General features: G+C 43.2%; 1 protein-coding gene and 1 long non-coding RNA gene across 3 annotated transcripts; one reads left to right on the top strand and one right to left on the bottom strand.

Moving 5' to 3' along the window:
• Positions 1-16,766: 16,766 nt before the first annotated feature.
• On the top strand, positions 16,767-41,814 carry LOC130357878 (uncharacterized). Of its 2 annotated transcripts, none has more exons than XR_008889309.1 (3): positions 16,767-16,951; positions 31,891-32,005; positions 40,684-41,814. It is a non-coding gene; the product is annotated as an uncharacterized LOC130357878 (long non-coding RNA). The 2 variants fall into 2 exon arrangements; XR_008889308.1 differs by lacking the exon at positions 16,767-16,951 and adding an exon at positions 21,413-21,527.
• On the bottom strand, positions 28,615-31,980 carry LOC130357877 (protein spinster homolog 1-like). Its single transcript, XM_056560624.1, has 2 exons — positions 31,801-31,980; positions 28,615-30,178 (listed from the first exon to the last, which is right to left on the bottom strand). The coding sequence occupies exon 2, from the start codon at positions 30,151-30,153 to the stop codon at positions 28,639-28,641; it is 1,515 nt and encodes a 504-aa protein (XP_056416599.1). The 5' UTR covers positions 30,154-30,178; positions 31,801-31,980; the 3' UTR covers positions 28,615-28,638.
• Positions 41,815-72,089: the final 30,275 nt, after the last annotated feature.

Below are 72,089 nucleotides of genomic sequence, written 5' to 3'. Positions count from 1 at the left end.
GCAAGGTGAAATCTGCAGAGTACGAGTTCAAGACATCAGGTCGGTGGTACTGTCACCAACAGGAGAGTCCTGGTGCGGTCAGTAAACCTATATATGTTATGCATATAAGAGTGTTGCATCTTTGGGAGGGGTTGGCATGTGATCACCAGTTGTCATGTGAGTTGTCATGTGATTGTTGCCCAGGAGGGGACCAATGGGACCCTGCCAGAGTCTCCCCCATAAAAGCCCTGGGAGGAGTCTCTTCTCGCTCTTAGTTCCTTAGTCTTTGCTGAGGTGCAGTCAAGCCTAAGAGTGTGTCTGAAGTCATGGGAGGCCGCAAGTCAAGTCTGCAGCCACAAGCTACAAGTCTGCAAGTATGCTAAAGTCACAGCTTAATCTGTCTCCAGTCAAGTCAGTCACTGTCATCTATTGTCAAGTCAGTCACTGTCCTCTATTGTCAAGTCAACGTGACCTGCACAAAATTGTCCAAAACCACTTCAATTCCCAGTAAGCCCTTCCGGTCTCTGAAGTCACTGGTCACCTCCGTGGGCCTGGCTACACTGCATAGACTGTACCATATGTCACTCAGTAAACCTACCGTTGTCCGTAACTTGGCGTCGGAGTCATTATTGCCCCGTGCCTAGTCCCGCATCCAGCAGTATACCTTCGGGTTGTATTGCAGATAAACCAAGCCCTGGTGTCATGAATACAAAGGGTTGATGCCATCTGCCCCTAGGGTAATTCCATCTGCCCTGCATCTCACACCCTATACCACAACTGTTTTAAGCGTAATGAATGGCCAGTTAAAAGTGCACACCGGCTGGTGTTGTAGACAAATACTGTTTTAAGTGTAGTGGAGAGCATTGTACTCCCCTCATAAGTGCATACCACATATGAACATCTGAGTGGTGTACCAATTTGTTCCTGTTAAAGTTCTAAGGGCCTAGTTACTGTGAAATGCCAGTCAAAAGTACACACCTGCTGGTGTTATAGACAAATACTGTTTTAAGCATAGTTGAGCGCATGGTTCTCCCCTCATAAGTACATACCACGTACATACACCTACGTGGTGTACCATATTGTTCCTGTTAAAGTCTTAAGTGCTTAGTTAATGTGAAAGGCCAGCCAAAATTACACACCTGCTGGTGTTGTAGACAAATACTGTTTTAAGCGGACAAATACTGTTTTAAGTGGAGCGTATTGTCCTCCCCTCATATACGCACTAAGTATGTCAGGCAGAGAATTGCCAGGACGTGCACAGAGGAGTGGCAGAGGCCTAAACTCATCAGGCAGAGGTCGCAGCAGAATAGAGACGAGTGGCATCAGGAGTTGCAGCGAGAGGCCTGAGCAACCCGCCCTCATTGATTGGTTAACATGGTAATCCACTTCATCACAAGTGACATCTGACACCCCCAGTCAACAGTCAGTGGGTTCCTCAGACATAACCCTCAGTTGGCATGGTACTGGAGCAGTCCCTGTCCTCCCATTGCCTCTGTCATATGCTGTTCCCTCCCCCACAGAAGTATCTTATGCTGCAGGTTCATCTCCACTATTTTTTGTGAGGACAATATACTAGAGGACAGTCAGCAGCTACTGCCCAGCCAAGAAGTGGAGGAGACATCCGCCGCTTCCTCCGCTAGGTGGGCAAGTAGTGATGAGGAGAGTGGTGTAGGAGGTAGCGCTGCGAGCGTTCATGCTCCGGAAGCAGACACTGTTGAGGAACCTAAGGAGGAGATCATGGATGTGCAGACACAATTCGATAATGATGAAGCAAATCGCACTTGGGAGCCATGTGCAGAAGAGGATTCATCATCATCAGGAGAAGAGGGTTGCAGGTTGCCCGTGAGGCAGCAGCTGAGCCATCAAGGTGGTAGCATGGTTGGCAGTCAGCATGGTGGCAAAAGTGGAAAGTCTGGAACCAAACGTGCCCGGGGTAGACCACCTGCTTTGAGGCAGCCTACCAACCCGGGAGGTAGTGGAACAGGGGTTTCTGGAGTCGGTGGCAGTAGAAGTTTATCAGTGCGAACTGTTGGTGGGAAAATCACCTACTTGTGCTGTGGCAGCTTTTCATCAAGCATCTGGAGGAGGTTAACATGGCCACATGCAAGATGTGTCGGCAGAAAGTGAAGTGTGGCCAGGGTCCCAATGTTGGCACCATGGCCCTGTGTCAACATATGCAGCATCACCATAAAGCGGCCTGGCAGAACCGTGGCTCCGATGTGGTGGTCCAGCCTGCTGCATCACCCAGTGGTACGCCGCTCCCTGGTTCAGGCAGTCAAGGCTCCACCACCTCAGCCGAAGGTGTGTCATACCCATCTTCTGTTGCTCCAGATGCTCCTCCTACTTTGTCAGTCATTTCGCCAGCAATCCATCGGCTAAGCCATGTCCAAGCACGGCAGCGTCGATGTGTGGAGCTGTAACTACGGTCAGGGACAATACATGTCCTTTACGGCCCACTGGATGAAAGTGGTTCATGCACAGCCACAACAGCAACTTGGACAGGTCATGCCGCTTCCACCTCCACACTCTCAGGCCGTTGGTCCTGTCACAGTGTGCGACTCCGCCTCCTCATCCTCCACGGTGGCCTCCACTGCACAAACAAGTCTCAGTGCCCCTCCAGCATACCATGTGTGCAGGGCACGCCGGTGTCTCGCTGTTCTTTACATGGTTTGCCTTGGCGAATGGAGTCACACACGGGAGGAACTGCTCAAAGTCATTCATCAAGAAATTGAATCATGGTTTACTCCACTAAAACTGGAAATGGGAACCATGGTGACCGAAAATGGGAAGAACATCTTGTTTGCGCTGCAACAAGGAAGCCTGAGCCATGCGTTCTGCATGGCACACGTGTTCAATCTGATTGTCAAGTGGTTTCTGAGGTGTTCCCCCTATCTGCAAGACGTTCTAACAATGAGAAGGAAACTTGCATGCACTTCAGCCACTTGTATACCGCAAAGCACACCCTCCTTGAGCTTCAGCATCAGAACGGTATCCCCCAACATAGTCTGATTTGCGACGTTTCCACATGTAGGCATTCCACCCTCCATATGTTATACGAACAGAGAAAAGCCATCACCGATTTCTTGATGATCCAAGGGGATAGGGGGACTCCTCTGTGTAACTTCAATGTCAACCAGTGGCAGCTCATACATGACACCTGCTGTTTGATCAGGCCCTTTGAGGAAGCCACATTGTTAGTCAGTCGCCCGGATTACGGGATGAACAACGCCATTCCACTGCTTCATTTTCTTCAACACGTGTTGGAAACGATGGCTGGTCAGGGTACTGGAGACGTGGCGCATACATCTCACGGCCCTGTGGGGGCACAGTAGAGCACAATTTCGGTTTCGCGAAATGGGCAGTTTTTCTAGTCATCTGACAGGAGAGGAGGAGCAGGAGCAGCCAGAGTAGCTAGAGGGTTATAAGGAAGGTGAGACAGAGGACCCAGACACATTGTGGCAGTCTGCAGTATAGATGGAAGCAGGGAGTCCCTCCAAGTCACTTGCACATATGGCATGATGCATGCTCAATTGCTTGTGTAGTGACCGCCGAATTGTCACCATTCGGCAGCGGGATGACTTCTGGCTCTCCACCTTATTGGACCCTCGCTACCGCCACAAAATGGGGGCCCTTTTACACCCACTGAGAGGGAGGAAACTAACCTACTACAGAGACATCCTACGCAGTCAGTTGGCAGATGCCTATCTGTGCCATCCTCCATTCTCTCGTAGGTCTGACTCGGGGGGCCCTCTGCGCTCACCTTGGCTGGGAAGCCATGGCTGCTGGGAAGGGGAGGGGTGGCAGAAGCAGTACCAGCTCCATCAGCAGCAACCTGAGTCTACAGTAGCTGATGAGATAGCTGTCTACAGATAGCTGTCTTCATTCACATAGTGAAGCAACTCATCAGCAGCAGGTACACCTGGAGCAGGACCTGAACCAGCAGGTGGTGGGATGCCGTGACATGCCCATGCATGCCCAACACACCTTGAAGATCCGCTGGACTTCTGGGCAGCCAAACTTGATTTGTGGCCGCAACTAGCAGAGTTTGCCCTGGAAAAGCTGTCCTGCTCGGCCATCAGAGCGGGTGTTTAGTGCGGCGGGGACCCTATTCACCCCAAGGCGAACTCGTCTATCCATGAAAAATGTGGAGAGACTGACCTTTGTGAAGATGAATCAGGCATGGATCAGCCAGGATCTCCAACCACCAATGCCTGATGCATCAGAGTAGATTGACCATGGTGCTACACCAACACTTCACAAATATGCATAGTGCCAAAAAGATTTAAGGTGCTGCTCCCCAGTTACAGACATTCCTCCGCATCAGATCACAAGTAAGTATGAAGGATATGCATTAGCTAAAACTTAACTTTTCTTAGATATAAAAAAAAATTGGGGTCCATATATTTTATCATAAGAAAAGGAAAGGTGTGCAAAAAACACAATGTTCCTCCTACACCACCAAGCATTGATGTGATGCAAAGACCTCTAAAAGGTGGAAGGGAACAACATATAGGGGGACATTTATCATCGTTGCTTTGGCAAGCAAGTTCTGTAGGCATTTTTTTTTCTTTTGGTTTTGCTTATGTATGACACATTTATCATACTATCACATACTATCACTATCAGGGGGTTGATAAATTTGGCTTACATAGGCAAAAAACAATAAATCCCTTCTGAATACCATTTTTTTAGCACACATAAGCAAAAACCAATAAAAGACCCCAGAACAACACTTTGTCACCCCACCTCAAGTCGCAGCTGTGAAAAAAATGTGATATATATATATATATATATATATATATATATATATATATATATATATGCGTGTGTGTGTTCATAAAATTTTTTTTTAGATTCGGAGGACTACATTTTTTTCTTCATATTAATAACATTTTTAATAAGGGCTGGTGGGGGACTGTTTTTTTGGAATTAAAGTTTTTGTGTTCTTTTTTTAAATTTACTTTACAGGCTTAGTAGTAGAAGCAGTCTTATAGACGGAATCCATTACTAAACCGGGGCTTAGCGCTAACCCCCAAATATTACCCCGGTACCCATCATCACAGGGGTGCAGGGAAGAGCTGGTACCAGCAGGCCTGGAGTATGAAAAATGGCACTCCAGTGCCTAGGTGGTAACTGGCTGGTGTTATTTAGGCTAGGGAGGGCCAATAACAATGGTCCTCGCCCACCCTGGTAACGTCAGGCTGTTGCTGCTTTGTTGGTATCTGGCTGAGAATAAAAATAGGGGGAACCCTATGCGTTTTTTTTTATTATTTTATTTTTGAAAAAATAAAACGTATAGGGTTCCCTGTATTTTCAGTATCAGCCAGATACCAACCAAGCAGCAACAGCCTAACATTACCAGGGTGGGTGAGGACCATTGTTACTGGCCCTCCCCAGCCTAAATAATGGCAGCCTGTTACTGCCTAGGCACAGGAGCACCATTTTTTACGCTCCGTGCCTGTTGGTACCGGTTCTTCCCAGCACCCCTGTGGCAGTGGGTACCAGGGTAATAATTGGGGTTAGCGTTAGCTGTTTTTGGGGCTAAGGCTAAGCCCTGATTTAGAGATGGACTCAGCCTATAAGATGACTTCCACTACCAAGCTAGTAAAGAAAATTAAAACAACAACAACACTTTTTAAAAACGTTTGTGGTATCCCGGTAACGGATTGCATCTGTTACCTTGTGGTGAGGTCCCCAAATTCAGAGTCCCTAGGTACCGGTGGGGTCCTCATCAATAGTTAGCCCCTTGTCACCCCTTTAATAGTTAAAAGTATTCAAATTCAATGTGTAAATATGTAAATAAAGTGTACTTACCTTGTTGTGGTGTCGCAGGACCTGCGGATCACGTGGTGCGTTCCAAAGACTCTATGGTTTTCTGGTTCAAGGACCTTTGGAGGAAGTCAGGTGATCGCCCACCATGCATTGTAACGGTGAGTGACAGCTGACATTGGACCAATCCAAAACGGCCCTGCCCCTGCCCATATAAGGGAGCAGCGGCCATTACTCTCTCTTCTTTCCTCATGGGCTGCTGATGACGGAAGATCTGCGCAGCTGTCATCAGCAGTGACTAGGCCCAAGCCTTGCGGCAACGGCCATCTTTACAAAACTGTGAGTTATTTCAATCCCTGTTAACTCCGCAAGATCACCGGACCTAAATAGACCCCTAAATCCGGACGGATCTCTGCACCAATCCTAATTCTAATAATCCTTTGGATAAGTCAATGGTCCTCAGCATCTGTCAATCACTGCCGTGCTGTATAGAGACTGTATTGCTAAGACTGTTGCTGTTAATTGGATGTACCGCAAGTACCTCAGTAAAGTTTATGCAAGTTCAAGTTCATCTCTATTGTGGACCTTCATACATTTAAGCACGCACCTATCGTTTCTGGGAAGGGTGGCGATAGGCCGAAGATTTACCTCAGCGTATTAACCCTCACCCTGGCTTCACGAGTGACAGGGGTTAAATTAACCCCTCATATACCGAAGCAACACCCCAACTACACTACACCCCAAGGCAGTTACCACAAAGCCTTTTTGGCTTCGCACGAACAGGATTCGGGTGTGTGCCTACTGCAATTGCCACTAGTGAAAGTGTACTACCCCCCGCAAGTAACGAACTTTATTCATGTACTGTGATTTATACTCCGGAGTAAGTGGTTGCGCACACGGGGCTGTGTGGAGAAAGTGCGCATGTAAAGTAAGGGGGAGGCGAAAATTCAAGCACAGCAAAAATGTGTAAACTGCGAAACGAGTTCATGCTGTAATCCTCTGGTCCGGTCAGCACAGGCGGAGCTAAACTGCTGCCGGAGCTAAACTGCTGCGCCATGCCCCGCCCCTGGGCATGGCTGCCAAGTTGCTGTATCACAGCCGAAAGGGAACTTGGAGACACAGGAGTTGTTTCTGGGAGGACCGGAAGTCGGGGCTGCACCGATGACGTCCTTCCTGCGGGCCGACATTTTGGGGAAGCTCACTATAAAAGACGCCACGCACAGCGACCTCTTCAGTCTGCACAGGGAGCCAGAGAGTACAGACATGGCGGAGAGCAGTGTTCCACGTGGTGAAGAAGGCAAAATGGTGCCGGAACAGCGGAAAGTTGTGGCAGTCCCAGCCCGACTTTTCTAAGAACTTGCTGACCGTCTTCAGCGGATGTCATTAGATGAAGAGGGGGCCTGCAATCTTCCCCCACTGCCTGATGATGACGATGATTGGTCAGAGACACCTCCAGCAGAGAGCGCAGGGACACCTGGAGGTGCATCGCTGGTGAGATTGTCTCCTCACCACAGAACTTGGGGCTCGTGGGCTGAGATCCCATCGCAGTGATTACCTCGCCAGAGGCGGATTTTTCTTCCTCCTCCAGCCCTGAAACTATACCCCGATCAAGTTTGCCAAGTACACAACCGTGCTCACCAAATTTGCCCCAGTGGACCTTTGGGGACGAGCCGGGACTCATCCAGTATATGCACGCGGTTCTACAACCTATACCTGGGAAGCCACTCCCACCAATTCCAGCGCACAAAGGGAAAGGGCCCGTCAAGAAGCCGAGCTGGCTGAACTGATGGACAGATTAAAGGCCCGACACAGAGAACTGTACACCCCTAAGCATGTGCATTTGCCTCCTGAAGAAAGAATTCACTACCAGGAGAATACTAAAGAAATGGAAGCTTTATTCATCCGCAAATGGGACCATCCCCGAGAAGGGTAGTAGCCTGTAGAACGACGAAGAGCAACTGTGGCCAAGTTCGACAAGGTCAGAGGTTATGGGACACTCCCAGATTGCCACAAAGGGCAAACCATCCTCGTAAACCGGCGAGCAGTACAGAGGCCATATCTTCATAAAAAGTTCTACTCCTTAGAGGTGGGTGAAATTGTGGAGTACACCCCTGTCCAGAGCCTGCGTGGAGAATGGGTTGCAGCAGTCACAAGACCAACGGCCCCAACACAGCTTCCCTTCAAATACTTTCCATCTACAGATTGGGAATTGGATCCCTTCAACCTGAGGCCGAAATGGTCTGCTTCTGATGCCTCCACCAACGTACTCAAGGAGGAGGAGCCTCTACAGCATCAATCATCTTCTGTGTACAGAAAATTGGGAAGTCCTGCTCAAGATCAAGAAAGTAAGCCTAAATTGCGGGCACCAAAGACCGTACCTAGACCCTCTCGGAGCAATGAAAGTTTGTCTGTTCCAGAGGTACCAACGCATGTACCTAGGCCCTCTCGGAACAATGAGAGTTTGCCTCCTGCACAGTTACCAACGTATGTACCAAGGCCCTCTTCTGATATGGAGAGTTTGCCTGCTTCCAGGGTACCGACGAAAGTGTTTTGCCCCACTCCTTATATGGCGATGGTGCTAAAACCCTATGCACCAACTGTGATCCCGGCCAGTAAACCGCTGGTCACCCTAAATCCTACTGTTGCCCATTCTACTCTCACCAATGTGGTATGGGAGAGTTACATTAACTCCTTGCCTGCTCCAGATGTTGGCAGATATAGAGGATCTACTAGAGGCACAAGCAGATTCAGGAGAAATGTCTTTTGAAGACTGTAAAGTAATGTTTATTGCTTTTCTATGCTAACCACTTTTGTTTTTTCAGTAACCAAGTTCAAGACATGTGCCTAGCAGGACCGTGCTAAGATTGTTCCAGTTTTAAGTTCAGCAACGTAACCATCAAGCTTTGTGCCTGACCATCAGGTCAAGAGACTCCTAAGTAAGTTTTGTGCCCGGCTGATTGTGTTAAAGCCGTGTTTCCCATAGACTCCTAGTGTAGGTGGACTGCAAATCCTTACACGTCCGTTCTATTTACATAACCCTATATTTATAGGACTCTCTTGCTAAAATGTGCACTTATCAGGTGTATGCGCCTGAACCTTGTTGGAGTGTTAATACATGTATCATAAAGATGTATATGGTTCTTGTACACAAGAAAAATAGCTTCATGCCTGTGTACATAATAAGTAAGTAAAGGTTGTACACAGAAAATTGTCTGCTATATGCACGTGTACACCAAAAACAAAATGTAAATAACTCTTGTACACATGTACATACAAAGGTATAAACATGTTAAAAGGTGTTTTAGTAGTTGATCAATGGGTGACACTCCCGCCTCCTCCGAGAGTAGTATTACTGCTGTCACAAATCGCTAGCACCTGTCCTAGAAAAAAAAAAGAAATAGGTCTCAAAGGACTACACAGGGTAAACTACCCTTAACCCCTTAAGGACCAGGCCATTTTACACCTTAAGGACTAGAACGTTTTTTGCAAATCTGACCACTGTCACTTTAAACATTAATAACTCTGGAATGCTTTTAGTTATCATTCTGATTCCGAGATTGTTTTTTCGTGACATATTCTACTTTAATTTTCTTAACTTCTTCTAATTTTTCTAACTTTGAAGCTCTCTGCTTGTAAGGAAAATGGATATTCAAAATACATTTTTTTTTGGTTCACATATACAATATGTCTACTTTATGTTTGCATCATAAAATCATGAGTTTTTACTTTTGGAAGACACCAGAGGGCTTCAAAGTTCAGCAGCAATTTTGAAATTTTTCACAAAATTTTCAAACTCACTATTTTTCAGGGGACCGGTTCAGTTTTGAAGTGGATTTGAAGGGTTTTCATATTAGAAATACCCCATAAAAGACCCCATTATAAAAACTGCACCCCCAAAGTATTCAAAATGACATTCAGTAAGTGTATTAACCCTTTAGATGTTTCACAGGAATGTTCTTGTAGACCCAATTTTTGAATTTTTTAAGGGGTAAAAAGGAGAAAATTTTTACTTGTATTTGAAACCCAATTTCTCTCGAGTAAAGACATACCTCATATGTCTATGTAAAGTGTTTGGCGGGCGCAGTAAAGGGCTCAGAAGGGAAGGAGCGACAAATGGTTTTTGGGGGGCATGTCACCTTTAGGAAGACCCTATGGTGCCAGGACAGCAAAAAAAACAAAACACATGACATACCATTTTGGAAACTAGACCCCTCGGGGAACGTAACAAGGGGTAAAGTGAACCTTAATACCCCACAGGTAATACATGAATTTTGCATATGTAAAAAAAAATTTTTTTTTACCTAAAATGCTTGGTTTCCAAAAAATGTTTACATTTTTAAAAAGGGTTATAGCAGAAAATACCCCCCAAAATTTGAAGCCCAATTTCTCCCGATTCAGAAAACTCCCCATATGGGGGTGAAAAGTGCTCTGCTGGCGCACTACAGGTCTCAGAAGAGAAGGAGTCACATTTGGCTTTTTGAAAGCAAATTTTGCTCTGGGGGCATGCCGCATTTAGGAAGCCCCTATGGTGCCAGAACAGCAAAAAAAAAAAACACATGGCACACCATTTTGGAAACTAGACCCCTCGGGGAATGTAACAAGGGGTAATGTGAACCTTAATACCCTACAGGTGTTTCACGACTTTTGCATATGTGAAACATTTTTTTTTTTACCTAAAATGCTTGGTTTCCCAAAATTTTTAAATTTTTAAAAAGGGTAATAGCAGAAAGTACCCCCCAAAATTTGAAGCCCAATTTCTCCCGATTCAGAAAACACCCCATATGGGGGTGAAAAGTGCTCTGCTGGCGCACTACAGGTCTCAGAAGAGGAGTCACATTTGGCTTCTTGAAAGCAAATTTTGCTCTGGGGGCATGCCGCATTTAGGAAGCCCCTATGGTGCCAGAACAGCAAAAAAAAAAAAAAACCACATGGCATACCATTTTGGAAACTAGACCCCTCGGGGAACATAACAAGTGGTAATCTGAACCTTTATACCCCACAGGTGTTTCACGACTTTCACGACAACATTTTTTTTTTTACCTAAAATGCTTGTTTTCCCAAAAATTTTAAATTTTTAAAAAGGGTAATAGCAGAAAATACCCCCCAAAATTTGTAACACAATTTCTCCCGAGTACGTCGATACCCCATATGTGACCCTAAACTGTTACCTTGAAATACGACAGGGCTCCAAAGTGAGAGCGCTATGTGCATTTGAGGCCTAAATTAGGGACTTGCATAGGGGTGGACATAGGGGTATTTTACGCCAGTGATTCCCAAACAGGGTGCCTCCAGCTGTTGTAAAACTCCCAGCATGCCTGGACAGTCAGTGGCTATCTGGCAATACTGGGAGTAGTTGTTTTGCAACACCTGGAGGCTCCGTTTTGGAAACAGTGGCGTACCAGACGTTTTTCATTTTTATTGGGGAGGGGGGCTGTGTAGGGGTATGTGTATATGTAGTGTTTTTTACTTTTTATTTTATTTTTTGTTAGTGTAGTGTAGTGTTTTTAGGGTACAGTCGCACGGGCAGGGGTTCACAGTAGTTTCTAGCTGGCAGTTTGAGCTGCAGCAGAACATGTGCCGCAGCTCAAACTTGCAGCCGGATACTTACTGTAAACCTCCGCCCATGTGAGTGTACACCTGGGAGGGGGGGGGGGGGGAACATCCAGCTGTTGCAAAATTACAACTCCCAGCATGTACGGTCTATCAGTGCATGCTGGGAGTTGTAGTTTTGCAACAGCTGGAGGCACACTGGTTGTGAAACACCGAGTTTGGTAACAAACTCAGTGTTTTGCAACCAGTGTGCCTTCAGCTGTTGCAAAAGCTACAACCCCCAGCATGTACAGACAGCGGAAGGGCATGCTGGGTCTTGTAGTTATGCAACAGCCGGAGGCATACTACTTTGGCTGGGGATGCTGGGGATTGTAGTTATGCAACAGCTGATTTGCTACTTAACTCAGTGTGCCTTCAGCTGTTGCAAATCTACAACTCTCAGCAGTCACCGACAGCCAGCGGGCATGCTGGGAGTTGTTGTTATGCAACCACGAGATGCACCACTACAACTCCCAGCATGCACTTTAGCTGATTGTGCAAGCTGGGAGTTGTAGTTATACAACAGCTGAAGGTACACTTTTCCATAGAAAAAATGTGCCTCCAGCTGTTGCAAAACTACAAGTCCCGGCATGCCCATAAGGGAATGCTGGGAGTTGTGGTGGTCTGCCTCCTGCTGTTGCATAACTACAGCTCCCAGCATTCCCTTTTTGCATGCTGGGAGCTGTTGCTAAGCAACAGCAGGAGGCTGTCACTCACCTCCTGCTTCTGCTCCACGCTGCCACCGCGCAGGTCAGTCCCACCGCTGCCATTGCTCCTGGGGCCCCGATCCCAACAGGGACGCCGGGGATCGGGGTCCCCAGCACCCAGGGTCTTCTTCCCGCACCCGCTCACGTCCTCCGGAAGAGGGGCGGAGAGGGTTGCGGGAGTGACACCCGCAGCAGGCGCCCTGATTGGTCGGCCAGGAAACCGGCCGACGAATCAGGGCGATCGTGAGGTGGCACCAGTGCCACCTCACCCCTGCTGGTAATGGCTGTTCGGGGCCGTCTCTGACGGCCCTGGTCAGATAGTAATTCCGGGTCACTGGGTCACTGGAGACCCGATTGACCCGGAATCCGCCGCAGATCGCTGGACTGGAAAATTGCTGCTGAACTTTGAAGCCCTCTGATCTCTTCCAAAAGTAAAAACATGTCAACGTTATGATGCAATCATAAAGTAGACATGTTGTATATGTGAATCAATATATAATTTATTTGGAATATTCATTTTCCTTATAAGCAGAGAGCTTCAAAGTAAAAAAAAATGCAAAATTTTCTATTTTTTCATCAAATTTTGGAATTTTTCACCAAGAAACAATGCAAGTATCGACAAAATGGTACCACTAACATAAAGTAGAATATGTCATGCAAAAACAATCTCAGAATCAGAATGAAAGGTAAAAGAACCCAGAGTTATTAATGCTTAAAGTGAAAGTGGTCAGATGTTCAAAAAATGGCCGGGTCCTATAGTGAAAATTGGCTGGACTACTCACTTAAATGTACTACTTCATTCTACTTCAGTACATACACAAAAATAGAATGTATCGCACTTTCAAGAAACACTTAGGGATTGTAGCCTATTGTCATTCAATTCCTGCCACTGTTAGGTACACTTCTCTTTTCTCTTCCGTACGTGTGTGAGATGCTCTACCTGGCCAGTAGGTGCTCTTGCGAGCTAAAATGAAACACGTAGTTCTAAAGGTAACCTAGGTAGGTTATTTTGAAGTGCTCTAGGGGTAAGTAGCGTGTAGCCAATAGACCCTAGCAGCCAATCTTAGTGTGACCTAGCTTCCGGCTAGCCAGTATACCTTTCGTGTACCAACAGGTAACTCATTGTTGGCGGAAAAAAAAAATGTGTGAGATAATAAAAAATGTTCAGTCAGCTTGAAACTAAAGGTAAAAAGAGCTGTGCTACTGTCTAGTTAGCCTCGTAAAAAATGTGTAGAGAACTAATAAAAATGTTTTAGGAGCTAGAAACTAAATGTCAGATAGCTGCCTAATTATTTAGTAAGCTGTATAGTATGTATAGTAAGTATAGTATGTATAGGAAGCTTAATTGAAATGTCTTAGAAGCTAGAAACTAAAGGTCTAGATAGCTTCATAATTGTCCAGATAGCTTCAAAAATGTCTTGGAAGCCTTTATAAGTGTCTAGTAGCATTACTAGCCTAAAAATGTTTAAAATGCCTAGAAAAATATCTAGTAGGTTTAAAAGTACCTAATGTGTATAAAAGTTTTGTCAGGATATAGATTCTGTCTAGTTAGCAATCCTGTTCTACCTGACCTAGTCCCTCTGCCTTAGGGGACAGGCGTCGGGGTCGACTTGTTTTAAGTAAGGGGGTTTGTGGTGTTCCGGTACCGGATTGCATTGTGAGGTCCCCAAAGTCAGAGTCCCTAGGTACCTGTGGGGTCCTCATAAATAGTTAGCCCCTTGTCACCCCTTTCATAGTTAAAATTATTCAAATTCAATGTGTAAATATGTAAATAAAGTGTACTTACCTTGTTGTGGCTTCGCAGAACCTGCGGGTCACGTGGTGCATTCCAAAGACTCTATGGTTTTCTGGTTCAAGGACCTTTGGAGGAAGTCAGGTGATCGCCCACTATGCATTGTAACGGTGAGTGACAGCTGACATTGGACCAATCCAAAACGGCCCTGCCCCTGCCCATATAAGGGAGCGGCAGCCATTACTCTCTCTTCTTTCCTCGTGGGCTGCTGATGAAGGAGGATCTGCGCAGCTGTCATCAGCAGTGACTAGGCCCAAGCCTTGCGACAACGGCCATCTTTACAAAACTGTGAGTTATGTCAATCCTTGTTAACTCCGCAAGATCACCGGACCTAAATAGACCCCTAAATCCGGACGGATCTCTGCACCAATCCTAATTCTAATAATCCTTTGGATAAGTCAATGGTCCTCAGCATCTGTCAATCACTGCCGTGCTGTATAGAGACTGTATTGCTAAGACTGTTGCTGTTAATTGGATGTACCGCAAGTACCTCAGTAAAGTTTATGCAAGTTCAAGTTCATCTCTATTGTGGACCTTCATTCATTTAAGCACGCACCTATCGTTTCTGGGAAGGGTGGCGATAGGCCGAAGATTTACCTCAGCTTATTAATCCTCACCATGGCGTCACGAGTGACAGGGGTTAAATTAACCCCTCATATACTGAAGCAACACCCCAACTACACTACACCCCAAGGCAGTTATCACACTTTTATTTAAAAAAAAACACTCTCCCACAAGCCCTCGTTAGCCATTTTATTAATATATAACAACAAAAAAAAACACTGGTCATCAACGTTATCCACCTAATCCGAAGAAATTCTCTGCATATACGGATCTGAAATGAGAAGGAAAAAACATGGAAATTGGTTTGTACGTTTATGGCCCCCGTCCTTTGGGAAAACATCCATAAACCAGTGTTTCCAAACAAGGGGCCTTTAGCTGTTGCTAAACTACAACCCCCATCATTTGTAACTTAGCAACAGAGAGCCTCCAGTTTAGCAACAGCTGGAGTCTTGCTGTTTCTAAACTACAACTACAACAGCTGGAGGCACCCTGCAGCTAAACTACTACTCCCGTGATGGGAGTTGTAGTTTAGCAGCAGCTGGAGGCATCCTTTAGCTAAACTACTACTCCCGTAATGGAAGTTGTAGTTTAACACAAGTTTTGTTCATTTTTGCATACAGCCAAAAGTCGCACAAAAATCCCTTGAAAAATCTCCCCCGTAGTCCATTGTAACAAGTGGGGGTAAGAACTTCCCCTGTAAGGCCCTACTCTCGCATTATTAATTCCCTTTTTGGCAAGTGTTACTCACCCTAAAAAGGGCGGCCCCACACAGGAACCTCTCCCTATTTCCACCTACAACCACTGCCATTTCACAGGGTTTTTAGTTGGAAATAGGGAGAGTTTCCTGTGTGGGGCCGCCCTTTTTAGGGCGAGTAACACTTGCCAAGAAGGGAATTAATAGGGCGAGAGTAGGGCCTTACAGGGGAAGATTTTACCCCTACCTGCTACAATGGACAATATGTTGTAAATATGTATATTTAAATGCCTACCTGTTGGCGTTGCAGGACCTTAGGTCATGTGACTCGGTGTTCAGAACTCTATAGTTTGTTGAAGGACCTTTTGTGGTTCTTATGTCAGGTGTTCACCCACAATGCAATGTAACGGTGAGTGACAGCTGTATGGACCAATCCAAAACTGCTCAGCCCCTGCCCATACAAGGGAGCTGCGGCCATTATTCTCTCTCTTGTTCCTGCGCAAGCAGCATCATTGCTCTTGGGTTGCTGACACTGGATGAGGTAGGACCTCCGCAACTTACAAAGACAATTACTAGGCCTAAGCCTTGCGGCCTTGGCCTACGCTAAAGACTGTGAGTTCTTACAATTCCCCGCTAACTCCGCAAGATCACTGGACCTAAACCTACCCCGAAATCCAGCGGATCTATGCTACAAGAATCCTCCTAAACTAATGAGAACTTACAAGGTCCCAACCACTTGTCAATCGCTGCATCAGCTGTATATAGACTCTGTTATCTGGACTGTTGTTACTGCTGCATGTTACAAGAAATCTTTAGTAAAGTTTCTACAAGTTTTCAGCTAAGCGCTGGTTATGGACAATCCGTTATTCACCTATCGCTCTTGGGAAGGATGGCGATAGGCCCAGCACTACCTCAACATTTAACCCTCACCCTGGCGTCACAAGTGACAAGGGTTAATAAACCCCTGATACCTGATCAGCAACACCCCAGCTACCCTACATGCCCCGAGGCATACCACATTACATAGGAAAATTGGTCCCGAATAAAACAAGCCTTCAAATATGGGTTTGTAGAAGAAAAAGTAAAAGATTTTGGCTTATAAAAGGCATAAAGGCTTGAAAGGAAAATGCAAAAATAAAACATTTCTTTTTCTAAAAGTTTTTTTCCTATCTAACAATCTTTTTCCTTGTGCTCATACAGCTGGATAATATTGGGTATTATACATGATATCAGTACCTTCTCACTAAACTGCAGTTGTTTCATTATAAAGGATAAAGCTTGTATACCAGGGGCAGACATATCGCCTGTGCAGCCGGTTCAGTTGCACAGGGGCCCAGCGTGAGAGGGGGCCCGCTGCCCTCTCCAGGTCCGGCCCCAGAGGCGAGCATTAGGCCACATATCACCGCATACTCCCCGACCACAGCAAGTTTGACAGCACCCGGATGGACGCTGCATTCAAACACCCCTGCAGCAAGTGGGCCAGAGGGGGCCATGGCCCCCCCTACATCATGATTGCCCCCCCCCCCCTTGTGCCCCCCCTAGCAGCAGTAGGTCACTAGCAGCTCTCATGGACACCAGTAAGGGGCCCGAGCCCCCGCTGCACCCCCTGCCCCCTGGAGCCATCTACTCCGGCATCCTTTTTTGAAATAAATCTTCAGCCTGCAGCCCTGTCACCACGCAGGGGCCGCGCTATGCAGACTGGGAAGAGCAGACAGGAAGCTCCTCCCCCTCTCTCACTCCCCTGTATGCTGCTGCTGGACCTTGTGGAGCAGGCCCGCTGTGTGTATACAGGCCCGGACACCACCAGTATGGAAGACTTACCTGCCCAGTGCCCACTGCTGATGCTGCCCTTTTAAAGTAAGTAACTTGCTTGGGGGAGAGGGGGAAAGTTGTAGGAGACAGTGGGAGGTAGTTCAGTGTTTCCCAACCAGGGGGCCTCCAGCTGTTGCAAAATTACAACTCCCAGCATTCCTTTGGCTTTATGAGCATACTGGGAGTTGTAGTTTTGCAACAGCTGGAGGCCCCCAGGTTGGGAAACACTGACCTATATCAATCATCTATCTATTATCTATCTATCTATCCAAAGCAGCAGCACACCGAAAAATTAGTGCAAAAAAGGTGGAGATTTATTGCATTATCCCAGTGTAGAAAAGAAGCGACGTTTCAGCGACCTCTCGTCGCCGTTCTCAAGGAGCTTGTACACTGGGATAATGCAATAAATCTCTACCTTTTTTGCACTCATTTTTCTGTGTGCTGCTGGTCTCTTGCTTTTTTCTAGAACAAGTGAAGCTCTCACCAAGGTCCACACCCAGCGTGCACCATTGCATTGGTTTTCTTCATTTTGTTCTGCTGCTCTTCTGGAGTTTTTTTTTTTTTTTATCTATCCATCTATCTCATATCTATCTATCTATCCATCTATCTATCTCATATCTATCTATCTATCTATCTATCTATCTCATATCCATCTATCTCATATCTATCTATCTCATATCTATCTATCTTATATCTATCTATATCATATCTATCTATCTCATATCTATCTATCTATATCATATCTATCTATCCATCTATCTATATCCATCTATTTATGTATCTATCTATCTTTCTATTTATCTATCTATCTCATATCTATCTCAGATAGATGAGAGATAGATGAAAGATAGATAGATATGAGAGATAGATAGATGATATATAGATATATAGATAGATATGAGATAGAAAGATAGATTAATAGATGATAGATAGATAGATATGATATAGATAGATAGATAGATAGATAGATAGGAGATAGATGGATATATAGATGATTGACAGATAGATAAATCAGTGTTTCCCAAGCAGGGGGCCTCCAGCTGTTGCAAAACTACAACTCCAAGTATGCTCATAAAGCCAAAGGAATACTGGGAGTTGTCGTTTTGGAATAGCTAGAGGCCCCCTGGTTGGGATACACTGATCTATCTATCTATCTATCTCATATCTATCTATCTCATATCTATTATCTATCTATCTCATATCTATTATCTATCTATCTATATATCATCTATCTATCTATCTACAAAACTAAAGATCCAGCGGCACTCCCAGATAAGGTGCAAAAACAAAGTGTTTTATTCCCCCATGTATGTGTGACGTTTCGATAGCATCCCGCCATCTTCATCATACGTACAGTTGTACATTCTGTAGTCTCTGTGACATCACTGTGCTTCATAATAAACTGTGACATCACTGTGCTTCATCATAAACTGTGACATCACTGTGCTTCATAATAAACTGTGACATCACTGTGCTTCATAATAAACTGTGACATCACTGTGCTTCATAATAAACTGTGACATCACCGTGCTTCATAATAAACTGTGACATCACCGTGCTTCATAATAAACTGTGACATCACCGTGCTTCATAATAAACTGTAACATCACTGTGCTTCATAATAAACTGTGACATCACTGTGCTTCATAATAAACTGTGACATCACTGTGCTTCATAATAAACTGTGACATCACTGTGCTTCATAATAAACTGTGACATCACTGTGCTTCATAATAAACTGTGACATCACCGTGCTTCATAATAAACTGTGACATCACCGTGCTTCATAATAAACTGTAACATCACTGTGCTTCATAATAAACTGTGACATCACTGTGATTCATAATAAACTGTAACATTACTGTGCTTCATAATAAACTGTGACATCACCGTGCTTCATAATAAACTGTGACATCACTGTGCTTCATAATAAACTGTGACATCACTGTGCTTCATAATAAACTGTGACATCACTGTGCTTCATAATAAACTGTGACATCACTGTGCTTCATAATAAACTGTGACATCACTGTCCTTAATAATAAACTGTGACATCACTGTGCTTCATAATAAACTGTGACATCACTGTGCTTCATAATAAACTGTGACATCACTGTGCTTCATAATAAACTGTGACATCACTGTGCTTCATAATAATCTGTGACATCACTGTGCTTCATCATAAACTGTGACATCACTGTGCTTCATAATAAACTGTGACATCACTGTGCTTCATAATAAACTGTGACATCACTGTGCTTCATAATAAACTGTGACATCACTGTGCTTCATCATAAACTGTGACATCACTGTGCTTCATAATAAACTGTGACATCACTGTGCTTCATAATATACTGTGACATCACTGTGCTTCATCATAAACTGTGACATCACTGTGCTTCATAATAAACTTTGACATCACTGTACTTCATAATAAACTGACATAACTGTGCTTCATAATAAACAGTGACATCACTGTGCTTCATAATAAACTGTGACATCACTGTGCTTCATCATAAACTGTGACATCACTGTGCTTCATAATAAACTTTGACATCACTGTACTTCATAATAAACTGACATAACTGTGCTTCATAATAAACAGTGACATCACTGTGCTTCATAATAAACTGTGACATCACTGTGCTTCATAATAAACTGTGACATCACTGTGCTTCATAATAAACTGTGACATCACTGTGCTTCATAATAAACTGTGACATCACTGTGCTTCATAATAAACTGACATCACTGTGCTTCATAATAAACTGACATCACTGTGCTTCATAATAAACTGTGACATCACTGTGCTTCATAATAAACTGTGACATCACTGTGCTTCATAATAAACTGTAACATCACTGTGCTTCATATTAAACTGTGACATCACTGTGCTTCATAATAAACTGTGACATCACTGTGCTTCATAATAAACTGTGACATCACTGTGCTTCATCATAAACTGTGACATCACTGTGCTTCATAATAAACTGTGACATCACTGCTTCATAATAAACCGTGACATCACTGTGCTTCATAATAAACCGTGACATCACTGTGCTTCATAATAAACCGTGACATCACTGTGCTTCATAATAAACCGTGACATCACTGTGCTTCATAATAAACCGTGACATCACTGTGCTTCATAATAAACCGTGACATCACTGTGCTTCATAATAAACTGTGACATCCCTGTGCTTCATAATAAACTATGACATCACTGTGCTTCATAATAAAATGACATCACTGTGCTTCATCCTGTAATTTGATGTCACTGTGTATAACAACCCTGTAGTGATATCACAGTGATATCAGAGTACAGGGATAATACACACAGTGATGTCACAGTACAGGGATAATATACACAGTGATGTCACAGTACAGGGATAATATACACAGTGATGTCACGGTACAGGGATAATACACACAGTGATGTCACAGTACAGGGATAATATACACAGTGATGTCACAGTACAGGGATAATATATACAGTGATGTCACAGTACAGGGATAATACACAGTGATGTCACAGTACAGGGATAATACACAGTGATGTCACAGTACAGGGATAATACACACAGTGATGTCACAGTACAGAGATAATACACACAGTGATGTCACAGTACAGGGATAATACACAGTGATGTCACAGTACAGAGATAATACACACAGTGATGTCACAGTACAGGGAGTGATAATATACACAGTGATGTCATAGTACAGGGATAATACATAGTGATGTCACAGTACAGGGACAATACACAGTGATGTGACAGTACAGGGATAATACACAGTGATGTGACAGTACAGAGATAATACACACAGTGATGTCACAGTACGGGAATAATACACAGTGATGTCACAGGACAGATTTTGGCTTATAAAAGGCATAAAGGCTTGAAAGGAAAATGCAAAAATAAAACATTTCTTTTTCTAAAAGTTTTTTTCCTATCTAACAATCTTTTTCCTTGTGCTCATACAGCTGGATAATATTGGGTATTATACATGATATCAGTACCTTCTCACTAAACTGCAGTTGTTTCATTATAAAGGATAAAGCTTGTATACCAGGGGCGGACATATCGCCTGTGCAGCCGATTCAGCTGCACAGGGGCCCAGCGTGAGAGGGGGCCCGCTGCCCTCTCCAGGTCCGGCCCCAGAGGCGAGCATTAGGCCACATACCACCGCATACTCCCCGACCACAGCAAGTTTGACAGCACCCGGATGGACGCTGCATTCAAACACCCCTGCAGCAAGTGGGCCAGAGGGGGCCATGGCCCCCCCTACATCATGATTGCCCCCCCCCCCTTGTGCCCCCCCTAGCAGCAGTAGGTCACTAGCAGCTCTCATGGCCACCAGTAAGGGGTGCACCCCCCGCCCCCCGGACCATCTACTCCGCCATCCTTTTTTGAAATAAATGTTCAGCCTGTAGCCCTGTCACCACGCAGGGGCCGCGCTATGCAGACTGGGAAGAGCAGACAGGAAGCTCCTCCCCCTCTCTCACTCCCCTGTATGCTGGACCTTGTGGAGCAGGCCCGCTGTGTGTATACAGGCCCGGACACCACCAGTATGGAAGACTTACCTGCCCACTGCCCACTGCTGATGCTGCCCTTTTAAAGTAAGTAACTTGCTTGGGGGAGAGGGGGAAAGTTGTAGGAGACAGTGGGAGGTAGTTCAGTGTTTCCCAACCAGGGGGCCTCCAGCTGTTGCAAAATTACAACTCCCAGCATTCCTTTGGCTTTATGAGCATACTGGGAGTTGTAGTTTTGCAACAGCTGGAGGCCCCCAGGTTGGGAAACACTGACCTATATCAATCATCTATCTATTATCTATCTATCTATCCAAAGCAGCAGCACACCGAAAAATTAGTGCAAAAAAGGTGGAGATTTATTGCATTATCCCAGTGTAGAAAAGAAGCGACGTTTCAGCGACCTCTCGTCGCCGTTCTCAAGGAGCTTGTACACTGGGATAATGCAATAAATCTCCACCTTTTTTGCACTCATTTTTCTGTGTGCTGCTGGTCTCTTGCTTTTTTCTAGTACAAGTGAAGCTCTCACCAAGGTCCACACCCAGCGTGCACCATTGCATTGGTTTTCTTCATTTTGTTCTGCTGCTCTTCTGGAGTTTTTTTTTTTTTTTATCTATCCATCTATCTCATATCTATCTATCTATCTATCCATCTATCTATCTCATATCTATCTATCTATCTATCTCATATCCATCTATCTCATATCTATCTATCTCATATCTATCTATCTCATATCTATCTATCTTATATCTATCTATATCATATCTATCTATCTCATATCTATCTATCTATATCATATCTATCTATCCATCTATCTATATCCATCTATTTATGTATCTATCTATCTTTCTATTTATCTATCTATCTCATATCTATCTCAGATAGATGAGAGATAGATGAAAGATAGATAGATATGAGAGATAGATAGATGATATATAGATATATAGATAGATATGAGATAGAAAGATAGATTAATAGATGATAGATAGATAGATAGATATGATATAGATAGATAGATAGATAGATAGATAGGAGATAGATGGATATATAGATGATTGACAGATAGATAAATCAGTGTTTCCCAAGCAGGGGGCCTCCAGCTGTTGCAAAACTACAACTCCAAGTATGCTCATAAAGCCAAAGGAATGCTGGGAGTTGTCGTTTTGGAATAGCTAGAGGCCCCCTGGTTGGGATTCACTGATCTATCTATCTATCTATCTATCTATCTCATATCTATCTATCTATTTATCTCATATCTATTATCTATCTATCTATCTATCTCATATCTATCTATCTATCTCATATCTATTATCTATCTATCTCATATCTATTATCTATCTATCTATATATCATCTATCTATCTATCTACAAAACTAAAGATCCAGCGGCACTCCCAGATAAGGTGCAAAAACAAAGTGTTTTATTCCCCCATGTATGTGTGACGTTTCGATAGCATCCCGCCATCTTCATCATACGTACAGTTGTACATTCTGTAGTCTCTGTGACATCACTGTGCTTCATAATAAACTGTGACATCACTGTGCTTCATCATAAACTGTGACATCACTGTGCTTCATAATAAACTGTGACATCACTGTGCTTCATAATAAACTGTGACATCACTGTGCTTCATAATAAACTGTGACATCACTGTGCTTCATAATAAACTGTGACATCACCGTGCTTCATAATAAACTGTGACATCACCGTGCTTCATAATAAACTGTAACATCACTGTGCTTCATAATAAACTGTGACATCACTGTGCTTCATAATAAACTGTGACATCACTGTGCTTCATAATAAACTGTGACATCACTGTGCTTCATAATAAACTGTGACATCACTGTGCTTCATAATAAACTGTGACATCACTGTGCTTCATAATAAACTGTGACATCACTGTGCTTCATAATAAACTGTGACATCACTGTGCTTCATAATAAACTGTGACATCACTGTGCTTCATAATAATCTGTGACATCACTGTGCTTCATCATAAACTGTGACATCACTGTGCTTCATAATAAACTGTGACATCACTGTGCTTCATAATAAACTGTGACATCACTGTGCTTCATAATAAACTGTGACATCACTGTGCTTCATCATAAACTGTGACATCACTGTGCTTCATAATAAACTGTGACATCACTGTGCTTCATAATATACTGTGACATCACTGTGCTTCATCATAAACTGTGACATCACTGTGCTTCATAATAAACTTTGACATCACTGTACTTCATAATAAACTGACATAACTGTGCTTCATAATAAACTGTGACATCACTGTGCTTCATAATAAACTGTGACATCACTGTGCTTCATAATAAACTGTGACATCACTGTGCTTCATAATAAACTGTGACATCACTGTGCTTCATAATAAACTGTGACATCACTGTGCTTCATAATAAACTGACATCACTGTGCTTCATAATAAACTGACATCACTGTGCTTCATAATAAACTGTGACATCACTGTGCTTCATAATAAACTGTGACATCACTGTGCTTCATAATAAACTGTGACATCACTGTGCTTCATCATAAACTGTGACATCACTGTGCTTCATAATAAACTGTGACATCACTGCTTCATAATAAACCGTGACATCACTGTGCTTCATAATAAACCGTGACATCACTGTGCTTCATAATAAACCGTGACATCACTGTTCTTCATAATAAACCGTGACATCACTGTGCTTCATAATAAACTGTGACATCACTGTGCTTCATAATAAACTGTGACATCCCTGTGCTTCATAATAAACTATGACATCACTGTGCTTCATAATAAACTGACAACACTGTGCTTCATCCTGTAATTTGATGTCACTGTGTATAACAACCCTGTAGTGACATCACAGTTTATTATTCTTGAATGCTGACTTCACTGTGTATATTTTCCCGGTACAATGACATCACTGTATAGTTAAACTCTACTGTGACAACACTGCGTTTATTAACCCTGTAGTGGCAAAACTGTTTATTACATTACTGTTTATATTAACTCTGAACTGTGATGTCACTGTGCATATTTACCCTGTATTGTCACTCAGAGTGCAAGGTAAATATGTGGCACTAGGGTATACAGGCTTAATATATACAGTGATGTCACAGTGCAGTGTAAGTATCAACAGTGATGTTGCAGTATAGAGATAACACACAGTGATGTTATAGTTCAGAGATAATATACACAGTGATATCAGAGTACAGGGATAATACACACAGTGATGTCACAGTACAGGGATAATATACACAGTGATGTCACAGTACAGGGATAATATACACAGTGATGTCACGGTACAGGGATAATACACACAGTGATGTCACAGTACAGGGATAATTTACACAGTGATGTCACAGTACAGGGATAATATATACAGTGATGTCACAGTACAGGGATAATACACAGTGATGTCACAGTACAGGGATAATACACAGTGATGTCACAGTACAGGGATAATACCCACAGTGATGTCACAGTACAGAGATAATACACACAGTGATGTCACAGTACAGGGATAATACACAGTGATGTCACAGTACAGAGATAATACACACAGTGATGTCACAGTACAGGGAGTGATAATATACACAGTGATGTCATAGTACAGGGATAATACATAGTGATGTCACAGTACAGGGACAATACACAGTGATGTGACAGTACAGGGATAATACACAGTGATGTGACGGTACAGAGATAATACACACAGTGATGTCACAGTACGGGAATAATACACAGTGATGTCACAGGACTGGAATAATACACAGCGATGTCACAGTACAGGGATAATACACAGTGATGTCACAGTGCAGGAATAATACACAGTGATGTCACAGTACAAGGATAATATACAGAGTGATGTCACAGTACAGGGATAATACACAGTGATGTCACACTACAGGGATAATACACACAGTGATGTTACAGTACAGGGATAATACACACAGTGATGTCACAGTACAGGGATAATATACACAGTGATGTCACAGTACAGGGATAATACACACAGTGGTGTCACAGTACAGGGATAATATACACAGTGATGTCACAGTACAGGGATAATACACACAGTGATGTCACAGTACAGGGATAATATACACAGTAATGTCACAGTACAGGGATAATATACACAGTGATGTCACAGTACAGGGATAATACACAGTGATGTCACAGTACAGGCATAATACACAGTGATGTCACAGTACAGGGATAATACACAGTGATGTCACAGTACAGGGATAATACACAGTGATGTCACAGTACAGGGATAATACACAGTGATGTCACAGTACAGGGATAATACACACAGTGCTGTCACAATACAGAGATAATACACACAGTATTGTCACAGTACAGAGATAATACACACAGTGATGTCACAGTACAGGGATAATACACAGTGATGTCACAGTACAGAGATAATACACACAGCGATGTCACAGTACAGGGATAATACACAGTGATGTCACAGTACAGAGATAATACACACAGTGATGTCACAGTACAGGGAGGGATAATATGCACAGTGACGTCACAGTACAGGGATAATACACAGTGACGTCACAGTACAGGGATAATACACAGTGACGTCACAGTACAGGGATAATATACAGGGATGTCACAGTACAAAGATAATACACACAGTGATGTCACAGTACAGGAATAATACACACAGTGATGTCACAGTACAGGAATAATACACAGTGATGTCACAGTACAGGGATAATATACAGAGTGATGTCACAGTACAGGGATAATACACAGTGATGTCACAGTACAGGGATAATACACACAGTGATGTCACAGTACAGAGATAATACACACAGTGATGTCACAGTACAGGGATAATACACAGTGATGTCACAGTACAGAGATAATACACACAGTGATGTCACAGTACAGGGAGGGATAATATACACAGTGATGTCATAGTACAGGGATAATACACAGTGACGTCACAGTACAGGGATAATACACAGTGACATCACAGTACAGGGATAATACACAGTGATGTCACAGTACAGGAATAATACACAGTGATGTCACAGTACAGGAATAATACACAGTGATGTCACAGTACAGGGATAATATACAGAGTGATGTCACAGTACAGGGATAATACACAGTGATGTCACAGTACAGAGATAATACACAGTGATGTCACAGTACAGGGATAATACACAGTGATGTCACAGTACAGGGATAATACACACAGTGATGTCACAGTACAGGGATAATATACAGAGTGATGTCACAGTACAGGGATAATACACAGTGATGTCACAGTACAGAGATAATACACAGTGATGTCACAGAACAGGGATAATACACAGTGATGTCACAGTACAGGGATAATACACACAGTGATATCACAGAACAGGGATAATATACAGAGTGATGTCACAGTGCAGGGATAATACACAGTGATGTCACAGTACAGGGACAATACACAGTGATGTCACAGTACAGAGATAATACACGGTGATTTCACAGTACAGGGATAATACACAGTGATGTCACAGTACAGGGATAATACACACAGTGATCTCACAGTACAGGGATAATACACAGTGATGGCACAGTACAAAGATAATACACAGTGATGTCACATTACAGGGATAATACACAGAGTGATGGCACAGTACAGAGATAATACACAGTGATGTCACAGTACAGGGATAATACACACAGTGATGTCACAGTACAGGGATAATACACAGTGATGTCACAGTACAGGGATAATATACACAGTGATGTCACAGTACAGGGATAATACACAGAGTGATGGCACAGTACAGAGATAATACACAGTGATGTCACATTACAGGGATAATACACAGAGTGATGGCACAGTACAGAGATAATACACAGTGATGTCACAGTACAGGGATAATACACAGTGATGTCACAGTATAACCATCTCACAGCCGGACCACCATGTAATTTCAGCAGAAAATAAAGCAGGGCCTCATGTTTAAGTTTCGCCTAAGGCCTCACAAAGTCTAGAGCCGCCTCTGGTCGGCCCTACTATGGGACCCGGTGGGACCATAAGTCCCAGGTGGCACTTTTCAGGGGCGGCATTTTGCTGCCCCCTTTTTTTTTTGTGCCTAGTAAGTTCATGTTAGGGTTGGCGCCGCCGCTGCTCACTGTTCTAAAGCAGCTGCGGGGTATAATAGCGCAGCGGGCACTTTAGACAGTGAGTCTGCCTCCGGCCGACCGGGGTCTGACGAGGGACGTCGCACAAGTGACGTACTTCTGCAGACCCGCTCAGGAGGACGTCAGTGACGTTACTCGTCAGGCCGCTGCCGGAGAGGAGAAGCGCTGTGCAGGGCAGGTAAGTGTGTCTCTGTGTGTGTCTGTGTCTGTCTGTGTGTTTGGGGGGGCTATGGCTACCTAATGTGAGGAATCTATGCTACCTAATGTGGGGAAAGTATGCTGCCTAATGTGGGGAAGCTATGTTACCTAATGTGGAGAATCTGTGCTACCTAATGTGGGGAACTATGCTACCTAATGTGGGAAAACTATGTTACCTAATGTGGGGAAACTATGTTACCTGATGTGGGGAATCTGTGCTACCTAATGTGGAAAAACTATGCTGCCTAATGTGGGGAAACCATGTTACCTAATGTGGGGAATCTGTGTTACCTAATGTGGGGAAACTATGCTACCTAATGTGGGGAAACTATGTTACCTAATGTGGGGAATCTGTGCTACCTATTGTGGGGAAACTATGCTACCTAATGTGGGGAAACTATGCTACCTAATGTGGGGAAACTATGCTGCATAATGTGGGGAAACTGCTACCTAATGTAGGGAATCTATGCTACCTAATGTGGGGGAATCTATGCTACCTAATGTTGGGAATCTATGCTATCTAATGTGGGGGGCTTGAATGAGCTGCGGCATATGGGAGGCCTTAATAAATAATTAGAAACTTATACAGCAAGTGACATATGGGGGTCCACTTGAGTAAGTGACACATGGAGGGGGGTTGCTGAACAATTGATGTTTTTTTGGGGGGGTGGGCACAGGCACATTCTTTGCACAAGGGCCCTCTGCTGTCTGTGTCCACCCCTGGGTAGAGAATAAGGGGTAAAGTGGAACATAGAACAAATGCAGTTATTTTTTTCTTAATTTTTTTTTAATGAAATAAACGAGATAAAGGTAAGCAATGACTTTTCCTCAGTCTGAAGTGCGGTCCTCATCGGCAGGAAGCAGTGAGGAGGAGGAGGATGACGGAGGTTCTGATTCCATCTCTGCTTCTTTTTCGTCCCTCTCTATATATAGGGCCGTGGCCATGAAGAAGGCCCCTCCGATGACTGCCATTATGGTGCAGGTCATGAGGGCATACTCCAGGCTGCGGTATTTCAGAAGAGGGGATTTGGCATATCCTCGTTCGTAGGTGTCAGATATCAGGCCGATGAGGTACGGGCTGCCGGCGTCACCTAGGAGGTGATAGATAGTCATCTGCACGGCCAGGGCTGAAGATCTCCTCCACGGAGTTACTACTTTTAGTATAATGTCAGATATGAGGGTGAAATTTACTGACAGAAGCGTCTCTCCGATGAAGATGAAGATGTTGGTGGCAACGAGGCTGATGTTGCCAAAAGTCAATGCCAACAGAAGAAAAGGGGCGGAGAGCATCATCGCGCATCCACACACAAGCGGGTCCGCCCGTGGGTTGGATTTGCGATATCTTTTACTTATCTCTGTCCCTGCTACAACTCCCAGAATGCCGGAAACGACTGTAACCACACCAAATATTAGGATGTCATGATAGTCACACGGTCCAGCACGGCAGGGGTCCTTCTCTTGTAGGAGTGTTCGTGCGTGGGTCAGGTATGACGGACCCCATACACCTATGGCTCCCACTATGAAGGATACAGCCGTCGATCCCATGGTGGTTAACATGAAGCTTCGATTTTTAAATAGTTTTTTCAAATCTGTTGCCCATTTGGCAAACTTCTGGGATTTGTTGTTCTTCTTCCCGTTTGTAGTCGTTCTTGGAAGCTCCTTTGTGACCAAAATCATCAAAGCCACAGCTATGAGGCCCAGGCCAGGGGTGACCCGAAATGCCCAGTGCCAATCGCCCCTTGCTGCATCAGTCACTTTGGGCCCGATGATGTATCCTAGTCCGCAGCCAACAGGTATGACGGAGTAAAACACGTTCAGCATGCGGGTCCGCTGGTCACTTGTAAAAAGGTCTGCAATGATGGAGGGGGCGATGGTGCAGAAAGTCGCCTCTCCGGCCCCAACCAGTCCACTAGTCAGCAGGAAGAGCAGGAAGTACCCATCAGGTATGAATGACAGGGTAAGTGTCATGCTCAGCCAAACGATGACTCCTGCGCAAACAGTATATTTCTTATTACAGTGGTCGCCCAAATATCCGGCAATTGGTGCGACCAGCACGTAGCTTCCAATGAACAATGTATTCAATAAGCCGGACAGACTAGCATTGGTGTCATATGCTTTCTGTATATAAGGCAGCACCCCCGCCACGCTGGAGCGATTTGCATAGATGAGCAAATTAACAAAGGCGAGGATCACTACGGTGATGATGGAACGTGCGGTGGACATCACGCTTAGAGATGGCAGGTTCTGCCTCTCAGGGATACCGCCCTTTTCTACATCCATATCACTATGGTCCTCCATTGCTTCTTCCTCCTCCTTCAGCAATGGGTCTTGTGGAGAGGCCATGGTCACAGGTCAGAGCCTGAAAACACTAGAGAGAGAGAGATAAGTGAACACATTAGACAACATGTCATCATTCCTGTCATTATACAATAGATCCTTCATACAGAGCAGAAATGTCCAGCACAGAACCACAAGATAACACTAAGACCATCGCAGCCTCAGAAGAAGACGCTTCTCTATAAGTGTTTTATATGGAGACGTCTTCCCTGAGGTTACCAATGTCTGATAACCCTGAACCTGTCCGGTCCTAGTAATATCTGATAACCCTGAACCTGTCCGGTCCTAGTAATATCTGATAACCCTGAACCTGTCCGGTCCTAGTAATATCTGATAACCCTGAACCTGTCCGGTCCTAGTAATATCTGATAACCCTAAACCTGTCCGGTCCTAGTAATATCTGATAACCCTGAACCTGTCCAGTCCTAGTAATATCTGATAACCCTGAACCTGTCCGGTCCTAGTAATATCTGCTAACCCTGAACCTGTCCAGTCCTAGTAATATCTGATAACCCTGAACCTGTCCGGTCCTAGTAATATCTGATAACCCTGAACCTGTCCGGTCCTAGTAATATCTGATAACCCAGAACCTGTCCGGTCCTAGTAATATCTGATAACCCTGAACTTGTCCGGTCCTAGTAATATCTGATAACCCTGAACCTGTCCGGTCCTAGTAATATCTGACAACCCTGATTCTGTCCGGTCCTAGTAATATCTGATAACCCTGAACCTGTCTGGTCCTAGTAATATCTGATAACCCTGAACCTGTCCGGTCCTAGTGATATCTGATAACCCTAAACCTGTCCGGTTCTAGTAATATCTGATAACCCTGAACCTGTCCGGTCCTAGTAATATCTGATAACCCTGAACCTGTCCGGTCCTAGTAATATCTGATAACCCTGAACCTGTCCGGTCCTAGTAATATCTGATAACCCTGAACCTGTCCGGTCCTAGTAATATCTGATAACCCTGAACCTGTCCGGTCCTAGTAATATCTGATAAACCTGAACCTCTCCGGTCATAGTAATATCTGACAACCCTGAATCTGTCCTAGTAATGGCGGATTATAAGGGCTTGGCTGTATGGTCACTGGGCCATGTGAACTTCATACTGTAGATACAATTGGGCTATCCTGCTATATACATTTACTAATAATGAACCTACCCCATCTCATTGGGATCTATCCATCCCCTATATGACTTTCTGCCACTAGTTGATTTGAAAATTTTCCCTTTCGGAGTACCCAGAGTATTTCTATTGTTAGTACACACAGAATTCTATTATATACTATTATATTTCTGCCCTAATCTTTCTGTTATTCTTTTACTACACCACCAAATCTTTCTCATAGACTTATATCTTTTAGAACTTCATGAATTAGGACTCTTTTTCTTGGGGGCTTTTTTGGGCATAATTGCATTTTAGCAGTTTTGCAAGAAAAAGCTCTGGTCATGATACTATCTGTGCGTTTTATTATGTTTAATACCTAAGCCAAGTATTGTCACAATGCCATGAGGAATATAACTTTTGTTATTTCTTTTGGAATTTAATTTCTTGTTTTTTTTTGCTAAAAAAAAAAGCAACAACAATAAAAAAAAAAACTGTCAAACAAAAAGCCCTGTGTATGTATGAATAGAAGAGGCTGAGACTTACCTTGTGGTTCTCTCTTCAGACAAGGAACGGTCAAAATCTTGAATTCTCTATCGCAAATAGAAACTCTCTAACAAACACTTTGCACCACAGGTTGTGAATGCAAAACACACTGAAGAGACTGCAGCCGGCGCGCACCTCCTTGTACAGCTTACGGTGACATCATCACAAGCATGTGTGACATCACAGGGTTCTAAACCATCTTCAGGTATGTGTATATCTGTATAGTAAATGTGAGTAGCCATATTAGTCCAGTGATGCAGATTGTAATACCTTTTTTATTGGACTAACAGAATTTTGTAGAGACAAACTTTTGGGATTCCTCCCTGATAATTTATAAAGTCCTTTGATCATTAGTCCTTGTCTATTGGACTTGATAAAGGGAGGAATCCTGAAAGCTTGTCTCTACAAAATTCTGTTAGTCCAATAAAAAAGGTATTACAAGAGACTGCAACATATTTTTTGATTTGTGTGTATATATATATATATATATATATATATATATATATATATATATAGTTCCAAGCGTGAGTAGCTGCCTCCAGCTAGGGTCCGTGTCCAGGATTCTGCATACGTAGTTCCAAGGAAAATGCTGTGGCACTCAAGGTATGGTGAAAACATGAAAACTATTTATTAATCCCAAATGTGCAAAGAGCGACGTTTCAATGGTCTCACACCATCATTATCAAGCCACTTGATAATGATGGTGTGAGACCATTGAAACGTTGCTCTTTGCACATTTGGGATGAATAAATAGTTTTAATTTTTTCACCATACCTTGAGTGCCCCAGCATTTTCCTTGGAACTACGTATGCAGAATCCTGGACACGGACCTTAGCTGGAGGCAGCTACTCACGCTTTGGGAGTGCTGTATTCTTCTTTGACATATATATATATATATACATATATATATATATATATATATATATATATATATATATATATATATATACCAGCAATAAATCCAACAGCACTCACGTGTTCAAGTGAAAAAACACAACAGTGTTTATTTAAACCATGTTCAGATGCAACGTTTCAGTGATATCCACCACCTTTTTCAAGCATGGTATACAATTGTGCAAGACAAACCTTTATATGGTATCATATTAAGTTAATCACAATCTCCAATCAACATGATCAAGCAAAATTCATACAGTAAAAAAACATAATCAATACAAAATTTATAGTGTATAAAAAGCGCAAGTGATAAAAGTGTAATCAGAAACAACAATGGTCGCCGTACATACACTAGATCATCGTTGTTATTAAAAATATAAAGTGCAAATAATTAAGACGCAGCTACAACTGCGTCTTACAGTGAATAAAGACAATATTGCCATGGGGACAGACCACTCACCTCCCGCGTATGGGCGCCGCCATTACGGCGTCTCGCATTGTTGTCACATGGCTCTCGGTCATGTGACGCCCCCAAGCTCCCCCCGTCCTCACGTGACCGGGGCGCATACTCGCGCATGCGCCCCTGCCAATGTTTTTCGTGGACGTGCCTCTGGATGCACACCTGTACACCTATGTGTGTATTTGTGTGCCCATTGGCATATCCACTGGCGTATAATAGTGTTTTTGCCCCTCTATTTATTTTGTACATCACTTTTTGCCGATTTTGTTTCTATTAGATATTGTGTTTTATTCTAAATTGTGACTCATAATGTCATGTAGGTTCCGATACTCGTGGCGCTCCCATGTCTTCGCCAGGTCGATTGATGCCGTTTTCGGCATCAAAGTGGCAGACGCGCATGGGCGAGTATGCGCCCCGGTCACGTGAGGACGGGGCGGAGCTTGGGGGCGTCACATGACCGAGAGCCATGTGACAACAATGCGAGACGCCGTAATGGCGGCGCCCATACGCGGGAGGTGAGTGGTCTGTCCCCATGGCAATATTGTCTTTATTCACTGTAAGACGCAGTTGTAGCTGCGTCTTAATTATTTGCACTTTATATTTTTAATAACAACGATGATCTAGTGTATGTACGGCGACCATTGTTGTTTCTGATTACACTTTTATCACTTGCGCTTTTTATACACTATAAATTTTGTATTGATTATGTTTTTTTACTGTATGAATTTTGCTTGATCATGTTGATTGGAGATTGTGATTAACTTAATATGATACCATATAAAGGTTTGTCTTGCACAATTGTATACCATGCTTGAAAAAGGTGGTGGATATCACTGAAACGTTGCATCTGAACATGGTTTAAATAAACACCGTTGTGTTTTTTCACTTGAACCCGTGAGTGCTGTTGGATTTATTGCTGGAATTTATGGATGCGGTCTGCGACTGGGACTGCGGTTTCTTCCTATTGCACCCGGATTACTATTTTGAGACCTACAGTGGTAGTGTTGTCCTCCGCCATTTGGGAATATATATATATATATATATATATATATATATATATTAATATACACCTAGAAATACATCAAGTACATAAAAACATCTTTTAGAAAAATATTTCTCCAGGCCTGCCGAGTATATCCCCGTACTTCACAGTGTCTTCTTAGTTTATATATTTTAATCTTTTGACCTTTTAACCCCACTAGGACCAAGGGCATCCTGGGACTTAAAGGGGTATTCCATGCCAAAACTTTTTTTTATTTATCAACTGGCTCCAGAAAGTTAAACAGATTTGTAAATTACTTCTATTAAAAAATCTTAATCCTTTCAGTACTTATGACCTTCTGAAATTAAGGCTGTTTTTTTCTGTCTAAGTCCTCTCTGATGACACCTGTCTCGGGCAACGCCCAGTTTAGAAGCAAATCCCCATAGCAAACCTCTTCTAAACTGAGCGTTTCCCGAGACAGGTGTCATCAGAGAGCACTTAGACAGAAAATAACAACCTTATCTTCAGAAGCTCATAAGTACTGAAAGGATTAAGATTTTTTAATAGAAGTAATTTACAAATCTGTTTAACTTTCTGAAGCCAGTTGATATATATAAAAAAGTTTTTGCCTGGAATACCCCTTTAAGATTGAACTGATTATTATTGATATATGTCATGAATGCATCAACGGTCAGATGGTCAGACGACCAAATGATGACCACATCGTCTACATACCTCCCATACCATGCGAGGCATGTGGAAAATGGATTGGTGTCAGAAAAATAAACTGCTCCTCACACCAAAAAACAAAAAGGTTAGCCCGAGCTGGTGATGACTTTGCTCCCATTGAAGCACCCGTGCGCTGCAAATAAAAATTGTTACCAAACATAAAATAATTGTGTTTTAACACAAAATCTACCACCTCAATAATGTAATGTCTCAAATCCACAGAATATTTAGAAAATCTCATCAGTATATCCGAGATAGCTGATAATGCCAGGTTTTGCGAAATACTGGAATAGGGCGATTCAATGTCGCAAGTAAGCCACGACAGAGAATCGCTCCATGTGAATTTAGTTCTTCTGACCAGGAGTTTACTGAAATTTCAGATTGTTCAGATACCACGGACACTAGCGGGGACTCAGAACCGCAATATGTGAACACTCACAAGAATCGCAATGCGAGAAGACAGTCAAAAAACGAGGAAAGCGCGGTGGCAGAAAACATAGGAAGAAGAGCTTCGGAGCGTAACAAGGACAAACGGAAAAAGTAATAAAAGAGGATTTTCAAGTCATTAACATTTCTGCACAAATCATTACAGATGAAGAAACCTCGGTCCTGTGGAAAGGACTGGGTTTCTCTCCTACACATCATTTTGATATTTATCGGACAATTTTGGATATAAATACATTTGTGAGAACTTTAACAGTTAAGAAACATTTTTTTTGTGGAAAATGCTGATGAACCATCGGACCCACCTCAACTTTCTATAAACCCTGATTTACCACTAATGCATACGTTAGCAGAACAAATTGCTTTTAGAGATCTCTGTCTCCTTGAAAATAGTGGGATATCAATTTGTGATGAAGTGAATACTGCACATACCTTCTCCACTAAAAACCAAAATTTTTACCCCATACAGACCAGACCAGCAATTTTTGATTGGTTCCAGGACCTTATCATGAAAGATTTGGTTAATCTACAATCAAAAGTAATGTTTTAATTTGAATAAAAAGGAGGCTGCTGCCATAAAGAAATTAAAGAAAAACAAAAATTTGACGATCCGATCCGCCGATAAAGGTGGCTCGGTAGTATGTATGGACACGGGACTGTATATCAATTTAAATGAAAATCTACTATCTGATGATAAAACTTACCTTAAACTTTGTGGGGATCCCACTGAACCTTTTAAAAAAGAACTGTTGACTCTGTTGGAAGAGGGGAAAGCCAGATCTATTTTGACCCAAAAAGAAGTGGATTATATTTTTGTGCCTGCTCCAATTATTCCTATCTTCCACTCACTACCCAAGCTGCATAAGGACCGATTCCCGCCGCCGATGCGTCCGAACGTGGCGGGGATCGGATCCCATAACGAGCACCTATGCGAGTGGTTGGACTCAGTACTGCAACCTCTGGTTATGCAATGCCCAAGTTATATCAAGGACACTAAGCACTTGCTAAAAATCATGGATGAATTAACATGGAGCGATTCTCTGTCGTGGCTTACTTGCGACATTGAATCGCTCTATTCCAATATTCTGAAAAAACTGGCATTATCAGCTATCTCGGATATACTGATGAGATTTTCTAAATATTCTGTGGATTTGAGACATTACATTATTGAGGTGGTAGATTTTGTGTTAAAACACAATTATTTTATGTTTGGTAACAATTTTTATTTGCAGCGCACGGGTGCTTCAATGGGAGCAAAGTCATCACCAGCTCGGGCTAAGCTTTTTGTTTTTTGGTGGGAGGAGCAGTTAATTTTTTCTGACACCAATCCATTTTCCACATGCCTCGCATGGTATGGGAGGTATGTAGACGATGTGTTCATCATTTGGTCGTCTGACCATCTGACTGTTGATGCATTCATGACATATATCAATAATAATCGGTTCAATCTTACGTTTACCCACACATGGTGTAAAAGTGAAACCCCCTTTTTGGATGTCATATTACGTGGCAACCCTGATACAAATAAAATTGAGGTTGATCCTTACAGAAAAAAGATATCAGGCAATACCATCCGAAGGGCGAATTCATGGCATTCCAAACAAACAGTAAGAGCCATACCAGTAGGTGAACTTATACGAATTAAGCGGAACAGTTCTTCCGCCGAGGTGTACCGCAGGGAAGCTGATGCAGCATGCACACGCCTGGCGGCTCGAGGTTACCCTGGATGGCTCTTGAAAAAAACTCGGTCGAGAGTGGATCCTATGGATCGAAAATCCCTTTTTACAATTAAGCAACCAACTGAATCACAAGATTGTCCTACATTTGTCACCACGTACAGTCCAGAATTGAATCACATCAAACGCATTGTAATTAAACACTTACCTTTGCCATCAACAGATCCCACGGTAGGGGAGATTATAAAGTAAGGTGTGAGATTTGCAGCGAGGCGGGCACCTACTCTATCCAATCTCCTTGTTCCCAGTATGGTGGACACAGCTAGTGTTACCACCCAGTGGATTAGCACCAAGGGCTTCCACAAGTGCGGTAAATCGCGGTGTGTGGTATGTCCCTTTGCCGAAAAATGCCAGAAAATAGAAGGTACAGTGGATGGCAAATGCCATGTCGTTCACAACTTTATAAACTGTGATAGCACTTTTGTTTTATATAAAATCATGTGCACACAATGTCACTTAACATATGTGGGTTCCACCAAAAGGTCCCTTAAAAAACGCATGCAAGAGCACATTAGACATGCTGCTGGCCCTTTAAGCTCGAACATTTCTAACATATCTAAACATTTTCTAATATGTCATAATTCAGACACCACTTCCCTCAGGTTCTCAGGCATTGAGAAGGTGAAGCTAAATAAAAGGGGAGGTGACCATATTCGATCCCTCCACAATAGGGAAATCATGTGGATTTATCTTTTGAATTGCATTCAACCCCATGGTCTAAATAGCAAAACAGATTTAATATTACATTACTGATATGTCTCCGAATAATTTATCTGTGTTTGGTCCCATGTTTTTGTTTTAATCACGCGCACATGTGATGTGGACCTGTCCCTCCCCTTCCTGTGGGAATGGGGAATAAGCCCTGGAGTATATAAGGGTGCCTCATTTGAGGATCTACAGGCTATGAGTAAGGATCGATAGATCAGAAACGCGTCAGCCATGCTTGGGACCCCCCTCTGTTTGTGCAATATTTCATATTTTTGATATGTTCACGGTTTGTTTGCCACCGTGAAGGCTTTTAAGGAAGAACCCTGAATAAAGACGGACGTTTTACTTCTACTTGCTGGCTTTTTTAGTATTTTATTTTAGTTTTATCCACTGTGCCAGGGATGAAAATGATTCCAAAAGAAACTAACTCAACTGTCTATGCTTCCCCGTTGCTCCAATATTGGTTTCTCGTTCTCTGTTCACCGCCTTCTGCTTTTCCTGCAGGTCAGTGAATCACTGTGCGCTCAGTGTCATCATTGTTTCAGCACCAGTTTTACAAATCAGTGTGCCTCCAGTGTTACACCAGTGTTTACAAATAAGTGTGCCTCCAGCTGTTGCAAAACTATAACTTCCAGCATGCCTTGACAGCTAGAGACTGTCCGGGAATGCTGGGAGTTGTAGTTTTGGACCACCTGGAGAAACACTGTTTTGAAAACACTGCCTTAGTCAGTATTTTCCAACCTGGGGACTTCCAGCTGTTGCAAAACTACAACTCCCAGCATTCCCCTGACAGACTTTAGCTGTCCAGGCATGCTGGGAGTTATAGTTCTGCAACAGCTGGAGACACTCAGGTTTGGTAGGTAGGTCCTTAGTCCATTGTTTTCCAACCTGGGTGCCTCCAGCTGTTGAAAAACTCTAACTCCCAGTTTAAGACTGTCTGGGCATGCTGGGAGTTGTAGTTTTGCAACAGCTGGAGGCCCCCAGGTTGGGAAACACTAACTACGGCAGTGTTTTCGAAACATTGTCTCTCCATCTGTTGCAAAACTGCAACTCCCAGCATGCTCGGACAGTGTTAAGCTGGAAGTTAGAGGTTTGCAGCAGAAGGTGGCATTTTGGTGGGTAGTTGGGCCCTTAGTCCAGTGTTTCCCAACCTTAGTGCCTCCAGCTGTTGCAAAACTACAACTCCCAGCATGCCCAAACAGCCAAAGCTTGTTTGGAAAACACTGGACTAAGGGCCTACCTACCAAATGTAACGTGGCCACCCACCTACCAACCAAACATATTACCTACCTAGCAAATGCTTTTCCTGCCTACCTAACAAATGTATACCGTATATACTCGAGTATAAGCCGAGTTTTTCAGCACGATTTTTCGTGCTGAAAACACCCCCCTCGGCTTATGCTCGAGTGAACTCTCCGCCCTCAGTGGTCTTCAACCTGCGGACCTCCAGAGGTTTCAAAACTACAACTCCCAGCATGCCCGGGCAGCCATCGGCTGTCCGGGCTTGCTGGGAGTTGTAGTTTTGAAACCTCTGGAGGTCCGCAGGTTGAAGACCACTGCGGCCTTCGACATCATCCAGCCCCTCTCACCCCCTTTAGTTCTGTACTCATCTCCGCTCGGCACTGGTCCGGTGCTGCAGGACTGTCCAGTGGGGAGGTCGTCCGGTGGGATAGTGATTCCGGGCTGCCATCTTCATCGGGGGGGCCTCTTCTCCGCCCTTCGGGCCCGGAATAGTCACGTTGCCTTGACGACGACACAGAGGTACGTTCATTACCAACCTCTATTCCGGACCCGAAGTGCGGAGAAGAGGCCCCCCGGTGAAGATGGCAGCCAGGAGCCACTATCCCACCGGACGACCTCCCCACCGGACAGTCCTGCAGCATCGGACCAGCGTCGAGCGGAGGTGAGTACAGAACTAAAGGGGGTGAGAGGGGGCTGGATGATGTCGAAGGCCGCAGTGGTCTTCAACCTGCGGACCTCCAGAGGTTTCAAAACTACAACTCCCAGCAAGCCCCAACAGCCGATGGCTGCCCGGGCTTGCTGGGAGTGTTAGTTTTGAAACCTCTGGAGGTCCGCAGGTTGAAGACCACTGTATCAGACATTGACAAGCGGTGATGATGATGACATGTGGTGATGATGACAAGGGGATGATGAAGGGGGGTGTGTGGGATGATGACAGGGGGATGATGAAGGGGGAGGGGTGGGATGATGACAAGAGGATGATGACAAGGGGATGATGAAGGGGGTGTGTGGGATGATGACAAGGGGATGATGAAGGGGGTGGGGATGATGACAAGGGAATGATGAAGGGGGGGTGTGGGATGATGACAAGGGGATGATGACAAGGGGATGATGAAGGGGGGTGTGGGATGATGAAGGGGGGATGATGACAGGCGGTGATAATGAAGGGGGGATGATGAAGGGGGGATGATGACCGGGTGATGATGATGAGGGTGTTAATGACGGGGGTCTGGATGATGACAGGGGGGGGTTGACGTATTTCCCACCCTAGGCTTATACTCGAGTCAACAACTTTTCCTGGGATTTTGGGGTGAAATTAGGGGCCTCGACTTATATTCGGGTCGGCTTATACTCGAGTATATACGGTAACCTACCCACCTAGCGGCAAACCTTTTACTTGCCTTCCTACCAACTGAACTTACTACCTGCCTAAATAACTTGCAAACTTACTACTTGCCTACCTACTTAGAGAATATTATACTTACCTAATTTACTACTTGCAAACGTACTACCTGCTTACCTAGCAAACATATTACCTGGGTGGGGGGGGGGCCCAGGCATATTCTTTGCACAGGGGCCATCTGTTGTCTGTGTCCGCCCCTGTTGTATACTGTTCATTACACATAGTCTCTAAGCGATCAGTAATCCTTACAGAATGTGATTGATGCCTCTATGTCTATGAACTGCAGGAAATTGAACTACCCAAGATGAATATCTATCCAATGTATTGATGAAAATGAAGTATAAAGTAAAGGGAAAAATAAAAAGAAAGAAAATATAGAACAAAGAGATTGATCTAAAAAGAAGATGATGATAACAAATAAGTAGCAGCATAGTAAAAAAAGGAATCCAAAGAAAAAGGAGCAAGGAATTTGTGGTGTAGAAGAAAAAGAGAAGATTGCTTTGAAGTAGTTGAGCTGAGTCTCACATCCTTGATTCTTCTCCTGAGGCTTTCGAGGAAACAAATGAATAAATCATGAATTGCTGAAATAATTTCAGGAAGTTGTTACCCCAAGGACTCCCTGTAATCAGAACGCTTTACTTCCTCAAGGCAGTAACCACATATAGCAGCACTATGTGACGCACAGGATTGGACCTTTGGGAATCCACCATCACCTAAATTTATGGTTGACAGAGAGAAGAAGATTTAAGATTCCACAGAAAGATGGGGATGTTGCTGAAGCATGGCTTGGATATGGACAAAAGACAAATCTAATCCCATAGTCTTAATCCTAATTATTTGCTTTGCCTGATTGCAGAAGAATTATTTTGTGTACCGTATTTTTCGCCGTATAAGACGCACTTTTTCTTCCCCAAAACTGGGGGGGAAAAGTCGGTGAGTCTTATACGGGGAATACACCCCTATCGTGGCAGTCCCTGTGGCCATCAATGGCCGGGACCCGCGGCTAATACAGGACATCACCGATCGTGGTGATGCCCTGTATTAACCCTTCAGATGCAGCGAGCAAAGCTGACCGCCGCGTCTGAAGGGAAAGTGACACTAACCCGGCTGTTCAGTCGTGCTGTTCGGGACCACCGCGATTTCACTGCGACGGTGCCGAACAGCCCTACTGAATAGCCGGGTTAGTGCTTACAGGACACCGGGAGGGACCTTACCTGCCTCCTCGGTGTCTTCTCCGTATGGCCGGCGCTCTCCTTCCTCGTCATCACGTCGTCGCGTACGTGCGTCGGCGTGCATAACGATGTGATAGCGGCGATGGAGAGTGAGGATACCCGACCGGCAGCAGAGACGTTCCGGAGCGACGGGGACACGGCGACAGCGATGGAGCGACATCCAGGGCAGCGGTGACTGGTCCGGAGCGGCGGGGACACGTGAGTATTACCTCCTATGCAGTGGTCTTCAATCTGTTGTCCTCCAGATGTTGCAAAACTACAACTCCCAGCATGCCCGGACAGCGTTAGGTGCGTCTTATACGCCGGTGCGTCCTATAGGGCGAAAAATACGGTATATATTTGTGCAAAAAAGCAAAGCACCTACAAAACTCTGTGTTTTGTTTTATTGGCGGTATTAAGGAGATTGTGGTAAGCGGTGTACTTTTTTTTTTAAATCCCGCCCCCACCAAACTAGCACTGAAAAGAAAAATTTGACCCTTCACACCTCAGTTTCCTGTTGCAGTCATTCCTAGTTTTGTTCAAAGAATATCTATGCTGGAGATAAGACAGTGGGGTCATACACTGTAATAAACTCAATACAAGGGCCATACAATGCATACATGAAATTTCATATAGTAAACAGATATCTGCAAATAAATATACTTTACAAATAAGGCTAAGTTTCCACTTGTTTTTTTTTGTGGCCCAAAAAAACGCAAGAAAAAAAAGAAAAAGCCAGAAAAAACGCCACAGCATTTTCCTGTGTTTGGCATTTTTTTCTTGTGTTTTTTGCCTTTGAGCGGAAATTGCATATTTGGCCCCTTTGAAGTTTTTCAAACTCTGTTGGCTACCAAAAAAATTAAAAAAAATTATAATAAATAAATAAAAAAATTTTAAAGGATGCAGTAGGGATAGAAAAAAATTTATTTAATTAAATTTATATTTTTTATAACTAAAATTTTATTCATTTTTAAACAGGAATAAATTTTTGTGGGTGGGCAGGGAACTAAACATGTAGCCAACAATAATAAAAATGTAGAAATGGCTATTTAAATGTAAAAATCATATATCTTTTATAATTAATTTTGCTAAAATTTTTATTAGTAATGTCTTTTAGCCCCTTAACGACGCAGGACGTATATTTACGTCCTGCGCCGGCTACCGCGATATGAAGCGGGATCGCGCCGTGATCCCACATCATATCACGTCGGTCCAGGTAATCATCAACGGCCGGGACCCGCGGCTAAAACCACACATCGCCGATCGCGGCGATGTGTGGTATTAACCCTTTAGAAGCGGCGGTCAAAGCTGACCGCCGCTTCTAAAGTGAAAGTGAAAGTGACCCGGCCGCTCAGTCGGGCTGTTCTGGACCGCCGCGGTGAAATTGCAGCGTCCCGAACAGCTTACAGGACACCGGGAGGGCCCTTACCTGCCTCCTTGGTGTCCGATCGGTGAATGACTGCTCCATGCCTGAGATCCAGGCAGGAGCAGTCAAGCGCCGATAACACTGATCACAGGCGTATTAATCAGTGTGTGCAGTGTAATAGGTCCCTATGGGACCTATAACACTGCAAAAAAAAAAAGTAAAAAAAAAGTTAAAAAAAAGTGTTAATAAAGGTCATTTAACCCCTTCCCTAACAAAAGTTTGAATCCCCCCCTTTTCCCATAAAAAAAATAAAACAGTGTAAGAAAAAAATAAATAAACGTATGGGGTATCGCCGCGTGCGTAAATGTCCGAACTATAAAAATATGTAATTAATTAAAGTAAAAAAAATTCATTAATTAATTAATTAAAGTCAAAAAAAGCGTATTTTTGGTCACTTTTTATACCATTAAAAAATGAATAAAAAGTGATCAAAAAGTCAGATCAAAACAAAAATCATACCAATAAAAACTTCAGATCACGGCTCAAAAAATGAGTCCTCATACCGCCCTGTATGTGGAAAAATAAAAAAGTTATAGGGGTCAGAAGATGAAATTTTTAACGTATAAATTTTCCTGCATGTAGTGTGTGTGTGTGTGTTTCACTTTTTTTTAAACATTTTTTAGGTAGTTCTTATACTCCCAGCATGGAAAATTTATTCAATAATGGGAGTAGTAGTTCAGGTACGCATAGACAGATTGCCCCAGGTGTCACTACTAATACACAATGCGATTGTCCTATCTATTGCAGAGATGCGGAGCGGCTCTATACAGCGTCTCTGCTATGATCTCCGGGCCGGCCAGTGATGTGAATAGAATTCACATCATTCATTCATATTTTCCGCCCAGACTGGTGATTGGCCGGATGGTGGCAGCCAATTACCGTTCTCAGCGGGAAATATGGATCAGTGATGTGAATTTCTATTCACATCACTGGCCGGCCAGAGTATAGTGCAGAGATGTGGAGGGCAGGAGAAAGTTGCTCTGCCTCTCAGGGATGAAGGATGATTGCGGCTGTGATCTGTCCTTAACTGCAGGTACTACTGCTCCCAACATTGAGCACACTCAGATCCATATTGGGAGCTGTTGTACCTGCATTATTAGACAGATCACAGCGAGTGTCACTTCTGACACCTGTTGCGTTTTGTCTATTAATGCAGGTACTACAGCTCCCAGCATGGAGCAGAGTGTGCTCCATGTTGGGAGCAGTAGTACCTGCAGTTAAGGAAAGATTGCAGCGGGTGTCACTCCTGACACCCGCTGCAATTGTCTTGTATAATGTATAGATGCGGGTGGCCGGATGCTCTTCTATGGTTCCCTACACTGACTGTTTCCTACAGAGAGTTGTGATTGGCTGGAACCATCCGGCCAATCACAGCTTTCTGCGGGAAATATGAATAGGTGTATAAATATGGCAGTGCAGGGGACCACAGAAGAGCAGCTGGCTGCCCGCCTGGATCTATACATTATACAGGAGGATCACAACGGGTGTCAGAAGTGACACCCGGGGCGATCTGTCAAATAGTACAGGTACCACTACTCCCATCATGGAACAGTGTGTTCCATGCTGGGAGTAGTAAACTACATAAAAATGTAAAGAAATAAAGAAAAAAAGTGAAATAAGTGAAAAACATACACACACTAACATACCTTATTAATAAAAAGTTAACAAAATTAATTAGAAAAAATATTTTTTTTTTACATTTAAATGGCCCCTTTCTAAATTTTTATTATTGTTGGCTACATATTTAGTTCCCTGCCCGCCAACATAAATTGATCCCTGTTTAAAAATTAATAAAATTGTTTTTCTAATAAAGATAAATTTCATGAAATACAATTTTTTCCATCTCTTCTGTATTTTTTTTATTTTTATGGTACCCTAAGAAATGTTATTAAAAAGGTATTTCCATCACTTTTTTGGATTGCTAAAGTCCAAAAAAGAATAAAAACCGCCTGCAAAAACACCAAAGTTAAAACCCACATGTCGTTTTTCTTGGCATTTTTTTACTTCCATAGACTTCTATGGGAGAAAAACACCACGATTTCAGGGAGAAAGATGCCATAGGCTAAACATGCTGCAACTTTACAAAACCGCCAAGGAGCTGAAAAACGCCAAGAAAGAGTGAAATAATGCCAAAAGGATAATAAAAAAAAACGCCAAACTGAAAAACGCAAAGTGGAAAAAGAATTTGGGGATTTCTCACGTACAGCTGGACCACACAAGTCATCAGGCGGCTGGCTTTTCAAGGAAGGCAGATATACTTTTAGACTTTTTTGCTATTACAGTGCCGTCATGGACTGAGGCCCAATCAGATAAAATTACATTAAAAGGTGTGTAACAAGGACCCACCAGTCACCCAGTGGGCCAGTCTGAGACTGGATGGAAAAAAGAAGGGGAATACACACATAGATTGTGCTTGTATCCATTCATTCTGGAGAAATCCAGGTCAGTATAGGAGCTGTATACCCTCTTAGAAAAAAGTTTTTGCAATGTTTCAAATTTTACATTTTACAAAAGTTTTTAAAATAATGGTAAAAAAAATTTGCAAACATTCCATTGCCTTCTTCACTAAGTGTTCGTGGAGACCTTTTAACTCAATTAGAATTCAGTCTTCTGTAAAATAGAAAGTATAGTTTGAGTCTTACCTCTCCTGGCTACAAAGATGTACAATTAAATAAGCAGCAGAGCTGAAAATAAGTAACAGGCAGAAAATGTAATGGTATTTAGCAGGTAACAATAAAAAATAAAAAGGGACTCAGCAACTGCTTGAAATACCTGGATTTAAATTAAATTTAACAAATATCCATAAAATAAAGTAGAATTGATATCCAGACATCTTCTTGGGGGTATTCATAAGGCAGAGGGAGCGTGAGATGAAGTATTTTCAGGTGTATTTTATTATAAAAATGCATTGTGAATCACTGAAAATTTGCATCCGCATTTGCAAAATTAATGTGCTCTATGGAGGAAGTTGTCTGTGTACGTAGTATATAAAAAAAGGTTGTATTTTTTTTTTTTTACATCTGGTTAAATAAGTGATAGCTTTCCATATACTGTGTGCATAGACAACCGCTTTCCCATAGACTTACATAGAGCATGCTGTCATGCAATTCAGAGTTATAACTTCCAGTTGCAGTGGGTCTCAGGGCTGAGACTAAGTGCGATCTAAACTTTTGACATGTCTGGACAACATGTCTACAGTTTATAGAAATTATAGTAGCACTTTGTTCCTAAAGTGTTACTATAATTTCTATAAGTGCATTCATTGTTTCTTAAGGTCACAATAATCGAATCTGATGAATCCGAATTAGTTACGAATTTCATGAAAGATTCGATTTGCAACAAATGCAAATATTGCCGTGATTGTATTGCGCAAATCGCTTCATTAAACTCCATTTAGTGCAGTCCAGGCTCCAGGGCATCTAAAATGGCGGATCCACATGTGAGGACATGGGGCAAGGAATTCTGGAAAGGCAAGTAGGCGGGATGACCTGAATCACATGCAGGATGCAGCCAATCAGCAGTCAATCACCCCTGTGATGTCAGAGCCCTATATAATCGGCAGCCATATTCCAGCTAGTCCCTTCATCCTTTCACTGCAGAGAGATAGGACAGACAGCGATGTGTGTTACACAAAAAAACTTTTTCCTGCAGCATTTATCCTCCTAGTCATAGCGTTCTGGTGGACAGAGAGAAGTGCGTTTTTCACAGAAAATAATTTTTACTGCAGCAATTAACCTCCCAGTCACTATCTACAGCATTGTAATACAGAGAGGGGCAGATAGCTGTGTGTTGCCGCATACGTTTGAAGAAAGTGGCTCAGTTGGAGAAACGTTAGGAGAGAAGGGAGGAATGCGTTTTTAGTGCAACTCTGTGTCTTTGTTCCACAACAAATGGTCTGCTGGGTATACTAGTCTGTAGAGATAATACATACCCAGCAGTCTATTCCTAATGAGAGAGAAAGTGCAATTATGGGTTTAGTACACAGCTGTGTGCTGCAGCACTGTTGTGTGCTGCTGGTGTTGTGCACAAATTCTTATTTAAGCGTACTGTAGCACATTTTTCTGTCCTCATAAGTTCATACCATATGCCTACATCTAAGTGGTGTACTAATTTGTACCTGTTAAACTCTCAAGGGCTTAAATACTGTGAAAGTCCAGGCAAAAGTAATCACCGGCTAGTGTTTTACTCAAATACTTTTTAAGCGTACTGTAGCGCATTTTTCTGCCCTCATAAGTGCATACCACATACTTACATCTAAGTCGTGTACTATTTTGTACCTGTTAATCTGTCAAGGGCCTAGATATTGTGAAAGGACAGCCAAAAGTACACACCTGCTGCTGTTCTAGACAAATACTGTTAAGCCTAGTGGAGCGCATTCTACTGCCCTCATAAGTGCATATCACATACATACATCTAAGTGGTGTACCATTTTTTTCCTGATAAAATCTTATGTGCCTAGTTACTGTAAAGTCCACCCAAAAGTACACACCTGCTGCTGTTCTAAACAAATAAATGTAGGGAAGAGTATTGTACTCCCCTCTTATATGCACTAAGTATGTAAGGCAGAGAAATGCCAGGACGTGCACAGAGGAGTGGCAGAGGCCTAAATTAATCAGGCACAGGCAGAGGTCACAGCAGAGTAGGGGCGTGTGACAGCAGGAGTCGCAGCAAGAGGTCTGAGCTCCCAGTCTCAGCTAGCAGTCGGTTCTCAACCAGCAACCCAGCAGCCGTGATTGATTTGTTCCCTCGGTCATCCACTTCATCCCAAGTGACATCCGACACCTAGTCAACAGTCGGTGGGTTCCTCAGACTCAACCCTCAGTTGGCATGGCCCTCATGCTGCTGCCACCTCCAGGCTCTGTCATTGTGGTGCCATATGGTCTCCTCATGCTGATGTTGCCACCTCCAGGCTCTCTCATTGTGCTGCTATATGGTCTCCTCATGCTGATGCTGCCACCTCCAGGCTCTCTCTATGGTCTTCTCAGGCTGATGTGGCCACCTCCAGGCTCTATCATTGTGCCGCCATATGGTCTCCTCATGCTGATGCTACCACCTCCATGCTCTCTCATTGTGCTGCCATGGATACTGCAAAATATAATTAAGGTGTTGGTCCCCAGTTACAGAAATTCCTCAGCATTGGCCCACAAGAAAGTATTGAGGATATGTATTAGCTAAAACTTAACTTTTCTTAGGATAAAATATATGGACCCAAATTTTTTTGAAATCTAACAAAAGCAAAGGTGTGCAAAAAACACCATGTGTCCACCTACACCACCCAATTTTGATGTGATGCAAATACCTCTAAAAAGTGGAAGTTAACAACAAATGGTCCATTGTAACAGGTGGGGGTAAAAGGTCAGCCTATTTCCAACTAAAAACCCTGGGAAATGGCAGTGTTTTTAGGTGGAAAGGGAGAGGTTCCTGTGTGGGGCCGCCCTTTTTAGGACGAGTAACACTTCCCAATAAGGGATTTAATAGTATGAGAGTAGGGCCTTACAAGGGAAGTTTTTACCCTCACCTTTTACAATGGACCATACGTTGTTCCCTTCCACCTTTTAGAGGTATTTGCATCGCATCAATGCTTGTACATGGTGTTTTTTGCACACCTTTCCTTTTGTTAGATTTCCCCCAAAATTTGGGTCCATATATTTTATTCAAAGAATAAGTTTTACGTAATGCATATCCTCAATGCTTACTTGTGCACACCAACACTGTTTTCTTCTGCCTACCTGCATCAGCTAATATTCTGATCCTGCCACCCGACTGATGCCAAGTTCTCCTTCTTTCACTCACCTTTGTCACCAGGTACTGGTATTAACACCCACTCTTACCAAAGTGTACCAAAGTGCACGGCAGCGCCGACGTGTGGAGCTTTAACTATGGTCAGGGACAATACATGTCCTTTATGACCTACTGGGTGATTGTGGTTCCTGCACAGCTACAACAGCAACTTGGACAGGTCACGCCGCTTCCGCTTCTACGCTCTCAGGCGGTTGTGAGCGACAGTATGCGACTTCGCCTAATCATCCTCCAACGTGTCCCATAGTCTCCCCAAGGAGAACTCATCTGTCCATGAAAAATGTGGAGAGACTGACCTTTGTGAAGATGAATCAGGCATGGATCAGCCAGGATTTCCACCTACCAATGCCTGATGCATCAGAGTAGATTGACCATGGTGCCACACCAACACTTCACAAATATGGATAATGTCAAACAGATTTAAGGTGCTGCTCCCCAGTTACAAATGTTCCTCCACATATTACCTTTTTTCACCCACCTTTGTCACCCGGTACTGGTATTGCCACCCACCGCACCACTCTGTCACCGGGTCACTTTCAGGACTCCTGATGCTGCTGCTCCCACCTCCAGGCTTTCTTATTCTGCAACCAAATGTTCTCCTCATGCTGCCGCCACCTCCACACTATGCCATTCAGCTACTATATGTTCGCCTCATGCTTCCGCCACCTCCAGACTGTGTCATTCAGCCACTATATGTTCTACTCATGCTGTTGACAACTCCAGGCTTTGCCGTTCAGCCACTTTATGGTCTCTTCATCTGCCTCCAACTCCAGACTGTGCCATTCAGCCACTGTATTTTTTACTCATGCTGCCGCCAACTCCAGTCTGTGCCGTTCAGCCACTATATGTTCTACTCATCCTGTCGACAACTCCAGGCTTTGCCATTCAGCCACTTTATGGTCTCTTTATCTGTCACCAACTCCAGACTGTGCCATTAAGCCACGATATGTTCTGCTAATGCTGCCGCTAACTCCAGGCTGTGCCATTCAGCCACTATATGGTCTCTTCATGCTTCCACCACCTCCAGGCTGTGTCATTCAGCCACTATATTGTCTCCTCATGCTTCCGCCACCTCCAGGCTGTGTCACTCAGCCACAATATGGTCTACTCATGCTGCTAGGCCCGGGACATTACCTAACAAAATTTATGGAAGCACTAGCTACTATACATCTTCAATTTACATTTGAAAATTCATCTTTTAATCTTAGGGATTGTGAGGCCCTATGGTCTCCTCATGTTCCCGCCAACTCCAGGCTGTGTCATTCAGCCACTATATGGTCTCCTCTTGCTGCCGCCAATTCCAGGCTGTGTCATTCTGACAGATTATGGTCTCCTCATGCTGCTGCCATCTTTAGGCTCTGTCATTGTGCCACCATGTGACTCCTTGTTAGATTGGGTTTTGTGGTCATACAGTATTAGTTCAAAGTAAACACCAGGACATTAAACTTGCGAATGTAATATAAAGTTTACATTTTAATTTAAAAAAATTGATGTAATCTTTTCAAGACAGAGGCCCTATGATCGTCGATGTCATATTACCTGTGGAATTATCACAAGAATCCAATGAAACAGCTTGGAGCGATAACAATGAACCATAACCGATTTAATGAAACATTCACACTTTCACAGTCAGGGGGCGCTGAGAGGTAGGGGCTGGAACAGGTGGTATCTTGCCTGGCAGAGGATTGCCAGCTCGATGCTCACCAGAATGGGTAATCAAAAAAATGTAGTTAAGTTCAAATAAAATAAAATAAAAATTACATATAAAATCTGCCACATCCAGACACTCTGTGGCAGTGATTCTAATAGCAATGCATGTAATCTGCATGTCATACTGAATAACAGTATTATTTCACTAACACAGCACACTCCTTATGTGTGTTAGGAAAAGGCAAAGTGTTCTACCTCCTATTGAACCTCTCTGTAGGCCAGAAATAGCCGTTTTAAATAGTGAATCGCCGCAAATAGATTCGGTCCGAACCAAATTTCTTCAGAAAATTTTGCGAATCGGCCAAGTCGAATTTTTCAGAAATTCATCTCTAGTCACAACCATTGATTTGGTGGATGACTGCATGTGAAGTTTTCAGACTGCAGGTTTTCAGTCAGAGATAGATATTGATATCTATAAAAGCACTTATGAAATCTATATTACTCCATCTAGTGATAATATAGCAGTAGATACCAGTTCAACTTAGCAGACCTTATACTGTACATGATTGCTATGCAGTTACATTCATTGACACATAGATGATGTCTTTTCTGATTGGAATAATTTTGTTCTCTTATCTTCTCCATCCAATCTAGACCTCCATGATGACATTTTTTTAGCCCCATTTAATCTCTGTAAAATCTGCTACACTAACATCTTACGCTCTTCACATTTCTAGCTCTGTCTCAACATTTTCCATACCCACAAAAATAGATCTCCTATATAGTATGTAGTATGTAGGTGGGTAGACAAGTAAGTAACCCCCTCAAGGTAGCTCCCTCTACCCAATATTCACCCATAAAGTAGGTAGGTCCCTATATTATTTAAATAGGTAGGTTATATTAGGTAAGTAGTTAGGCCATTGTTACGCCTAGCGCTCCGGGTCCCCGCTCCTCCCCGGAGCGCTCACGGCGTCTCTCTCCCTGCAGCGCCCCGGTCAGTCCCGCTGACCGGGAGCGCTGCACTGACATGGCCGTCGGGGATGCGATTCGCACAGCGGGACGCGCCCGCTCGCGAGTCGCATCCCAGGTCACTTACCCGTCCCGGTCCTCTGCTGTCATGTGCTGGCGCGCGCGGCTCCGCTCTCTAGGGCGCGCGCGCGCCAGCTCTCTGAGACTTAAAGGGCCAGTGCACCAATGATTGGTGCCTGGCCCAATTAGCTTAATTGGCTTCCATCTGCTCCCAGACTATATCTGTTCACTTCCCCTGCACTCCCTTGCCAGATCTTGTTGCCTTGTGCCAGTGAAAGCGTTTAGTGTTGTCCAAGCCTGTGTTACCTGAACCCTTGCTATCCATCTTGACTACGAACCTTGCCGCCTGCCCCCGACCTTCTGCTACGTCTGACCTTGCCTCTGCCTAGTCCTTCTGTCCCACGCCTTCTCAGCAGTCAGCGAGGTTGAGCCGTTGCTAGTGGACACGACCTGGTTGCTACTGCCGCAGCAAGACCATCCCGCTTTGCGGTGGGCTCTGGTGAACACCAGTAGCCTCTTAGAACCGGTCCACCAGCACGGTCCACGCCAATCCCTCGCTGACACAGAGGATCCACTACCTGTAAGCCGAATCGTGACAGCCATTCAGTATTAGGTTGAAAGGTAGGCCTCCCTATATTGGTTAAGGTAGGTCCCCTTAATTAGGTTAGTAGATAGGGAGGTCCCCCCCATAATAAGTATGAAGGTAGCCACCCGTCTTAAGTAAATATGTATGAATAGATGCACAGCAGCACTCCAGAATAAAGTGATCAAATGGTGGCTTTTATTCAATCACCAAAGTGTAACAATATAATTGAATAAAAGGCAAAATTTGATCACTTTACTCTAGAGTGCTGCTGTGCATCTATTCCTATATTCAGTGGTGACCAAGGACTGACCTCAGTGTGCAATCATTCAGCTGTATACTTTGAGTGCTGCTCCATTTTATGGATTTAGGAAATATATAGAAGAGGGCAAAATAGCAGGGGCCTCCAGCTGCTCCAAAAGTCAAATTAGTAGAAAAGTTAATAAAACTTAACTTTTAATCCATTCTTTAAAAAGTATTTTTTACGCATGCAATTAAATGCATACCTAATTTACAAGCGGTTGCATGCGGTGCAGTATGTGGTTCTGTTTTCTCTCTTTTTTCTGCTATATTTTGATATTACTTTGGATGGTTATTTTCTTCTTTTTACTTTTACTATTATCTAATGTGGTTTTGCTATCTTTCATTGCAGTTTCAGGGCTCATTATATTACATTCCATAGCTAGACCTTCTATTTTATCTCCTTTATACATGTCATCAATATATGTGGTAATCTAAGCACAGCCTTTTGACCTAAAGTATTGAACATGTTTCACACTAGTACGCAATGTGATATGCGGTTGTTGTCCAGTTACATTTGTATCCATAATCATTTGGAATTATGTGTGTATATATATATATATATATATATATATATATATATATATATATATTTTTTTTTTTTTTTTTTTTTGCTTTGATTCTGGAGGAGGGTTTTTTGCTGAACTATTATTGTTGTTATTATTATTATATTTTCTTTTATCCTGTGTTTACCAATCCATGTATACATATATATATTTTTTTCTCGTCATACCCTCCAGTAAGTAAGCGAAAATTCTCTAGCTAGCGCACACTAGTTTTCCTTGACTTACATCCATCTGATATAGGTTTGGGACACATCTCACACACCTGCTAGTTGGCTGTGTGTGTTCTGTGTTTATACATATTTACCCACATTAAGGATGTTGGTCGGAATTCACACTATGTGCGTTTCTCATGCTTTTAGCTACCAGAGTACATTGGCTTGGTTTGTGTATCTTTCACCATGTTTTTTGTATAACTTCTGTCTATATGAATTTTGATGCTTCCCTATTTAGGTCTCATAAGCATACTATTCTGAGTATTAAAATATAAATATATATTAACATTTTTTATTTTATTTAAACCATGAGATGTGATCTACACATTCATGTTTATATGTTTGGGAACACCGTTTGTGTTCCATATTGTTTATGGGACATATGCGTTTTACGCTGTCTCTACATACATAGGTCCGCACTCGAAATCTTTGGCTGTAGTTCACATTAGGTGTGAGACATTTATGCGTTTGCAATTTGGATGTGCATGCTAGGTTAATTTAGGTATATACGGTACCATGTATTTTTTTATATATTTTTTTTTCATGACCTGGTTCACATATATCTATTGATATGCTAGCTACTGGTTTTCCATTTAAACATATTATTCAGGTATATTTATTTTGTACACATGTTTATTTACTACTCCTATCCATCTGTTCCACGTTTTCTGGCTTTTTGTATGGAGAAAGTGTCCATCTATCCCGGATCCTATGCTCAATGGCTTCCAGGTAAGCTCATTTGGAGCCTAGACTATATAAAGGGCATTTGCCCATAGAATTGATGCCACGACTAAGAGCCAGATTCGCCTCGAAACGCGTTGGTTACCTGCACATCATCATTTTATTCAACATGGATATCCTTAGTTTTTAAAGAATGGATTAAAAGTCAAGTTTTATTCACTTTTCTACTAATTTGACTTTTGGAGCAGCTGGAGGCCCCCACTTTTTTGCCCTCTTCTTCATTTGTTTCCGGGACACCGCCCGCTGTTTGCCTGCCTTGTTCTCCTACCTTCACTGGATCTTCAATCATTGGACTCCATAGTGCTGAGCTGAATATTATATATATTTTTTCCCCCCAGGAGATATATAGACATTTTATCCCATAGAAGGTGGATGAGGTCTCCATATTAGGTTAAACCCCTATATAAGTTAGGTAGGTTAGCTTGGCATTAGATATGTGTTCACAAACTTCATGTGTGATGACTTACCTTTTCTGTAGTTAGCGTTAGGTTATGTTCACATGGCTGAAAATGTGCGAAATGTCCGCTTAAAAAAGGACCACTTGCAAATGCAAGTAGAAGCCAATGCATTTCTGAGAAGACTCTGCAGAAACAATGAACCTGTTCATTTTTTCTTCAGACATTGAAATCAAGATTTATGCAGCAGATCTGTCTGCCAGAAATTCCGGCATATGCAGAGTGCAGCAGAATCCTATTAAAACCCATTGGACTCTGTTGCAGCGGAATTTTCCAAGGGAAATTTTTCCAGTGGATTTCGCTCAGAAATTCTGCTGTTTAGATATGGCCTTACTGTCATTTAAAACAACTTTTAGCATATTGCCAAGACATGTCAAAAGGTGAGATCGCAATTGGTTATTAGTTGGCAACGTTTGCAGCAGCTCGCTCCACTCCCCATCCTTCAGATACCAACTTTCTACCTCATAGAGTTCTGGAACGAAAAGGTCAGATTTGATAGACAGCTAGAGTGTTAGGCATGCACTGTCACACATTTCGCCTGGCTGTAACTCACGATTGCAGTGCGTCTCAGTAGTGAGACAAAGTATGATCTTAACTGATGACATGTCTGGGCAACATGCCAATAGGTGGTTTAACCCCTTAAGGACATTTGACATAAATGTATGTTCTGATAACCTGGTACTTTGCGTACCAGGACATACATTTACGTCCTGTACATGAAAGTACAGGAGCTGCACTCTCTGCAAGAACAGCAGATCCCAGCTGCTATTAGCAGCCAGGGAACGACCGGTAATGGCAGACATCAACGATTGCACTGATGCCCACCATTAACTCTTCAGAAGATATGTGTGGGCTAATTTTTTTGTACTGTGATCTGTAGTTTATATTGGCACAATTTTTTTTTTATGGGACTTTTTGATCACTTTTTATATTTTTTTTTTTTAGGGTACACAAAGTGATTCTGGACTTTGGTATTTTTTTACGTATACGCCATTGATCGCACTGTTTAATTAACATTATATTTTTAAAGTTCATACACTTACGCATGCAACAATACCACATTTGTTTATGTTTATTTTTGTGTACATATTTTTTTTTTATGGAAAATGGGGGTGATTAAACTTTTAATAGGGAAAGGGTTAAATCACATTCATGAACTTTTTGTTTTTCTTTTTTCTACTAGATTTTTTTAGTCCCTATAGGGAACTATTATATGCAATCCTTTGCAAGCATAGAATTGATCACTGTTATCAGTGCTCAAATGCTCCAGCCTGCCATGGCTGACTGGAACACAGGAGCACCGATAAAGCAGTGAGAAGGCAAGTAAGGCCTTCTGGTCATCCTCTCAGCTGCACTGCTGAGCAGCTGCGATCATTTTTTAGATGCAGCAATCAACTTTGAATACGGCATCTAAGGGGTTATTGCCGGGCATCACTGCGATCAGTGATGTCTGGAATTAGCCACGGGTCCTGGCAGCTCATAGCTGCCGGGACCATCCCACTATGATGCCTGTTCAGCTCCTGAGCACACGTCATAGAAGGGGAGCGGATGCAGAGCACACATGTATACCTTTCATCCTTAAAGGGGTTCTCCCTTGTTTATACTGTTTTTTGTTATTATGTTTGTGTGTTTGTGTTTTTATGTGTGTCGTGATTATGTATATATGTATTTTCTTACCTTTTGTAAAGATCCGGAAGCTGGCCCCTTTTTCTTCCAGCGGCTTGCTGTGTAACCTCGGCCTACGCCATGTTGTGTTCGGTAAGTGGGATGTCGGGGGGGGGGGGGTGTTCTTGCTTCTGTCCTTCCTATCTTCTGACGTCAGAGGCAAATCTTTTCTTCCTGTTTCTTCCGTGGCTCAGCGACGAATCTGCGGCCTCTTCTGGCGCATGCGCAGGTAGTTTTTTTTTTTTTTTTTAACCAATAAAGTTTTTTTTGTCTAATTGAAAAACTGTCTGCGCTTGCGCGAAGCTACGCTATTAGCGTAGACCTAACGTACGCTACGCTGTTAGCGTTGCACTTGCGTACTCGCGCATGCGCAGACAGTTTGTCAATCAGACAAAAAAACTTCATTGGTAAAAAAAAAATACCTGCGCATGCACTGGAAGAGGCCGCAGATTCGTCACTGAGCCACAGAAGAAACAGGAAGAAAAGATTTGCCTCAGACGTCAGAAGATAGGAAGGACAGAAGCAAGAAAACACCCCCCAACATCCCACTTACCGAACACAACATGGCGGAGGCCGAGGTGCACAGCAAGCTTCTGGAAGAAAAAGGGGCCAGCTTCCGGATCTTCACAAAAGGTAAGAAAATACATATATACATAATCACAACACACATAAAAAAACCACATATTTATACACACATAACACACAAACATAACAACAAACAGTATAAACAAGGGAGAACCCCTTTAAGAGGTTAACACAGAAAAAGCCCTGGTACATTCCACCAATTATTTTCATCTGTAGAACCCTACATTTCTTTGAATGTAATGTATTTATTTATTATGAGTGTAAGGAAAACAAAATGTTCAGCCTTTATACTGTACAGATACAATGCAATGAAGTTTACCCAGTACATTGTCGTTTAATTTGTGTAGTATGGATGAGGCTAAATCATTGACTGAAAGCCAAAATGGCCCAAATCAATAATCCATGCACGTAACACTATCACTGTAGCTTATTGAGCATGACATGGACCCACCACACTACCACTTATCACACTGCTACACTTCATTTAGCGGCAAAATGATGTTAGATTCCCATAATTCCAATCACAATAAACAATCTAATTTCATACAATGCTGGGTGCTGGCTTGTGAGAATATTATAATGTTTGTGAGTCCTGACCCAGAAAAACTGTCACACATTCTGTTAAACTGTAAGCTATTTAATATTGGGCATTGTTTAATGTATGCCTTCCCTATAAATCTAGATTATTTCTGGCAGAATACATTTAGAAAAGATAATGCAGATTAATTCAACTTTGCAGTATAATTTTATAAGATAATTAGAATGGGTTAGATGAAGCTTCTGGGACAAATTAACATGGCCGGCCTATTAAAGTATAAAAAGACAATAACTGCATAGTTTTATCAGAAATGTGACCTTGCATTTGATTTTTACATAAAGTGATCTATTTGTGAGCGTGCCAATGTGTTTAAAGGGGTACTCTGGTCCTAATACATCTTATCCCCTATCCAAAGGATAGAGAATAAGATGTATGATCCCCGGGGTCTCGCCACTGGGGACCCCCGCAATCTGTCATTCTGCACCCGCCTTTATGAGCTCTCCGCAGTGCTGGAGGCTCCAAGTGTGAAGCGTGACAACCACAGGGCCGGAGTATTGTGACGTTACGACTCTGCCCCCGTGTGATGTCATGCCCCGTGATGTTATTCCCTATCCTTTTGAAAGGGGATAAGATGTTTAGCGCCTGAGTACCCCTTTAAAAATGAATACTGACCTGAATAGATATTATTTTACCTACTGTATTTATGATGAACAAATCAAAAGTATACAGTAATCTAAAATTGAACAATTCTACCGTTGAGGGGTTTCCTTTATAGTCAACCCTTTGTTTCAAATAACATTTCAATCAAAGTTAGCAAAGAAAGTAAAGTTAATGACACTCATTACTGTTATTTGACTCATATAAATCATTCCAATGCGGACATATGCCTGCTGTCAAATAAAAGCAATTTCAGTAAGCTGGGAAGCAATGGCTGGACCAGCTAGTCTGGTTAAGCAATGTTATCCAAGTAAATTCCCTTCCAACAAATTTCCCTTATAAATAAGCACCATATTTACCATTTAGAACATTGTAGTTCATAAGGTGAACATTTATTATAAAGTGCTTTATTATATAGTATGGAGGAAGGGGATAAATGGATTAAAAATAAGTCTCCTATGTGAAATGTTCTAGTGAAAGGCTAATAGTTAAAAAAAAGAATGCAGCTCAAGACAGCCCGGTGCTTCTGCTGTGCCAGACAAGGAAAACTAAAATATTATAAATAACCACCTTATATTCATACAGGATTTTGAACAAGAATTTGATGTTCTCTCTAGGAAGAATATATATGATCTTTCTTCCCAGGTGGCACGGGAAGTTGGGAAATAAAAAATGTTGAATACATTCCAGTTCAGTCATCGCAGGTTGTAACAATTGTTATTCTTCATGATATTCTGAAGTAAAGAATTCTTGTTTCACAGGATGATAGGCCAGAGTTATTATGGAAAGCAAGCATATTACTTTACCAATAAAACAACAACAAAAAGAACACTGAGATGTTTTGTTTTCAGGGGCCTCTGGCCCAATCCAGGTGATGCTAAATGTTTTTTTTTGTGTTTGCTATAAAGAACATGTTCATTATTTTTCTTATTTTTCTTCTTAGTTTTATTTTGCACAGCTGTGTGGGCATGCTGGGATTTGTAGTTTTGCAAGATTGAAAAAGGTACAGTTTGGAGATCACTGTGCAGTGGTCTCTAAACTGTGGACATCTAAATCTTGCAAACCTACAACTCCCAGCATGTCCACACTGCAGTTTGATGTCTGGGCATGCTGGGATTTATAGTTTTGCAACATTTGGAGGGCCACAGTTTGGAGATCACTGTGTGATGTTCTCTAAACTGTGCCCTCCAAATCTTGCAAAAAAATGTGTTACAAATTTGGGGGGGCTTTTTGTCCTTTTACCCCGTATGAAAAGGAAAAGTTGGGGTCTACACCAGCCTGTTAGTGTAAAAAAAAATTATTTTTTACACTAAAATGCTGGTGTTGCCCCATACTTTTCACTTTCACAAGAGTCAAAAGGAAAAAAGACCCCCAAAATTTGTAACACAATTTCTCCTGAGTACGGAAATACCCCATATGTGGATGTAAAATGCTCTGCGGGCACACAACAGGGCTCAGGAGTGAGGACGAACCATGTACACTTCAGGCCTAAATTGGTGATTTGCACAGGGGTGGCTGATTTTACAGCGGTTCTGACATAAATGGAAAAAAAAAATACCCACATGTGACCCCATTTTGGAAACTGCACCCCTCACGGAACGTAACAAGGGGTATGGTGAGCCTTAACACCCCACAGGTGTTTGACAAATTTTTGGATGTGAAATTAACTAACACAAGGGAAAATAGTAAAAAGACCCCCAAAATCTGTAACCCCATTTCTTCAGAGTATGGAAGTACCCCATATGTGGACGTAAAGTGCTCTGTGGGCGCACTACAATGCTCAGAAGAGAATTAGCTCCATTGGGATTTTGGAAAGAGAATTTGTCCGGAATTGAAGGCCATGTGTGTTTTAATAAGGGGTGCAGTGGGCATTTACACACCACAGGTTTTGTTTTCAGGGGCCTCTGGCCCGATCCAGGTGAGACAGATTTTTGGAACAGTGGCCCGTGAAAATGAAAAATCATTTTTTTTCATTTGCACAGCCCACTGTTCCAAAATATCTGTCAGACACCTGTGGGGTGTAAATGCTCAATGCCCCCATTATTACAGAGGTATAGTTTCCAAAATGGGGTCACGTGGGGGGGGGGGGGGTTAACTGTTATGGCACCATGGGGGCTTTGTAAACACACATGGCCTTCAATTCCAGACAAATTCTCTCTCCAAAAGCCCAATGGAGCTCCTTCTCTTCTGAGCATTGTAGTGCGCCCGCAGGAGCACTTTACATCCACATATCGGGTATTTCCATACTGGTGTTACACATTTTGGGGGGCTTTTTCTTCTATTACCCCTTGTGAAAAGGAAACATTTGGGGTAACTTGTAGGGTGTTGAGGCTCACTGTACCCCTTGTTACATTCCTTGAGGGGTGCAGTTTCCAAAATAATATGACGTGTTTTTTTTTTTTTTGCTGTTCTGGCACCATCGGGGTTTCCTAAATGCGACATGCCCCCAAAAAACCATTTAAGCAAAATTTGCTTTCCAAAAGCCAAATGTGACTCCTTCTCTTCTGAGCATTGTAGTGCACTTGATGTCCACACATGGTGTATTTCAATACTCATACTAATATGAATTTTGGGGGGCATTTTCTCCTATTACCCCTTGTAAAATTGTGAAATTTGGGGATAAAACTGCATTTTAGTGAAAAAAAAATTTGCATTTACACATCCGACTTTATCGAAAAGTCGTCAAACACCTGTGGGGTGTTAAGGCTCACTGTACCCCTTGTTATGTTCCTTGGGGGGTGTAGTTTCCAATATAGTATGCCATGTGGGCATGCCATTTGCTGTTCTGGCACTATAGGGGCTTCCTAAATGCAACATGCCCCCCAAAAACCATTTCAGCTAAATTTGCTTTCCAAAATCCCATTGTCGCTCCTTCTCTTCTGAGCCCTCTAGTGCACTTGCAGAACACTTTACACCCACATATGATGTATTTCCTTACTCGAGAGAAATTGGGTTACACATTTTGGTGGGCTTTTTCTCCTTTTAACCCTTGTAAAAGGGAAACAAATGGGTCTATAAGAACATGTTAGTGTAAAAAATGGAGATTTTAATTTTCTCCTCCACTTTGCTGCTATTTCTGTAAAGCGCCTAAAGGGTTAACAAACTTTCTGAATGTAATTTTGAATACTTTGAGGGGTGCAGTTTTCATAATGGGGTTCATTATGGGGTATTTCTAACATAAAGACCCTTAAATTCACTTCAAAACTAAACTGGTCCGATTTTGAAATTTTTGTGAAAAATTAGAAAATTGCTCCTAAACTTAGAAGCCCTCTAATATCCTCAAAAAGTAAAAACATGTCAACTTTTTGATGCAAACATAAAGTAGACATATTGTTTATGTGAATCAATACATATAATTTATTTGGAATGTCCTTACAAGCAGAGGGCTTCAAAGTTAGAAAAATGTTAAATTTTCAAATTTTTCATGAAATTTTGGAATTTTTCACCAAGAAATGAAGTATAGACGAAAATTTGCAACTAACATAAAGTAGAATATGTCACGAAAAAACAATCTCGGAATCAAATTCATAAGTTAAAGCATCCCAGAGTTATTAATGCTTAAAGTGACAAATTTGCAAAAACTGCTCTGATCCTTGAGGTGAAAATGGGTTTGGTCCTTAAGGGGTTAAACAGTGAAAGCATTCAAATGATTGCTTATAATAGTCCCCAATGGGGACTAAAAAAGGGTTTCCCATTTTACAAATAAAAAAGGTAAACAAAAAAAAAGAAAGAACAAATTCTGAGAGGGGTGTGATTACAAATCGTGCAGATATGACTAAAAGAGGATTGCTCCCACCCAGGGGGCTACCTATGTGCCGGAGGGGGACATCTTTCAAACTACATATCTTCACCATAGCTTCTGGCAGGAACATCTTCTGGGTATGGTAAGGAAGAAAATGTTACCATATACAGTACAACGTGCTGCATTATATGGTCAAAATTTGATGATAGGATCCCTTTAGGAGTGGAGGAGGAAAAAATCATAAAACACTAAATAAAAAATTGGCCCAGTCCTTAAGACCAAAACGGGCCAGATTCTGAAGGGGTTCAAATCAGAAAGGTATTGAAATTCTAGGTGGAATAACATTTCACTTTACAATTCATTTAGCATTGTTTACCCTTCTGATTATTAATTAATACTGCTTTGGGGTTAGTTTGTTTTTTAATATTCATCATGAATGATCATCAATAAGGAAACAAACTAAAATACATTATTTAGTGAGGCTCAGGGAGTGGGCCCAGCTATTTTTCATAGTAAAGTGACAGATTAAAACTAGAAGGCAGAAGCAACCAGTATATAATTGATCTTTTATTCACTAAATAAATGTGTGATGTTCAAACTGTGCTCTACACGTGAATAAATCCCACTTTTAACTCCAGATAAAGCTGCCTTCTGTCTGAAATTACTTTGTAACTGCAGAATGATCCACCACTGACCATGTGCATTCTCTCTGTGAACAATATCAAATGGTAGAAACACATTAAATACATCCAGAAATACAATACTATGACAAACTTTATTACATGTAGTACATCACAGGCTTCAAAATAGAAACCACAAAAATCATGTACCCATCAGGGATCCATATAAGATAAAAATAGTCCCACTGCAGGAACATTACAGCTCTGATTGATACCAAATACATAGACGAGATAAAACATTCATAGACAAAGAGTCCGCCCCAGGCTGTACATAAATAAAAGTGCAGAAAAGGAACCAAAGGGGTCAACCCACAAAGAATATTGTTTATAATTGAAGAATATCTACAACACTGAAAATGCTGTCAAATCTGCTAGTAACTTATAGCACAGAATGATATATAGTTTTGTGGGAAAAATTCCAGGATAACATGTAAACCACTACTCATTCTGGGCTGGGTAGTCATGTGGGCGGTCCTAGTGGTTGAAAGCTATCTGTGTATGAGTATGCATATCACGGAGTTGGACCATCAACTTGACTACTTAGCTCAGAATGAGAGATTTTCATAAAAAATGACAAGCTATCCTGGAATTTTTTTCACAAAACTACATAAATATCAGTCTGCTCTACTCCTGCTCTGTAACATGCTACCTGCAGTTTGGACCATTTATAAAGTGACAGGATCCAGCCCGCATTATGAACCTTTTTGTATTTATAAAATGCCCATATGACCAAATATTCCAACAATGATGTTAATATTGCTTTATTGTGTCCACCTCAATAATTGTGCCAAGATGGACACTCATGTTTAGTTTAGTTTTTCTCTTTTTCACCCAGTATGCAGACAGCTCTGTGGTATGGTGCGCCCAGTGCCTCTAAAACTGCAGGATCTTCTCTGTTTCTCAGAAGAAATGCTTGGCTAATACAATTGTAATCATCTACTCCGTCAAGTAGAGATTTAGCGTTAGTTGATCCCTCTCCACAAAATGTTTCCTCCAGCTGCGTAAAAGTTTTCTATTTCTGGGATGTCTTGTGTGAACAGCCGTCTTCAAGTGATGCTCAATCTTTTTGAGTTTTTTGAGTCTACGATTAAGCACGTTCTGTGCGAAACGCGTCAGACGCTTCTGTGTGTGAATCCTATCTGATGGATCAATAAAGAATACTTCTTTTAATTGCATCTTGGGAGCTGGACGACTTCTTTGTTCACATTCTGTGTTTGGCCGAGGGCGGGACCGGCACGTCCGTGGTCAGCTGATGCATGTTCCCTAATAGGTGGTGAGCGGAACCGGTATCTTGTACAATCTTTTTATAAGGTTAAAAACAGGACTTGGCCATTTCAAAACACAAATCTTTCATTCAATCATTCTTTAGTTAATGTATTTGTGTGTATTAGGTCATTGTCTTGTTTCTTCACCCAACAGGACTTCAGCTTGAGGTATTAAACTGTGGCCGTCTTCTAAATTCAAAGTTCCCTCTATGATTGCCAGAAGCCCACGGCCCTGAAATTAAGAAACCCCAAACCATGTTGTTTTCTCCACCATGGTTTACAAATTGAATGATGATGTTGCATTGGTGTTCAGTGTTTTTATTTTGAACCATAGAATTTAACTTTTCTGTTGAAAAGATTTACTTTTGTCTCACATCTGTCCGTAGAACATTTTACAAGAAGTATTGTGGAACATCCAGGTGGTTTGGGGCAAACCTGAAATGGCTCAAAATGTTTATTTTATTAAATGTTTTTTCCGAACAATGGCTTCCATTTTAGTGTCCTTCCATAAACAACATTGTGTTTCTAATACCTTGATATTGAACACCTGAAAAGTGGTATTACTTATTTCTTACTTTCTTACTTACTGTAATTTCTTAGTTCTTCCAGGATTGCCCCATTGGGTTCTTGGAAAAATTCTTACAGTAATCTAAACTACCACTCATAGAGAGAGCCATAACGGTCCTGAATTTTCTCCAATTTTTGACTGTCCACTGCAGGCAGACAGAGATCATGGCCAGTAAGGGAATAATGCAGGCTTCTTCCCGTGATATCTAGACATCAGTCAGAGTCTGAACAAGTGCAGATTGATGTACGTTGAGGTCTTTTGAAATCCTTTTTAAAGCTCTCTGATGATAGGCTTTCACTTTTTTTTATTTATTTTTTTTGCTGCAAAAAAACTGAAGCCAGATATTAACTGAAAACCAATAGGGAATTATGAAATACCAACCCACTTGCCATTTTTCCTTTGGTGCTTTTTTACTCTTTTTTTGGTATTTCTTTTTCTCAATGACACTTAAAATTTCAGCATGCTGAGAATATAATTTTTTTTTTCATCTTTAAATCTTGGCATTAAGATGATTGAGTCATAGGGGAAAAACTGCCAGATTAACCCTTGTTGATTTTCAAAAAAGCACCCAATTTGGGTAATATGGTGGCACCTACAGTGAAAAACAATAAAACTAATGAAAAAATATCCACTCCTCCCCTGTTACAACAATCCAAAGGCTTTTTTCGTTGCCGCAAGTGTAAACCCTGTAGTGATATGGAAAATAAAAAAAAACATTTTTCTATTGAAAATGGAGGTGTAACAAGGAGGATAACTGTTACGCCGAGCGCTCCGGGTCCCCGCTCCTCCCCGGAGCGCTCGCTACACTCTCTCCGCTGCAGCGCTCCGGTCAGATCCACTGACCCGGGGCGCTGCGATTCTGCTGCCAGCCGGGATGCGATTCGCGATGCGGGTAGCGCCCGCTCGCGATGCGCACCCCGGCTCCCGTACCTGACTCGCTCTCCCTCGGTCCTGTCCCGGCGCGCGCGGCCCCGCTCCCTAGGGCGCGCGTGCGCCGGGTCTTTGCGATTTAAAGGGCCACTGCGCCGCTGATTGGCGCAGTGATTCCAATTAGTGTCTTCACCTGTGCACTTCCCTATATCACCTCACTTCCCCTGCACTTCCCTGCCGGATCTTGTTGCCATTGTGCCAGTGAAAGCGTTCCTTGTATGTTCCTAGCCTGTGTTCCAGACCTCCTGCCGTTGCCCCTGACTACGATCCTTGCTGCCTGCCCCGACCTTCTGTTACGTCCGACCTTGCTTCTGTCTACTCCCTTGTACCGCGCCTATCTTCAGCAGCCAGAGAGGTTGAGCCGTTGCTAGTGGATACGACCTGGTCACTACCGCCGCAGCAAGACCATCCCGCTTTGCGGCGGGCTCTGGTGAAAACCAGTAGTGACTTAGAACCGATCCACTAGCACGGTCCACGCCAATCCCTCTCTGGCACAGAGGATCCACTACCTGCCAGCCGGCATCGTGACAGTAGATCCGGCCATGGATCCCGCTGAAGTTCCTCTGCCAGTTGTCGCTGACCTCACCACGGTGGTCGCCCAGCAGTCACAACAGATAGCGCAACAAGGCCAACAGCTGTCTCAACTGACCGTTATGCTACAACAGTTACTACCACAGCTTCAGCAGTCATCTCCTCCGCCAGCTCCTGCACCTCCTCCGCAGCGAGTGGCCGCTCCTGGGCTACGCCTATCCTTGCCGGATAAATTTGATGGGGACTCTAAGTTTTGCCGTGGCTTTCTTTCCCAATGTTCCCTGCATCTGGAGATGATGTCGGACCTGTTTCCCACTGAAAGGTCTAAGGTGGCTTTCGTAGTCAGCCTTCTGTCCGGAAAAGCCCTGTCATGGGCCACACCGCTCTGGGACCGCAATGACCCTGTCACTGCCTCTGTACACTCCTTCTTCTCGGAAGTCCGAAGTGTCTTTGAGGAACCTGCCCGAGCCTCTTCTGCTGAGACTGCCCTGTTGAACCTGGTCCAGGGTAATTCTTCCGTTGGCGAGTATGCCGTACAATTCCGTACTCTTGCTTCAGAATTGTCCTGGAATAATGAGGCCCTCTGCGCGACCTTTAAAAAAGGCCTATCCAGCAACATTAAAGATGTTCTGGCCGCACGAGAAATTCCTGCTAATCTACATGAACTTATTCACCTAGCCACTCGCATTGACATGCGTTTTTCCGAAAGGCGTCAGGAGCTCCGCCAAGATATGGACTCTGTTCGCACGAGGCGTTTCTTCTCCTCGGCTCCTCTCTCCTCTGGTCCCCTGCAATCTGTTCCTGTGCCTCCCGCCGTGGAGGCTATGCAGGTCGACCGGTCTCGCCTGACACCTCAAGAGAGGACACGACGCCGCATGGAGAACCTCTGCCTGTACTGTGCTAGTACCGAACACTTCCTGAGGGATTGTCCTATCCGTCCTCCCCGCCTGGAAAGACGTCCGCTGACTCCGCACAAAGGAGAGACAGTCCTTGATGTCTACTCTGCTTCTCCACGTCTTACTGTGCCTGTGCGGATGTCTGCCTCTGCCTTCTCCTTCTCTACCGTGGCCTTCTTGGACTCTGGATCTGCAGGAAATTTTATTTTGGCCTCTCTCGTCAACAGGTTCAACATCCCAGTGACCAGTCTCGCCAGACCCCTTTACATCAATTGTGTAAACAATGAAAGATTGGACTGTACCATACGCTTCCGCACGGAGCCCCTTCTAATGAGCATCGGATCTCATCACGAGAGGATTGAACTTTTGGTCCTCCCCAATTGCACCTCGGAAATTCTCCTTGGACTTCCCTGGCTTCAACTTCATTCCCCAACCCTGGATTGGTCCACTGGGGAGATCAAGAGTTGGGGGCCCTCTTGTTCCAAGGACTGTCTAAGACCGGTTCCCAGTAACCCTTGCCGTGACTCTGTGGTTCCCTCAGTAACCGGTCTCCCTAAGGCCTATATGGACTTCGCGGATGTTTTCTGCAAAAAACAAGCTGAGACTCTACCTCCTCACAGGCCTTATGATTGCCCTATCGACCTCCTCCCGGGTACTACTCCACCCCGGGGCAGAATTTATCCTCTCTCTGCCCCAGAGACTCTTGCCATGTCTGAGTATGTCCAGGAAAATTTAAAAAAGGGCTTTATCCGTAAATCCTCCGCTCCTGCCGGAGCTGGATTTTTCTTTGTGTCCAAAAAAGATGGCTCCCTACGTCCTTGCATTGACTACCGCGGTCTTAATAAAATCACGGTTAAGAACCGCTACCCCCTACCCCTCATCTCTGAACTCTTTGATCGCCTCCAAGGTGCCCACATCTTTACTAAATTGGACTTAAGAGGCGCCTATAACCTCATCCGCATCAGAGAGGGGGATGAGTGGAAAACGGCGTTTAACACCAGAGATGGACACTTTGAGTATCTGGTCATGCCCTTTGGCCTGTGCAACGCCCCTGCTGTCTTCCAAGACTTTGTCAATGAAATTTTTCGTGATCTGTTATACTCCTGTGTTGTTGTATATCTGGACGATATCCTAATTTTTTCTGCCAATCTAGAAGAACACCGCCAGCATGTCCGTATGGTTCTTCAGAGACTTCGTGACAATCAACTCTATGCCAAAATTGAGAAATGTCTGTTTGAATGCCAATCTCTTCCTTTTCTAGGATATTTGGTCTCTGGCCAGGGACTACAAATGGATCCAGACAAACTCTCTGCCGTCTTAGATTGGCCACGCCCCTCCGGACTCCGTGCTATCCAACGCTTTTTGGGGTTCGCCAATTATTACAGGCAATTTATTCCACATTTTTCTACCGTTGTGGCCCCTATCGTGGCTTTAACCAAAAAAAATGCCGATCCCAAGTCGTGGCCTCCTCAAGCGGAAGACGCCTTTAAACGACTCAAGTCTGCCTTTTCTTCGGCTCCCGTGCTCTCCAGACCTGACCCTTCCAAACCCTTCCTATTGGAGGTTGATGCCTCCTCAGTGGGAGCTGGAGCTGTTCTTTTACAAAAAAATTCTTCCGGGCATGCTGTCACTTGTGGTTTTTTTTTTCTAGGACCTTCTCTCCGGCGGAGAGGAACTACTCCATCGGGGATCGAGAGCTTCTAGCCATTAAATTAGCACTTGAGGAATGGAGGCATCTGCTGGAGGGATCAAGATGTCCAGTTATTATTTACACCGACCACAAGAACCTCTCCTACCTCCAGTCTGCCCAACGGCTGAATCCTCGCCAGGCCCGGTGGTCTCTGTTCTTTGCCCGATTTAATTTTGAGATTCACTTTCGTCCTGCCGATAAGAACATTAGGGCCGATGCTCTCTCTCGTTCCTCGGATGCCTCAGAAGTTGAACTCTCTCCGCAACACATCATTCCACCTGACTGCCTGATCTCCACTTCTCCAGCCTCCATCAGGCAAACTCCTCCAGGAAAGACCTTTGTTTCTCCACGCCAACGCCTCGGAATCCTCAAATGGGGTCACTCCTCCCATCTCGCTGGTCATGGGGGCATCAAGAAATCTGTGCAACTCATCTCCCGCTTCTATTGGTGGCCGACTCTGGAGACGGATGTTGTGGACTTTGTGCGAGCCTGCACTATCTGTGCCCGGGATAAGACTCCTCGCCAGAAGCCCGCTGGTTTTCTTCATCCCCTGCCTGTCCCCGAACAGCCTTGGTCTCTGATTGGTATGGATTTTATTACTGATTTACCCCCTTCCCGTGGCAACACTGTTATTTGGGTGGTCGTTGATCGATTCTCCAAAATGGCACATTTCATCCCTCTTCCTGGTCTTCCTTCAGCGCCTCAGTTGGCTAAACAATTTTTTGTACACATTTTTCGTCTTCACGGGTTGCCTACGCAGATCGTCTCGGATAGAGGCGTCCAATTCGTGTCTAAATTCTGGAGGGCTCTCTGTAAACAACTCAAGATTAAATTAAATTTTTCTTCTGCATATCATCCCCAGTCCAATGGACAAGTAGAAAGAATTAACCAAGTCTTGGGTGATTATTTGCGACATTTTGTTTCCTCCCGCCAGGATGACTGGGCAGATCTCCTTCCATGGGCCGAATTCTCGTATAACTTCAGAGTCTCTGAATCTTCCTCCAAATCCCCATTTTTCGTGGTGTACGGCCGTCACCCTCTTCCCCCCCTCCCTACCCCCTTGCCCTCTGGTCTGCCCGCTGTGGATGAAATTTCTCGTGACCTTTCCATTATATGGAGAGAGACCCAAAATTCTCTCTTACAGGCTTCTTCACGCATGAAGAGGTTCGCGGATAAGAAAAGAAGAGCTCCTCCCGTTTTTTCCCCTGGAGACAAGGTATGGCTCTCCGCTAAATATGTCCGCTTCCGTGTCCCTAGCTACAAGTTGGGACCACGCTATCTTGGTCCTTTCAAAATTTTGTGTCAAATTAATCCTGTCTCTTACAAACTTCTTCTTCCTCCTTCTCTTCGTATCCCTAATGCCTTTCACGTCTCTCTTCTTAAACCACTCATCCTCAACCGTTTTTCTCCCAAATCTGTTCCTCCCACTCCTGTTTCCGGCTCCTCGGACATCTTCTCTGTCAAAGAGATCTTAGCCTCTAAAAAGGTCAGAGGGAAAACTTTTTTTTTAGTGGACTGGGAGGGTTGTGGTCCTGAAGAGAGATCCTGGGAACCTGAGGACAACATCCTAGATAAAAGTCTGCTCCTCAGGTTCTCAGGCCCTAAAAAGAGGGGGAGACCCAAGGGGGGGGGTACTGTTACGCCGAGCGCTCCGGGTCCCCGCTCCTCCCCGGAGCGCTCGCTACACTCTCTCCGCTGCAGCGCTCCGGTCAGATCCACTGACCCGGGGCGCTGCGATTCTGCTGCCAGCCGGGATGCGATTCGCGATGCGGGTAGCGCCCGCTCGCGATGCGCACCCCGGCTCCCGTACCTGACTCGCTCTCCCTCGGTCCTGTCCCGGCGCGCGCGGCCCCGCTCCCTAGGGCGCGCGCGCGCCGGGTCTTTGCGATTTAAAGGGCCACTGCGCCGCTGATTGGCGCAGTGATTCCAATTAGTGTCTTCACCTGTGCACTTCCCTATATCACCTCACTTCCCCTGCACTTCCCTGCCGGATCTTGTTGCCATTGTGCCAGTGAAAGCGTTCCTTGTATGTTCCTAGCCTGTGTTCCAGACCTCCTGCCGTTGCCCCTGACTACGATCCTTGCTGCCTGCCCCGACCTTCTGCTACGTCCGACCTTGCTTCTGTCTACTCCCTTGTACCGCGCCTATCTTCAGCAGCCAGAGAGGTTGAGCCGTTGCTAGTGGATACGACCTGGTCACTACCGCCGCAGCAAGACCATCCCGCTTTGCGGCGGGCTCTGGTGAAAACCAGTAGTGACTTAGAACCGATCCACTAGCACGGTCCACGCCAATCCCTCTCTGGCACAGAGGATCCACTACCTGCCAGCCGGCATCGTGACAATAACCAGCCATATCCACTGTAAAACAAAAGGAGTAGGATGCACTGAAAGACTTCTCTCCCAAAGAATATCTGAACAACTGTACAATATAAAAAGGGATTTCGAGGGACACCTGCTTTCTACACATTACAATAATAAACGCAATTCAACTATGAAAGGATACATTTTTTGCGGCCTGGAAAAAATTACACCCCATTGGCGGGGAGGAAATTACATTGTGCATATGTCAAGAATGATTTTTGAATTAAACACAGAAGCACCATATGGTTTAAATACGGAATTCAAAATGTTTGCCTTTTTGGATGAGTAACAAATATTTACTAAAAACTTTGAAAATGCATAAGGAATTGTAGAAAGAGAACAAATATAAGGAAAAGTGATGTTAAACATAATAGAAGAATATAACAAACCACTAACCAATTTCATCATTTACTCATGCAGGAGAGGAGAAAGTAGTGATGATCAAACTGACAGCCGGGAGTATAAATAGCAGAGATAATCAATACAGATCTTTCCCAGACGAAGGAGACTGTGACGTCTTTGAAACACGTTGGAGGAATTGTGGACTTTCTCCCACACCGTAGTAACATCACTTGCGGCGAACAGCTGATTATTTCAGATTCCAGCGGGAGTACAGTACGGTAGAGACGCCACCGGCCGGGGGCAGTCTCCCGTCCGCTCCCACAAGCAACGCTCATAATGTACGTACCTCATCTGCATTGAAGTGGATCGCAGTAAGTTTATTGGATAACAGAACACACACTGACTTCCACAATTACAGATGCATAAGAGGAGGAAGAAACTGTAAGCATAAGTTACTGAAAACTTTTTTCCTACCTCATGTATGAAAATTCCATACTAATTTTGTTAAAATGGTTTGAGATTTTTTTTAAGCGGTACAATTATAGCATATAACATGGGTATCATTTTAATCGTATTGACCCACAGAATAACAAGAACACTTTTACAATAAAATGTACAGTGTGAAAACAAAACCTTCCAAAATTTGCTAAATTGCGGTTTTCTTTTAAATTTTCTCACATAAATAATATTTGTTTGGTTGGGCCGTACATTTTATGGTAAAAAAAGGGATGTAATTACAAAGCACAATTGGTGACGCAAAAAACAAGCCCTCATATGGATCTGTGGATAGAAATATAAAAGAGTTAGGATTTTTAGAAAAACGAAAATGCAAAAATAAAATTGGTCTGGTCCTTAAGGCCAAAATAGTCCTGGCCCTTAAGGGGTTAAGGGAAAATGAATAGCTGAATACAGCACAAGAATGGAAAATATGCATAGAGAAGAGAATGAGAGATCAGAGGCAGCTCTGAAGGTGCACAAATGCATAAGACAAAGCAAAGAAAAAGCAAAGGCTGGTCACCTGAAAAAAAAAACTGTTCAATCTGGAAAGCTGAGCAGGAAAAGCGGAAGCCACCCACAAGAGAAAGAGCTAAAGCAGTCATGAAGGAAAATGAGTGGTACTTTTAACGTGACTCAGAATAGCACCTCACATGGATGATACATTGATTTGGGGGCAACAAGTCACATGACAAGCGATGACAAGTTCTTCAGAGAAATTGATTTTAGTGCAAAAGTCCTCCTAGCAAATGGGAAAAGTATTACAGAGGAAGGTA

This window comes from Hyla sarda, chromosome 2 (assembly GCF_029499605.1).
Source record: "Hyla sarda isolate aHylSar1 chromosome 2, aHylSar1.hap1, whole genome shotgun sequence".
In the NCBI taxonomy this organism is placed as follows: domain Eukaryota; kingdom Metazoa; phylum Chordata; class Amphibia; order Anura; family Hylidae; genus Hyla; species Hyla sarda.
This window is presented reverse-complemented; position numbering and strand designations above follow the sequence as displayed.

What these genes read in the sequence shown, in the direction of transcription:
- LOC130357877 (XM_056560624.1), bottom strand. Translation starts at nt 30,153, where the DNA reads ATGGCCTCTCCACAAGACCCATTGCTGAAGGAGGAGGAAGAAGCAATG.